Below are 72,089 nucleotides of genomic sequence, written 5' to 3'. Positions count from 1 at the left end.
AAATACATTTGTACGTCATTTCTATTACCCTAACTTGAGCATTGACTTGACTGCTGAATTCAGTAAGTGCTACTTGTTGGGGCAGTTTTAATTGACAAAATCAACTGGTTGTATTGGACAACAAAGACATTCTGATTCTGAAGCCATATTTCATTAGGAATCACTCTCAGACCAGCTTCAGCTGGAGGCCACTGTGTAGCAACAGGTTCTACCAGGTAAACTGATCAAAAGCCAATTGGACAGTCATTGACCGCTATTGTGGATGGATCGTTATGCAAACTATTGAAACTTTGTGGACCATCAGGCAGAGTTGGTGGAAACCACAGCATTCAGTATTTAAGACGGACAAATCTGTTCAAGAAACTCCACATTCACTGCAGCATGGACACAAGACAGAGGATGCAACAAAAACCACCTGGACTATGAAGGATTTCATGAGTAAGGAGCAGAGTTCATTACATTTAGTTCAATTCAATGTATTTTCAAGCTGAAAGCTACATGTTGTGAATCACTCTCAGACCACCTCAAATGGAGCCACTCGTGATGCTTGTGTTCATAAGTGCTTCTCTTTGGGGTTGTCTTGTTTGTGAGTTTTTCTTCAATTTCTTATGATGGTATCGTTTCAGGGAGTAGACATTAAAATTACTCTAACATACGCACTGGCTTGAGCTCTGAATACAGTAAGTGCTAATTGTTGGGGTAGTCTTGTTGTCTTCAATAGTCCAAGATACACTTGAATTAAGCATGGAGAATATTCATGTTTTCTTGAAGGTGAAAATACATTTGTACGTCATTTCTATTACCCTAACTTGAGCATTGACTTGACTGCTGAATTCAGTAAGTGCTACTTGTTGGGGCAGTTTTAATTGACAAAATCAACTGGTTGTATTGGACAACAAAGACATTCTGATTCTGAAGCCATATTTCATTAGGAATCACTCTCAGACCAGCTTCAGCTGGAGGCCACTGTGTAGCAACAGGTTCTACCAGGTAAACTGATCAAAAGCCAATTGGACAGTCATTGACCGCTATTGTGGATGGATCGTTATGCAAACTATTGAAACTTTGTGGACCATCAGGCAGAGTTGGTGGAAACCACAGCATTCAGTATTTAAGACGGACAAATCTGTTCAAGAAACTCCACATTCGCTGCAGCATGGACACAAGACAGAGGATGCAACAAAAACCACCTGGACTATGAAGGATTTCATGAGTAAGGAGCAGAGTTCATTACATTTAGTTCAATTCAATGTATTTTCAAGCTGAAAGCTACATGTTGTGAATCACTCTCAGACCACCTCAAATGGAGCCACTCGTGATGCTTGTGTTCATAAGTGCTTCTCTTTGGGGTTGTCTTGCTGTGAGTTTTTCTTCAATTTCTTATGATGGTATCGTTTCAGGGAGTAGACATTAAAATTACTCTAACATACGCACTGGCTTGAGTTCTGAATACAGTAAGTGCTAATTGTTGGGGTAGTCTTGTTGTCTTCAATAGTCCAAGATACACTTGAATTAAGCATGGAAAATATTCATGTTTTCTTGAAGGTGAAAATACATTTGTACGTCATTTCTATTACCCTAACTTGAGCATTGACTTGACTGCTGAATTCAGTAAGTGCTACTTGTTGGGGCAGTTTTAATTGACAAAATCAACTGGTTGTATTGGACAACAAAGACATTCTGATTCTGAAGCCATATTTCATTAGGAATCACTCTCAGACCAGCTTCAGCTGGAGGCCACTGTGTAGCAACAGGTTCTACCAGGTAAACTGATCAAAAGCCAATTGGACAGTCATTGACCGCTATTGTGGATGGATCGTTATGCAAACTATTGAAACTTTGTGGACCATCAGGCAGAGTTGGTGGAAACCACAGCATTCAGTATTTAAGACGGACAAATCTGTTCAAGAAACTCCACATTCGCTGCAGCATGGACACAAGACAGAGGATGCAACAAAAACCACCTGGACTATGAAGGATTTCATGAGTAAGGAGCAGAGTTCATTACATTTAGTTCAATTCAATGTATTTTCAAGCTGAAAGCTACATGTTGTGAATCACTCTCAGACCACCTCAAATGGAGCCACTCGTGATGCTTGTGTTCATAAGTGCTTCTCTTTGGGGTTGTCTTGCTGTGAGTTTTTCTTCAATTTCTTATGATGGTATCGTTTCAGGGAGTAGACATTAAAATTACTCTAACATACGCACTGGCTTGAGTTCTGAATACAGTAAGTGCTAATTGTTGGGGTAGTCTTGTTGTCTTCAATAGTCCAAGATACACTTGAATTAAGCATGGAGAATATTCATGTTTTCTTGAAGGTGAAAATACATTTTTTAAGTCATTTCTATTACCCTAACTTGAGCATTGACTTGACTGCTGAATTCAGTAAGTGCTACTTGTTGGGGCAGTTTTAATTGACAAAATCAACTGGTTGTATTGGACAACAAAGACATTCTGATTCTGAAGCCATATTTCATTAGGAATCACTCTCAGACCACCTCAAATGGAGCCACTCGTGAATCTTGTGTTCATAAGTGCTTCTCTTTGGGGTTGTCTTGTTTGTGAGTTTTTCTTCAATTTCTTATGATGGTATCGTTTCAGTCAGTAGACATCAAAATTACTCTAACATACGCACTGGCTTGAGCTCTGAATACAGTAAGTGCTAATTGTTGGGGTAGTCTTGTTGTCTTCAATAGTCCAAGATACACTTGAATTAAGCATGGAGAATATTCATGTTTTCTTGAAGGTGAAAATACATTTGTACGTCATTTCTATTACCCTAACTTGAGCATTGACTTGACTGCTGAATTCAGTAAGTGCTACTTGTTGGGGCAGTTTTAATTGACAAAATCAACTGGTTGTATTGGACAACAAAGACATTCTGATTCTGAAGCCATATTTCATTAGGAATCACTCTCAGACCAGCTTCAGCTGGAGGCCACTGTGTAGCAACAGGTTCTACCAGGTAAACTGATCAAAAGCCAATTGGACAGTCATTGACCGCTATTGTGGATGGATCGTTATGCAAACTATTGAAACTTTGTGGACCATCAGGCAGAGTTGGTGGAAACCACAGCATTCAGTATTTAAGACGGACAAATCTGTTCAAGAAACTCCACATTCGCTGCAGCATGGACACAAGACAGAGGATGCAACAAAAACCACCTGGACTATGAAGGATTTCATGAGTAAGGAGCAGAGTTCATTACATTTAGTTCAATTCAATGTATTTTCAAGCTGAAAGCTACATGTTGTGAATCACTCTCAGACCACCTCAAATGGAGCCACTCGTGATGCTTGTGTTCATAAGTGCTTCTCTTTGGGGTTGTCTTGCTGTGAGTTTTTCTTCAATTTCTTATGATGGTATCGTTTCAGGGAGTAGACATTAAAATTACTCTAACATACGCACTGGCTTGAGTTCTGAATACAGTAAGTGCTAATTGTTGGGGTAGTCTTGTTGTCTTCAATAGTCCAAGATACACTTGAATTAAGCATGGAGAATATTCATGTTTTCTTGAAGGTGAAAATACATTTTTTAAGTCATTTCTATTACCCTAACTTGAGCATTGACTTGACTGCTGAATTCAGTAAGTGCTACTTGTTGGGGCAGTTTTAATTGACAAAATCAACTGGTTGTATTGGACAACAAAGACATTCTGATTCTGAAGCCATATTTCATTAGGAATCACTCTCAGACCACCTCAAATGGAGCCACTCGTGATTCTTGTGTTCATAAGTGCTTCTCTTTGGGGTTGTCTTGTTTGTGAGTTTTTCTTCAATTTCTTATGATGGTATCGTTTCAGTCAGTAGACATCAAAATTACTCTAACATACGCACTGGCTTGAGCTCTGAATACAGTAAGTGCTAATTGTTGGGGTAGTCTTGTTGTCTTCAATAGTCCAAGATACACTTGAATTAAGCATGGAGAATATTCATGTTTTCTTGAAGGTGAAAATACATTTGTACGTCATTTCTATTACCCTAACTTGAGCATTGACTTGACTGCTGAATTCAGTAAGTGCTACTTGTTGGGGCAGTTTTAATTGACAAAATCAACTGGTTGTATTGGACAACAAAGACATTCTGATTCTGAAGCCATATTTCATTAGGAATCACTCTCAGACCAGCTTCAGCTGGAGGCCACTGTGTAGCAACAGGTTCTACCAGGTAAACTGATCAAAAGCCAATTGGACAGTCACTGACCGCTATTGTGGATGGATCGTTATGCAAACTATTGAAACTTTGTGGACCATCAGGCAGAGTTGGTGGAAACCACAGCATTCAGTATTTAAGACGGACAAATCTGTTCAAGAAACTCCACATTCACTGCAGCATGGACACAAGACAGAGGATGCAACAAAAACCACCTGGACTATGAAGGATTTCATGAGTAAGGAGCAGAGTTCATTACATTTAGTTCAATTCAATGTATTTTCAAGCTGAAAGCTACATGTTGTGAATCACTCTCAGACCACCTCAAATGGAGCCACTCGTGATGCTTGTGTTCATAAGTGCTTCTCTTTGGGGTTGTCTTGTTTGTGAGTTTTTCTTCAATTTCTTATGATGGTATCGTTTCAGGGAGTAGAAATTAAAATTACTCTAACATACGCACTGGCTTGAGCTCTGAATACAGTAAGTGCTAATTGTTGGGGTACTCTTGTTGTCTTCAATAGTCCAAGATACACTTGAATTAAGCATGGAGAATATTCATGTTTTCTTGAAGGTGAAAATACATTTGTACGTCATTTCTATTACCCTAACTTGAGCATTGACTTGACTGCTGAATTCATTAAGTGCTACTTGTTGGGGCAGTTTTAATTGACAAAATCAACTGGTTGTATTGGACAACAAAGACATTCTGATTCTGAAGCCATATTTCATTAGGAATCACTCTCAGACCAGCTTCAGCTGGAGGACACTGTGTTGCAACAGGTTCTACCAGGTAAACTGATCAAAAGCCAATTGGACAGTCATTGACCGCTATTGTGGATGGATCGTTATGCAAACTATTGAAACTTTGTGGACCATCAGGCAGAGTTGGTGGAAACCACAGCATTCAGTATTTAAGACGGACAAATCTGTTCAAGAAACTCCACATTCACTGCAGCATGGACACAAGACAGAGGATGCAACAAAAACCACCTGGACTGTAAAGGATCTCATGAGTAAGGAGCAGAGTTCATTACATTTAGTTCAATTCAATGTATTTTCAAGCTGAAAGCTACATGTTGTGAATCACTCTCAGACCACCTCAAATGGAGCCACTCGTGATTCTTGTGTTCATAAGTGCTTCTCTTTGGGGTTGTCTTGTTTGTGAGTTTTTCTTCAATTTCTTATGATGGTATCGTTTCAGGGAGTAGACATTAAAATTACTCTAACATACGCACTGGCTTGAGCTCTGAATACAGTAAGTGCTAATTGTTGGGGTAGTCTTGTTGTCTTCAATAGTCCAAGATACACTTGAATTAAGCATGGAGAATATTCATGTTTTCTTGAAGGTGAAAATACATTTGTACGTCATTTCTATTACCCTAACTTGAGCATTGACTGCTGAATTCAGTAAGTGCTATTTGTTGGGGCAGTTTTAATTGACAAAATCAACTGGTTGTATTGGACAACAAAGACATTCTGATTCTGAAGCCATATTTCATTAGGAATCACTCTCAGACCACCTCAAATGGAGCCACTCGTGATGCTTGTGTTCATAAGTGCTTCTCTTTGGGGTTGTCTTGTTTGTGAGTTTTTCTTCAATTTCTTATGATGGTATCGTTTCAGGGAGTAGACATTAAAATTACTCTAACATACGCACTGGCTTGAGCTCTGAATACAGTAAGTGCTAATTGTTGGGGTAGTCTTGTTGTCTTCAATAGTCCAAGATACACTTGAATTAAGCATGGAGAATATTCATGTTTTCTTGAAGGTGAAAATACATTTGTACGTCATTTCTATTACCCTAACTAGAGCATTGACTTGACTGCTGAATTCAGTAAGTGCTACTTGTTGGGGCAGTTTTAATTGACAAAATCAACTGGTTGTATTGGACAACGTCATTTCTATTACCCTTACTTGAGCATTGACTTGACTGCTGAATTCAGTAAGTGCTACTTGTTGGGGCAGTTTTAATTGACAAAATCAACTGGTTGTATTGGACAACAAAGACATTCTGATTCTGAAGCCATATTTCATTAGGAATCACTCTCAGACCAGCTTCAGCTGGAGGCCACTGTGTAGCAACAGGTTCTACCAGGTAAACTGATCAAAAGCCAATTGGACAGTCATTGACCGCTATTGTGGATGGATCGTTATGCAAACTATTGAAACTTTGTGGACCATCAGGCAGAGTTGGTGGAAACCACAGCATTCAGTATTTAAGACGGACAAATCTGTTCAAGAAACTCCACATTCGCTGCAGCATGGACACAAGACAGAGGATGCAACAAAAACCACCTGGACTATGAAGGATTTCATGAGTAAGGAGCAGAGTTCATTACATTTAGTTCAATTCAATGTATTTTCAAGCTGAAAGCTACATGTTGTGAATCACTCTCAGACCACCTCAAATGGAGCCACTCGTGATGCTTGTGTTCATAAGTGCTTCTCTTTGGGGTTGTCTTGTTTGTGAGTTTTTCTTCAATTTCTTATGAAGGTATCGTTTCAGGGAGTAGACATTAAAATTACTCTAAAATACGCACTGGCTTGAGCTCTGAATACAGTAAGTGCTAATTGTTGGGGTAGTCTTGTTGTCTTCAATAGTCCAAGATACACTTGAATTAAGCATGGAGAATATTCATGTTTTCTTGAAGGTGAAAATACATTTGTACGTCATTTCTATTACCCTAACTTGAGCATTGACTTGACTGCTGAATTCAGTAAGTGCTACTTGTTGGGGCAGTTTTAATTGACAAAATCAACTGGTTGTATTGGACAACAAAGACATTCTGATTCTGAAGCCATATTTCATTAGGAATCACTCTCAGACCAGCTTCAGCCGGAGGCCACTGTGTAGCAACAGGTTCTACCAGGTAAACTGATCAAAAGCCAATTGGACAGTCATTGACCGCCATTGTGGATGGATCGTTATGCAAACTATTGAAACTTTGTGGACCATCAGGCAGAGTTGGTGGAAACCACAGCATTCAGTATTTAAGACGGACAAATCTGTTCAAGAAACTCCACATTCACTGCAGCATGGACACAAGACAGAGGATGCAACAAAAACCACCTGGACTATGAAGGATTTCATGAGTAAGGAGCAGAGTTCATTACATTTAGTTCAATTCAATGTATTTTCAAGCTGAAAGCTACATGTTTTGAATCACTCTCAGACCACCTCAAATGGAGCCACTCGTGATGCTTGTGTTCATAAGTGCTTCTCTTTGGGGTTGTCTTGTTTGTGAGTTTTTCTTCAATTTCTTATGATGGTATCGTTTCAGGGAGTAGACATTAAAATTACTCTAACATACGCACTGGCTTGAGCTCTGAATACAGTAAGTGCTAATTGTTGGGGTAGTCTTGTTGTCTTCAATAGTCCAAGATACACTTGAATTAAGCATGGAGAATATTCATGTTTTCTTGAAGGTGAAAATACATTTTTTCTATTACCCTAACTTGAGCATTGACTTGACTGCTGAACTCAGTAAGTGCTACTTGTTGGGGCAGTTTTAATTGACAAAATCAACTGGTTGTATTGGACAACAAAGACATTCTGATTCTGAAGCCATATTTCATTAGGAATCACTCTCAGACCAGCTTCAGCTGGAGGCCACTGTGTAGCAACAGGTTCTACCAGGTAAACTGATCAAAAGCCAATTGGACAGTCATTGACCGCTATTGTGGATGGATCGTTATGCAAACTATTGAAACTTTGTGGACCATCAGGCAGAGTTGGTGGAAACCACAGCATTCAGTATTTAAGACGGACAAATCTGTTCAAGAAACTCCACATTCGCTGCAGCATGGACACAAGACAGAGGATGCAACAAAAACCACCTGGACTATGAAGGATTTCATGAGTAAGGAGCAGAGTTCATTACATTTAGTTCAATTCAATGTATTTTCAAGCTGAAAGCTACATGTTGTGAATCACTCTCAGACCACCTCAAATGGAGCCACTCGTGATGCTTGTGTTCATAAGTGCTTCTCTTTGGGGTTGTCTTGTTTGTGAGTTTTTCTTCAATTTCTTATGAAGGTATCGTTTCAGGGAGTAGACATTAAAATTACTCTAACATACGCACTGGCTTGAGCTCTGAATACAGTAAGTGCTAATTGTTGGGGTAGTCTTGTTGTCTTCAATAGTCCAAGATACACTTGAATTAAGCATGGAGAATATTCATGTTTTCTTGAAGGTGAAAATACATTTGTACGTCATTTCTATTACCCTAACTTGAGCATTGACTTGACTGCTGAATTCAGTAAGTGCTACTTGTTGGGGCAGTTTTAATTGACAAAATCAACTGGTTGTATTGGACAACAAAGACATTCTGATTCTGAAGCCATATTTCATTAGGAATCACTCTCAGACCAGCTTCAGCCGGAGGCCACTGTGTAGCAACAGGTTCTACCAGGTAAACTGATCAAAAGCCAATTGGACAGTCATTGACCGCTATTGTGGATGGATCGTTATGCAAACTATTGAAACTTTGTGGACCATCAGGCAGAGTTGGTGGAAACCACAGCATTCAGTATTTAAGACGGACAAATCTGTTCAAGAAACTCCACATTCGCTGCAGCATGGACACAAGACAGAGGATGCAACAAAAACCACCTGGACTATGAAGGATTTCATGAGTAAGGAGCAGAGTTCATTACATTTAGTTCAATTCAATGTATTTTCAAGCTGAAAGCTACATGTTGTGAATCACTCTCAGACCACCTCAAATGGAGCCACTCGTGATGCTTGTGTTCATAAGTGCTTCTCTTTGGGGTTGTCTTGTTTGTGAGTTTTTCTTCAATTTCTTATGATGGTATCGTTTCAGGGAGTAGACATTAAAATTACTCTAACATACGCACTGGCTTGAGCTCTGAATACAGTAAGTGCTAATTGTTGGGGTAGTCTTGTTGTCTTCAATAGTCCAAGATACACTTGAATTAAGCATGGAGAATATTCATGTTTTCTTGAAGGTGAAAATACATTTGTACGTCATTTCTATAACCCTAACTTGAGCATTGACTTGACTGCTGAATTCAGTACTTGTTGGGGCAGTTTTAATTGACAAAATCAACTGGTTGTATTGGACAACAAAGACATTCTGATTCTGAAGCCATATTTCATTAGGAATCACTCTCAGACCAGCTTCAGCTGGAGGCCACTGTGTTGCAACAGGTTCTACCAGGTAAACTGATCAAAAGCCAATTGGACAGTCATTGACCGCTATTGTGGATGGATCGTTATGCAAACTATTGAAACTTTGTGGACCATCAGGCAGAGTTGGTGGAAGCCACATCATTCAGTATTTAAGACGGACAAATCTGTTCAAGAAACTCCACATTCACTGCAGCATGGACACAAGACAGAGTATGCAACAAAAACCACCTGGACTATAAAGGATTTCATGAGTAAGGAGCAGAGTTCATTACATTTAGTTCAATTCAATGTATTTTCAAGCTGAAAGCTACATGTTGTGAATCACTCTCAGACCTCCTCAAATGGAGCCACTCGTGATGCTTGTGTTCATAAGTGCTTCTCTTTGGGGTTGTCTTGTTTGTGAGTTTTTCTTCAATTTCTTATGATGGCATCATTTGAGGAAGTAGACATTAAAATCACTATAACATACGCACTGGCTTGAGCTCTGAATACAGTAAGTGCTAATTGTTGGGGTAGTCTTGTTGTCTTCAATAGTCCAAGATACACTTGAATTAAGCATGGAGAATATTCATGTTTTCTTGAAGGTGAAAATACATTTGTACGTCATTTCTATTACCCTAACTTGAGCATTGACTTGACTGCTGAATTCAATACTTGTTGGGGCAGTTTTAATTGACAAAATCAACTGGTTGTATTGGACAACGAAGACATTCTGATTCTGAAGCCATATTTCATTAGGAATCACTCTCAGACCACCTCAAATGGAGCCACTCGTGATTCTTGTGTTCATAAGTGCTTCTCTTTGGGGTTGTCTTGTTTGTGAGTTTTTCTTCAATTTCTTATGATGGTATCGTTTCAGGGACTAGACATTAAAATTACTCTAACATACGCACTGGCTTGAGCTCTGAATACAGTAAGTGCTAATTGTTGGGGTAGTCTTGTTGTCTTCAATAGTTCAAGATACACTTGAATTAAGCATGTAGAATGTTCATGTTTTCTTGAAGGTGAAAATACATTTGTACGTCATTTCTATTTCCCTTACTTGAGCATTGACTTGACTGCTGAATTCAGTAAGGGCTACAAGTTCTTCCTTTGGAATGTATCACCCCTACTTTTAGAGTTATTACTACAGCTCATGAAATCATTTCAGTGAAAAATATTTTCACTTTTGCGCCACTCAGACATCAATACTACTTTACAAAGCTACAATTATTACATTGAAATGTTGTCTTCTCATCACAGTTCCAATCTGGTCACAACAATTGCCCTCATATATGCACTAACTTTGTTTTCCAGTGCAGACTGGTTCGAAACACTGTGTTGACGCACAAATCCCTGTGATCACGTGACAATGACGTTTGAGGTTTAACTTCAGTCATTATAAGGAGACACAAAATGCTCAGCGTTCCCAGCTTCACAGCGTTGCATAAGAATTTCTCAGAACTTTTACTCATACCTCCAGGACACTGACGTTGAAATATGACCAAACAGCAAAAACCTGTCATATCAATCTGAGCCATGTTTCAAGTAATAAGTAGTAACAGGGCAACTCATTCAAATATTTTACGAGTGACCTGACTTTCAAAACGTTTTAACACTTTCAAGTGTGGACAGCAATTCTCAGAATGAAGACACAGCAGCTTAAGACTGACTTTGTTGTTGTTTTTTAGGTGGTGGAACTCAGGGCCGGAGTGGGACTCATTTTCAGCCCTGGAGTTCCATGCCTCAGACCGGCCCACTTTAGATTAAAATAATATACAGTATAACATATATGTTATACTGTGAACATCATTAGAAAGTTATAACTTTCTAATGATGCCATTATCTTTTTTTCCTCTGCACAAGAATAGTTTCAAAGAAACATGGCCAACTAATGGCCATTGATGTGGCGTCGCATCATATATTATTTAAATGATGTAACGTTAGGTTAGACAGGATGTTACAACGCCACGCAATTCATTGACTTGATAGGCTAATTAATTAACTTAAACAGTGCAGGTATAGTTGAATTTTCTTCAACATCTTGTCTTTCCCGTTTCATCATCTTCATTGGTCGTTTCAGACCGCGAGCACGTTTTATTGAAAAAGCTGCCGATTTTTGCACATTTGGCTGCATCTGTCTCCAGTGCTTTTCTCTTTTTATTTCTCGCTTTTTCTGCGCCACTCTTGCTCTTTTTATTTTCCATTTTACAAACACCCTTGCACTTCTGGGGCTGGAGCCAGGCTCCAATCACCACTGACAGTGTGCGGTGTGCACGGACGTGTTACGTCAGGCTGCGTCTGCAAAAAAAGAAAACGAAAAGAGCAGCATACACGTGATACCCACTCAGTGCCATGACTGAACACCGGCCCAAAATAAATAAATAAATAAAAATAATAATTGAACACCGGCCCTTGCGGCCCGAAAGGCAGACCGGCCCACCGGGAATTGTCCCGGTCCTCCCGATTAGCCACTCCGGGCCTGGTGGAACTGCAATCCACATACAGTAGTGTGTGAGTCATTTGGAAGTTTGTGGCTGCTATAATTGCAAATGACCGCTAGATGTCACTGGTAGTGTCTGTCTTTGAGGCTTTGAAGCTTCCAATCTTTTCTTTCTCGGTACAGTCAAGAAGAAGCCCCAAAAGCTTCAAAAGGCTTCATCAGCCCATCTCTGCTTTATTTAATTTACAGTTTGTCGATTTGGGTGGACACAATTTGGCATTCTGTTCATGGTCTTTAAGTTATATTAATACTTACCATTTTCTTTGATTGAGCTCCTCTGGCAAAAGGCTGAGAAGGACAGTCCAGAGGAAGTGGAGAAAACCATTCAAAAGATGGAAGAAGGGGGACTGGACTGAAACAATATTTCCTTTAAAGGGGATTTGTTATTGTGTTCAAAGATAATTAAGTAAGTATCTAATAAGTATGTTAGATGTTTTATGTTAATTGTGTCTGTTTTGGACTAGTCAAAGTGTATATAACACTAAGTGTATATAACTCCTGTGTGTCTTATTTGTCAGTTTGGTTAAGTTGAAGCCTTAGTTTCCTTATTGCTAGTTAACCTCATTTTGACCTCATTTATCCAAAAAAAGGCGTTTAAAAAGGAAACTGGACTTGTAGAGTTTCCTGAGTGTCTTGAGTATCTTGTTCAGTGATCTCTCTTATGCTCAGCCTTGCTATTTTAAACAACCAAAGCTGAGTCATGACGATGATGATGATATTAAGCATTTTCTTATCCATTTTGAACAGACCTGCAGATGGCCAAAATCAGATTGGGCTTTTCACTTGATTCCACTGTTAACAGGGAAAGCTAGAAGTGCCTATGTGTATATGGATGTTGATAAATCAATGAAATATGGTCATGTTAAGTCTGCTATTCTCCAAAAGTATGACATTAACAAAGAAACTCACCATCAGAGATTTCGCTCCCTCCATGTGGGGCCGGATGAAACACCCAAAGAGTTGTACGAGAGGCTTAAATAGCTTCATGAAAAATGGGTCGAACCAAAAAGTAAAACTGAACAAATTAATGAACAGGCCCAGAGACCCTCAGAAGGCCCATGTCCATTCTCTGATGAGTCACAACTGTTTTGGAGGCACAAGGGAAACCTACACAATATTAGAAAGGTGGTCATAATGTTATGACTGATTGGTGTATCGAACATAATTTTTTTGTTTTAATTTCACACATCTGGGATATGATCTCTGTCTGTTATATTTTAAAGAAAGAAAAATATTTTGGATTGGTTAATGGTTCATGTATGGTAACCACAGTGAGTGAGTTGAGTTAGTCGGCCTCAGAGACATGTTTGACCCACCGTTCTGTCTGGTATCTCTCCACACTGTAACCTCTGCCGACGTTCAGGAAAATCTGAACAGGAAAAACAGAATCTCCACTGATTGAAATGTTTTCTTTAAACACGGACTCTAAGACTCAGTGGGGTTCTGACTGACCTGACAAGGCATGCTTGACACTCCCCTATTAAGCAGCAAGTTATAGGGTGCACCTGTTTTCATTAGAGATAGAGGGCATAAAGGCCGGGGGAGGAAGACATTTGGTGTCTTCATGTGGCTTGTGTGATGGCTGCTGTGCTGAGTTTACTTTTCATGCGGTGGGAGGGTATTGAATTTTATGCAGCATACTTCAGCTTGGATTATAGCTTTAGGTGATACTTGTGTAGCTATGTGGAATGTTTCACTATATAAACAAACAGAATATTATTGTTACTGAATTTAGTTACTCTTGCTTTTTGTCTCTAGGGCTTTCTTTTGTTCCCCCTGCACCCTTTGGGCCTTTTGGGAGGAACAATGCACAATTTCGAGATTAGATGGTTTATAGGAATTTGCTGCACCTAAAATTAATTGTATACAATGCACTGAATCAGATGATTGGCAGCAGTGAATATCATCCACCTGTTGATGACTGTGGATTGTGTATTCATTGTAAAGTCAACCTCATTACTAACGTTGGTATTGTCAGGATGTAGCTGTAGTTTTTAATTTGTAGCCTAAGGAGACATGTTTGTGTTATGTTACTTGTTGTACTGCCACCTGAACTGAACTCAACATATCATTGCAAACATCATTGCAACACTTTAGCCATCGTAATATCATAATATATATATATATATATATATATATATATGTGTGTGTGTGTTGTGTGTGTGTGTGTATATAAACGGCCTGCTTTGCCTGTGCAAACTATTCAAGTATTCAATGTCTGTGATCATGAAGCTGCCAGACAAATAAGTATCTGCTGATACAACTGCAGACACCCTTGTGAGTGTGGCTGGTGCATCAGGTTGTCAATTCCATTTCACTGCAGAATTTGAAATATTACGCATGGTTCATTTCCATCTGTTACAATGAACTGATAAACGCACCATCACATAATCGTTATAATGTATAGATTGGTTTAAAAATAAAATTAATGTTGTTTGATTTATTCGTAGTCAGTTCTTCCGTTGCTTTTAATTTGTAAGATCTCAAACCGGAATTTGCGACGTATGACTTCCGCTTAACATTTTCAAAATAAATGTGTTCCGACCTACTCACAGTCAGTGATTCCCTCGACAATTGGAGTTCATTAGTTATCAGGAATCATTTTTTACCCCCCCACTTCATACGAGTAATACTTTTTTGGCACACTGAACTTCACTCCGCTGACAAACTAAAATTATGGACGAAGCATGTGTCCAGGGATAAAGTGCGAAAGGTATTTTGTTCCGTAAGGTGTTTTGGTCCGGCCGGAAACTTTTCTATATCGTTTCTAAATGTGCAGTGTAGGCTGTTCATTGTTTTAGTCATATTTTTCTTTAATTTGATTAATAATTTGATTTTGTAATTAAGCAGTTGTGCTGCTTGTTCAAGAGGTATTTATAAGTGCGTAATAACTTTAACTTCAGTAAGGCCGGTGGTAATGTTTTCGTGACGGACCTCAAACAGAATTCCATTTCCGGTCGGTGTGTTCAACGTGACAGATGGCCTCAGCTGCTCAGGAGTCGACTCTCATCGGTTTGTGTGATGGGGAGCTCGACACCAAAAGATACCAGTCCTCGTACCTGACGAACAAAATTGGAGGTCAGCCGGACTGGTTGCCGGGCATCTCCCCGCTGACTCCCCGCTGTGGTCGCTGCAGCGCTCTGTTAGCCCATGTGGTCCAGGTGTACTGCCCCCTGGAGGCGTCCCCTTACCACAGAACCCTTCACCTGTTTGCGTGCCCGGCTGCAGAGTGCAGCGGCAGGTCAGAGTGCTGGACCGTGCTCCGCTCCCAGCGCCTGGAGACGGAGGTGGCGGCAGCGCAGGCAACACCCACCCGGCACATTTCGGCTCAGGATGCTCCTGTATTGGTCACGGACTGGTGTGACACCGCTGATGACTGGGGGGTAGACGGGGTAGAAGGGGACGTTGGATGGGGAGGAGATGTAAAGAAGGAAATCCAGGTTCAGGAGGAGGCGGCAGCTCCTGAGGCAGAAGGTAGGGCTGTGAAATGTATTACTGTTGTAGGGATTATCCTCACGATCAACTTCCAGAATGAAGATTAAGGTTATTTTTATTATTAAGGTTGATTAAAGTTTTTTGTTCGTTTCCTTATAACAAAGCTTTTGTTTTGTTTAATTGGATCACTCAACTATGACAGCATTTTCAAATAGCATGTTCAGTTCATGAGGTACCCCTAGCCTAGGTACTTCCTTTATCAAGCTTATAATTTTCTTATTACATTTTTTTTAATATTGCCTAATGCGTAATTTGAATTGGTTAGAGAAAAGTAATAGAAGCTGCTTCCAGTGTAACACATTTCCAGTTAATCAGCAGCACAAAAATTGGTAAATTGGTACAGCTAGACAACTCACAAGTTTCTTCATTTCAGATGTTTTTGAACATATGCATTTAACCAATTTCCCTTGTGGATGAATAAAGTTTATCTAAGTCTAAGTCTAACTCTCACAGTCTTTATTTGTGTATAGTCCAGGTTTCAGGTAGATCAGGTTTTCTCCATATGTCTACAATGACAAAGGAGACCCCACAAAGGCAATACCTGCCAAACTATCTGAACTGTATTCAGTATTTTATCATATCTGCTATACTTGCCAGCACTAGCAACAACACTTTTTAGTTATCTCCACAACAGAAAATCCCCATTATAGCCCTGACAATGGGAGTATTTTTATTAAACTGTAGTATAAGACCTTATTCAGAATTATGTTTAAACTATTCTTATATCATGATACTGATGTTAAGATCAGTCCAAATAGAAATGAAGTCACAATGTATGATGTAGACAGGTATAGATAGTGATTGTGATGTGGGTTTTTTCCCTCAGTTGATGAGATGGATGTCAGCAGCCGCCTTCAGGACCTCAGTCTGATAGGATCACAAGACATTCCTCTCTTCCGTCCGTACTTCATCAGCGTGGTAGAGGAGGCAGATCTGCTTGGAGAGGAGGATGACCTGGACCATGCACAGCAGCTGCTGAGAGAGTATGAGAGGAGAGAGGGAGTGGCAGTAGGAGAGCTGGAGGGGAGCGATGGTGGAGGGGACGAGAAGTACGAGAAGACCAGAGCCAAACATGGAGATGCAGTTTTCTCTAGGTTCATGAAGAAAATTTCATTGTGTCCACAGCAGATCCTGCGCTACTGCCACGGCGGGAGACCGCTATTCATCTCAGAGCCACCGTCCAACATGGCTCAGCTGGTTTCAGCGTGCAGCTCCTGCGGAGGATCCAGGACTTTTGAGCTGCAGCTGATGCCCGCTCTAGTCAGCCAGCTTCAGAGGAAGGATTGCGGTGTGAAGGTGGAGCTGGAGTTCGGGACCGTGCTGGTTTACACCTGCACAAACAGCTGCTGGAAGTCTAGATCAGACTCAACTGTAAAGGAATTCTGCTTTGTTCAAACAGACCCAGACCAGCAGTTTTTTAAATGATTGAATATTTGCGATTAGTCTGATCCTCACTGTGTACAGCAAAGACATCACTGTGAAAGGCATGTCGTGTTATGTTACAATATTGGACTGTATACCATATACTGTTGTGGCATCGGAAGTCTGTTATACATGGTCAGAGAGTTTTGGCATACCCAGAAAAAGCCTTTGTTGCTTTGTTCAAAACTAAGGAAAAGTTTTGCCTTTATATAGAAGAGTGATATATTGCTGCCTAAGACAGACATCATTCAGATCAGTGCTGCATATGTGTTCTCTGTGTGATTTAACACAGCTCCTTTTGTTTAACCTTCCTTTAAATTTCCTTTGGTGTATTTCTCCATAAAAGACGGGGGACTAGTAGAGATGTTTGAGTTCACATCTTTACTCCTGATTCCAAATAGAAATCCAAATCTGATTCTTATCCATCAGCCATTAAAGAACTCATCCAGACACAGAACAACAAATATCCTCCTTTCTTTTTACTTCAACCTTACAACACAGTTCAAAAACCCAGTGTTTTAAGCTTCACACCACAACAATTCAGGTTGAACAGCATTAATTTAGCGACAGAAATGTAAACTGTACGGAGTAAAACAAAGCTATAAAAATGTAAATGATCATCTGAAGTTTTTTCAGTTTTTACTGAATCAGATCCAGAGTATCAAAAATAGATCTTTTAACTTACTGGCCAATAAATAATGACAGAATTTCCTTATTTTTGAGGAACTTTAGCCACTGCAATGGCATTATACTGATTGTTATGATTGTGTGCAAGTCCAATTACAGCCCTTTTGTCACGTTCTACAGTTCCTCCAATTCGGTCATGAAAAGTTAAAAAAACCTTTGGTTTATTCGTGAGATACGAGTCAGTTTCACTCTAAAATTCCTGAGACAGACGGGGAAACAGTAATCTGACTTGGTACCCTGATGAAACATGCTCACAGAGGCAGCTGATTGATTTTCAGGCACTTGAAGGTCAAATTGTAGCACTTTGTGCAGACCTAACCATCTGGTGATTGTGTTGCGAACAGTACTACAGTCATCTCCTGGGGAAGCAGTGGAACTACTGGGGGGATCCACAAAACGGCAAGGCAGTGTCACTGGACTTGTGCTCCCAGTCGTATAGGTGGTACTGGTCAGGCTGGTCGCTGCTGCCCACACTGCTGATGTCTCTGTCGATAATCTCATTCACTGCAACAACAAAGAAAGAAACAGAAATCACACTGTCAGTAATCTTAAACATGCTTGGTTTTCTGTTTAGGTACTAAAGTTGGAAGCATGAGTCAAAACGTTTTTTTGTTAATAAATTGCGAGAAATTTCTTTAGAGCTACCCAACATAACCCACAGTCTTCCTCAGGGCCTGTGGCATGGTGTTCATAACTCCAGAAAAGCTAGTGAGTTTCTTTTCCAAGAAAACATTTAAACGTATATTTTAGAGTGGGTACTGAAAGTATTCAGACCCCCTTAAAATTTTCAGCCATTTGCTAAAATCATTTAAGTTAATTTTTTCCTCATCAGTGTACACACAGCACCCCATTTTGACAGAAAAACAGGAAATGTAGACTTTTTTTGCAAAACTGAAATACCACATGGCCACAAGTATCCAGACCCTTTTGCTGTGACACTATATATTTAAGTCAGGTGCTGTCCATTTCTTCTGATCATCCTTGAGATGGTTCTACACCTTCATTGGAGTCAGGCTGTGTTTAATTAAATTGATTAGTTGATTAGGAAAGGCACACACCTGTCTATATAAGACCTTACAGCTCACAGTGTGCATCAGAGCAAATGAGAATCATGAGGTCGAAGGAACTGCCTGAAGAGCTCAGAGACAGAGTTGTAGCATGGCACAGATCTGGACATGGTTACAAAAGAATTTCTGCTGCACTTAAGGTTCCTAAGAGTGGCCTCCATAATCCTTAAATGGAAGGCGTTTGGGACAACCAGAACCCTTCCTAGAGTTGACTGTCTGGCCAAACTGAGCAACCGGGGGAGAAGAGCCTTGCCAGAAGCCAAAAATCTCTAAATTACCTGCAGAGGAAAATACTGCAGTATAATACAGAACAAAATAGCTGGGATGGGGATGCCAGCTTTTGTATTTCAAGAAAAGTATTTATGTGCCTCCTGATGAAAGATTCGGTCAGACTAAAAGAATGCTTTCTAGCTTTGGTAGTGTGACCAAATGTTTATTTTTTTACTGGCTATTTTAACTATTCCAGGCTAAATGGAGGATTGGAAAAATACAGACTGTTAAGTGAGTGAGCAATCTTTCACTGTAGTGTTTAAATGCACAACTGAAATAAACGTAACTATTGAAACACTTTACTGCATAATATGAACATCCAAGATTAACCATCTGATATGGCATTTATCTGGGTCAGAGCTGGTGCATTAGTCTGATGTTAATGCTATTTAAAGAAAATGTTAATTTTTTTGCACATGTAAGTGTCCAGAAAAATATGAACAGGATTTTTTATAGGGATAATGACACACAGTATATATCCCAATACACAGTTCTTTCTCCCGGGTTTTTCTGCATTATGGTTTACCAAACAAGACTAATTAATGACGTGTAAATTATTAAATTTTTTTGGCGATGATCTGAGATCGCGCCAAATCCCACACTGATCTCACTAAATCTTTCATCCACGTACAGAAACCTGGTTCCTGCTGGTGTCGAAACTGCTGCATTGGTAGAAGAACATGGGTGTATAGCAGGCACAAATCCTGCATGGTAAATAATTACAAATATACATTTTGTTCAAATTAATAAACCCACATACTGCCAATATTTACTTTAACAACATCATAGTGTAAACCAGTAGTATAGTTACACATATTACACGATGCACAATGGGTTCTCAGTATGTTTTTTGTTTTTCAGCAGTAGTGGTAAAAGTTGCTCTGGGTTTATTTGCAGGGCAGCAAATGGCTCCATCCCTGCCCCAATAAGTCTATTCATAGCTCTGCTGTGAAACCTGAAGCTCTTGAGAGATCCACACACATAAACAGCTCAACAATTAAAGGTGGCAACAGTACTCCCATCCTTCCCTTAAGTAAAAGTAGCAATATTAAAATACTCAGTTACAGGTGAAAACCATGCACTCAAAATTAAGAAAATTTTATGTACAACAGTATTAGCATTAAAGTATACTTAAAGTGCCATGGGTGTTAAAAGTTTGTAGCTGCACCTTTCACTCCCAAGCTTCCCAACTTCACATTTGTAATGCCTTTTCAGGACCTAGAGTGACCGTGTCTGCCTTCCCTTCTTTTTGTATTTCCATGTTCAATGTCTAAAATGACTAGCAAGACAGAAAGACAGAAGAAAGATGATATTCTGTTACACAAAATGAGGATTACGTACTTCACTCCAAAGACTGTTTTTTTGCTTGTAATCTACTGTTCAGAATTTAGAATCAGGAATAAATTCTAAAGTTGAACTAGTCCTAAACCATAAATGGGCACAAAAACATAACTTTGGTCCAGAGGCTCACAAGCTGAAGGAGTGGGACCACTGATTGAATCTCTATATATTTTTGTTTCCTTTTAAATTAATACGTAATGGGTAGAAACTTTAGCAGGTTAAGTTGTTAAATCAGATGTAGTCACGAGCTATCGTTTCTCCTAAAGGTACAGATCAGGGTGCTGGGGGTCAAAGTCAAAGCCAAAAGACATTGGGTGGGAGGGTGGCTGCCAGCCAGAGGGTCAGAGGTTCTGACGACAGCTGGTACCAGTCAACTGAGACACAGCAACTAATTTAACCCTCATCTGCATCATTCAGACCAGCAACCAGCTATAGACACAGCTATTATTAAACCAAATCAAAGAGAAACAGCCTTCAAACACAAACATACACAGGTCATCACACATATAAATGATCACAGAGCAGTGAGTGTGTACACACACCTCGACCCCAGAGTTGGACAGAGAAACACACAGAAGACAGAAAACCAGTAGATTTGGATTTTGGAATTCCAATATCCAGATCTGAATCACTGACCACATACTGTCCCACATAAAACCACAAAGATAAATTGGAAAGTACAACCAAAACCAGCAGGATATGAGGGCATGAAACGCTATAGACCGATCAACTACAACATTAAAACCGCTGACAGGAGAAGTGAGTAACGTTCACCTTCTTGTGACAATTCACCCCATAGCAATGACACTCCTTGATGACAGCAGCCATCCCCAGCAGGATGCAGCCTGACACAGACACACACACAAAAACGGTCTAGAGAACAACTCAGAAATCTGTGTGATGCACTGGAACAATCAATAGGACCCAAAGGCACCCACAACATTCCGTTGCCAGAACTATTTTGGAGACACAAGGGAGACCTACACAATAGTGGTCAAAGTTATGCCTGATCGATGTATTTGGTTTTGCTTTTCAAGAACTTTTACTTTTTGGACACAGGCAAACCAAGTTTGAAATGTGCACCTACACAAGTTGCCCACACGGAATGCATCCTGGTACATGAAGGCAGTAACGGCTGTGCGAGCAGGACCACTCAAAAAACAAAAAACTTCCCTGTCATCATAACTTGCTTCGGTTGACTAAATTGGACTAAAAAGTGGCACATTTTCCTTTAAAGTAAAGACCTACCATCATCCAGTGTGATCTCTTGAAGACCCAAGGATCCCAGATTTGGCCGGTCTTCTGGCTCCTGCTTGATGCTGAGTGCTTCACCTGGACTGGAAAGCACAGAGTCCTTCTGGGAGTCAGTGGGGGTTTCGAAGGTACCCCTGGAACTCAGAGATGGAGATTGTTCCCTCCGTGGTCCACCGGAGGAGGTCGGAGGAGGGATTGTGAAGGTCTGGGGAGGAAGTGAAGAAACCTGGGGAGGATTTGTGGGGAGCTGTGGTGGGACAGAGGTTTGAGGATGGATGGTAAAGGTCTGAAGAGACATTATAGAGGTTTGAAGAGGATTCAAGATTTGATTAAGAACTGAGGAGGTCTCAGAAGGCATAGAAGAGGAGTGGATAGGGAGGGAAGATGCCTGAGAGAACATTAAGGTGGTCTGAAGAGGGACAGAGGAGGGAGGATGGTGGAGACGTGTGGTGCTCTGTGGAAGAGGACCACAATGTACTGGGGGCACACAAGAATCATAATACGCCACATCTGAGCCAAGCACTCGGTCATGGGAGGGTCCTTGGCATGAGGGAGGACAGAAGCCAGGTGGAATGTGGGAGATGTGGTCTCGCTCCCAGTGCTCCTGTTTGACTCCAGTAGCAGTAGGAAGGTAATGTCTAACTCCAGGCAGGTAGGTGAAGCTCTGCGTTAGACTTTTTCTTCTCTTCCCGTTTGAGACGTAGAACTGGACTTGGACCGGGCAGGATGTCTTTTTATTGTAAGGAGGAACCTCCACCACAATGCTAGACTGAGAGACAGAAACAAAAACGCATGTGAGACATGGGAGAAGATGGTGACATCTAGTCTATATAGCACATGTGCCTTGAAGTTCCTGATATTTGTGTTGAATGTATCAAGTAAAAACATATATAAATATATTGTGTCTGGTAATGTACTGTATGTAACCAATTGACCACGCTGTAAATCTAAAGGAACCACCAAGTTCCAAAAGTCTGACACCAGGTAAGCCATATTTTCCCATAAATCTGTGCTTAACGAAACCAACAGGAGATTGAATGCCACATCAGTGTATCAAAATGGATTGTGACTTTTGTTGCATGAAACCAATGAGAGTATATCTGGTATTTACATTTTATTTTACTTAAATGCCACCAAATCATAACAGTTCACCATAGAGGACTTCACATGCAAGGCAAAGACCTGTCTCACTAGACCTTGCAATATAGAGAAGACCAACACTCTCCCTTGAGGAACAATTAGTGATAGCAGGGAGGAAAAACTCCCTTTTAACAGGGAGAAAACACTGAGTGAACCAGACGGACAGGGTGGCTATCTGTGTTGTTGTGACAAGAGAGTAGAGAAAGATAGATGAGTACTAGGAAACTATGATACACTGAACAGGTTGGTGGAGGGAGCCTGAGCACAACAGAAACACTATATTCAGCCACATATAGCCTCTTAGTGTAAAATGCATCAGCAAAATACTTTCAACACTTTACAGGAAGACGGACGGAATTTGATTACAACATAAAAAGCAACTTGTGTATTTTGTGGAACTGAAATATTTTGCACATTACAAAAGCAGAACAAGATATCTGCTGATAAAAAATAAAAGGAATGCATTTTTCATATGATTCCATTTCCTATATTCAGTGGGCATGGAATAATGACTCTCACTTTGTCTCCCTCTTCTCCCTCAGACACACACACACTCTGATTCACACACAGACTCTGTGGTTTCAGCAGCAAGCTCTTGTTAACTTCCTCTTTGCACTTCCTCTAAAGGGAATCTTCTTTGCCACTTTAAGTGGCTTCATTGCCATTTTAAGTTCAAGAGCTCCAAAAACTTAAGTGAACTTTGTGAGATCCAACTTTCAGGGTTCAAGGGAAACCTCAAAGGAGACCATTAGATCTAAAACTGTATTCTTTCATCACTGAACACTGAAGACATATACAAGTATTCAAAAGTGTTTTTAGGGAAAGGGGTTTATTTGATAGATGGCAGTGGAGAGAGGCAAGAAATGAGGTGAGGAGACGACATGTTGCAAAATGCACAATTTGGAATTGAAACTTTGGCACTGAAATAAGAACTGTAGCCCTAAAAATACAGTATTAACATTATTGCTTTCATTCTAATTTTCCATTTTTCCAATTTTTACTTATGCTGCATGTATCAAGACTCCAACTCCCAGATCCCTAAAAGTCCTTTTTCCCGGTATTTGTATGATAAAGTTTGTACTTACGCCACTGCTTTTTTCTGCCAAAACTTTAGCATCCATTTCCCACAGCGATCGCCCATCTGAGGGGACAAAACATGTAAAAATGTGTCACTTATGTCATAAAGCAAACAAATGAATTTGATGAACACATAAACTGATCTTACCTGGCCCTTTCTCCATGAAAACAACCCTGGACTGAGTAGAGATGTTGGATCCAGTGATGAGCAACTCCTCTCCTCCTTCCACAGAGCAGCTGTCTGGACTGAAGCTCTCCAAGTGAGGAACCTCCTGGCCTGAGCGCTGGGCTGAAAAACATTTCAAATTAAAATCTAAATATATTTGTGGTTTCTCCATTATACATAACACACTACAGCACATGTCCTGACAGAAAGAGGAAACTCAGCTTTAAGAAAAAAATCCCTTACACAGATTATGATCTGTGTAAAGGCATCAAGCAACATCTAACATCCTGTGTTTAGTTAATATATTCTGGCTTCAAATTAGGAAGATACATTTTTAGAGACGGAATGAAATGTATTCTTGGTATCACAGTAGGTGAATAGGTGAAATGGAATTCACTCACAACACTCCACAGGAATAGAAGCCGTCTGCAGCCACAGCATTCGGCCATCTGCCTGAGGGATAGCAACCCTGAACACAACTCGCACCCTTGTGTTCTTCCGCCCGATATCTGTCTCGCCTTTCTTCAGCTCAATGTCAGCATTACGCAGCTTCAAGATGCCAGCACAGTCAATGCTTTGAAAAAAGGAAATCCAAACACATCACGTTTATCATAATTCATTATTATATTATCTACTAAAGAATCCCAAGGCTGTGGAGTTGAAGAAAAACAATGAGTGAGCCTCTCTATTGTTTGCATCTTGTGCTCTACTGGCTCAAGATATTCTGAAATTGAGGAAATGCAATTCACATTCCTGTTAAATGTAGAGGTCAGTATTAACATGCATGCCAAATTTGAAATGTGGGGAAAGGGAAGATGAACAAGATAATGGAGTAGTTTCGCTTTGGCCAGAAATATGTAAATAGAGTTTTGTTAAATGAAGCTGGCATTTATCGCTCCAGAAATGGAATGTTAGGAAAGCAGGGCCTGACAGCCCTTGATTTTGTACCACTCCTGTAATCTAAGGTCTGTAGCAGCAATACGCTACTACTTACTATACATTCTACTACTTATGCTAAAGACAGCTACCTATAATAATATCTGAGCCTTGATATGTTTGGGATTTAATAGACATGGAAGTATGTCTATGTGCTTCTATACAGTATAGCATACAGAAGTGAATGAGAGAGGAAAGAAAATAAGATCATTAGTACATATGTGGTACCTGGCAGACATGTTGTTTTCTGAAAGCAGAGGGATCTCCAGCACTTTGGTGCCACCCATTAGTTTCTCCTGGCAGATGGTGGTAACCGTCTTCCCCGTCACTCGGTGGACTTGGTAGAAGGAGTGAGGACGAAGATATCGGTCGTCCGCAGTCCCAATGAACAACAGCAGGCTGACTGGCTGCTCACTGTATCCGTCCAACTGTAGATGGATATTTAGCACATGAGATAAACAGTTACTTATTCTGACTGATTCTGAAATTATTGTTTATGGGAACTGTCTGACATTTGGAAAATGCACTTATTTATTGTCTTGCAGAAAGGTACATGCAAAGATTGGGATCAGTCTCCAACATAATCAGTTTGGAGCCAGTACCAGAACATATAAACACATGAAGAATTTAAATGTATATGTTTGTTTCTGCATGGACTCAACAAGTGAGACACACAGTGCTTCTAAGCCAGTGCTTGCTTACTCTATGCCTACATTTATTCCCCCCCCTGCAAACACAGAACTGAACTCATAATAATAAATTAAAAAAAGAACAATAAGTTCTGAATGACTTTTAACTGAATGAGAGGAATGGGTCAAATTGTTGTTTTCTGTGAAACCCAGCAGCACACTGCTGTCCTTTACTTAACAGTAAACATGTTGAGCTTTAACACATCTTGCAGCAGGAAGCTCATCTGGCTTCAGCAGCAGCCTGAGAATGTGACACCCAGAATAGCCCTGCTGGTGTCTGTTACATGCGAGGACTTGAGGGCGCTTTACTTGCCTCAGCCTGGCACTGTTGTCCGATTCAGAGGATCCACCGGGCTGATCACCCACAGCATCAGCAAAGCTCTAACACAAACTAGCCCTGTGGTTTTATCTTCAGTGGATCCTCACAGCTTCAATCATTATGTGCATTTTTAAAAACGTGAAAGGCACTTGTTCTTTGAATGAGTAAATCTATCTTTCACTTGTCTGGGTACAAAAGTCAGTTGTCTGGGGAAAACGTACAACCTATTATTTCATATTGTTTGAAAAAGGCATAATTCAGACAAACAACTGAAAGCATTCATAGTGTGTTAATGTGTAAATGATGCTCATATTCCTATAACATAACATCTGGCTATGCCCCCAGCAAACATCCATTATCATACCAAACTAGGGCTGGGTTTAAATAAAATTGAATTTGTTTCAAATCAATCTTCATTTCCGATATTAATACATAAACTCCCCATATCTATTTTTACAATGTATGCCATATCCCGCCTCCTCTCATTCGAAATCTCACTGCAGTCTTATGAGACTAGTTTTGCATGACTAGTCTCATGAGACCGAGATTAGTCCATATGTGAGGGAGATCCAAAACATGACAGAAGCCACACCTTCCATCAGGCCTGAAAGCTGATGTGTGGCAGCATTTTGTATTTAAAAAGTTTAATGACAGAGAACAGCTGCACAAAAGCTCTGCACAAAAGCAACGTCATATGTAAGAGGTGCCAACTAGAGGTGAAATATTTGGGAAATACCACAAATCTCCAAAACCATTTGTTTCCAAACTGTGGAACCAGCTCCCAGTTTGGACTCGGGAGGCATTCACCCTCTCTAATTTTAGGGTTTAGGCTTAAGACTTTCCTTTTTGATAAGGCTTATAGTTAGGGCGGTCCCTAGTTATGCTGCTATAGGTCTAGGCTGCTGGTGATGCACTGCGCTTCAAAACTCTAATTTATTTTCCCTACTCATACGCTGTGTACTACTACTGTTTAGCATGTTATTAGCTGTGTGTCCCACTCTCCATCCCTAAAAGTAAGCTTTACAACTTAACCTTGGTGCTTGCTCTGAGGGTGCCAACCTTTGAGTTCTGTAAAGCGTGAATCAGAATCAAATTCTAATCAAATTAGATTGATTAGTAGTGATATCCAGCACGGTATCATACCAGCTTCATCTCCAGCTTTTCAATAACTGGCTGCAGAGCCTGAAGGAAATTGCCACTACTGTTATTCAACCCATCAGTTCCAAAATTACCACCAACTTTTCTGTTTGTGCAAGTAAATTCTTCACTTGCAACAAAAAACAAGCCTTCACATTGAGCCCTGAGTTGTGTAATGATGCAAATTCTGTAATTCATAAATATCTGATTCCATATGAGATGAATGCAGCACTGATCTACAAAATACCTGGCAGTAAATTCCGTATATCCAAATTGGCCATCATTATTTATCAGAAACCACGGTGAGTGTAAAGCCTAAAGACATGCAGTTATAGTCATATGTTTAGTCATATCCTGCAAACAGAAAAAGCTAATTGTCATACTTGAGAAGCTAGAAACATGAAACATTTGCTTGATGAAGTCATAACGTTATTTGCAGGGCCAGCAGGTATGAAGTGTTTTGGTACAGAAGCTGTGTATAATGCTGTCATTAAATTTAATCATAAAAAAACTGAACAACATTCAAAAAAAGCATGTTTTGAATGTTGTATTGATATTAAAAGTCTCTTGCCTAAGAGAGACCTGACATCAAAACTCTAAACATCTGAATCAAGTTCTAATTAAGAACTTAACTTAAAGAAAACCTTGCATGGTAACAAGCAAGGAATTACCTTGATGACAGGATGTCCTCCAGTAGCTGCCTTGATGGCTCCTCGACTACCCTCTGTCTCATAATGCGCCCTGTGGTAGGACTTGGGCTGGACCTCCAGCTTCAGCGCACACTGCTCATAGTGGCTGGGCAGAGGCCAGTCCAGGGGAGGGGGCGATGAGGTCCTGAAGGCAGAGACAACACATGCATAATTATCATATACTGCGTGAAACAAATCAAACTTAAATTATTTCTTAAACTGCAAAGACACTGAGGAGCATATTATGCTGTTGGTCCTTTACATTTCATCAAAACAGCACAGACACACAGGCATGGACCTCTGAAAATCTCATGTGGGGTAAGATGATACAGTCGTATGAAAAAGTTTGGGCACCCCTTAGGAAAATCATTGCATCAGTTTGTCACTTGCTGAGCTTTTGAAGCAGCAACTTTATTTTAACATATGTTATACCTTATGGAAAGAGAAACATCTCAGTAGTGAAATCATTTTCATTGGTCCAACAGAAACATTTTTATGTGTATTTAAACAAAAATAGGCATGTGCATAAATTTGGGTACCCCAAAGAAATAATTCCATTAATATTTAGTAGAGCCTCCTTTTGCTGCAAGAACAGCCTGTAGACGCCTCCTATAGCCACAGACAAGTCCCTGAAGTCTGGCAGGTGGTAGTTTGCCCCATTCCTCCATACAAAACGCCTCCAGTTCAGTCAGGTTTCTTGGCTTCCGTGCGTAAACAGCCTGCTTCAAATCAATCCATACATTTTCAATGATGTTAAGGTCTGGGGACTGGGATGGACATTCCAGAAGATTGTACTTGTGCTTCTGCATGAATTCCTTGGTGGATTTTGAACAGTGCTTAGGATCATTGTCCTGCTGGAAAATCCAACCCCGGCGTAGCTTCAACTTTGTGACAGATTCTTGAACATTCTTGTCAAGAATCTGCTGATACTGAGAGGAATTCATGTGGCCCTCAACTTTAACAAGGTTTCCAGTCCCTGTGCTAGCCACACAGCCCCATAACATGATGGACCCTCCACCAAATTTCACAGTAGGCAATAAGTTCTTCTCATGGGATTCAGTGTGTTTTTTTCGCCATGCATACCTCCTCATGTTCTGACCAAATTACTCTATCTTAGTCCCAAAATGCTTCTGGCTTGACCAGATGTGCTTTTGCATACCTCATGCGACTCTTCTTGTGACGAACACTCAGGAAAGGCTTTTCGCGCATCAGCCTTCCAAAGAGCTTCCCTGGTGCAAAGTACGCTGGATTGTGGAACGATGAACAACTACACCATCAGTTGCCAGATGTTCTTGTAGTTCTCTGGAGGTGGTCTGTGGCTTGTCTGTGACCATTCTAACCATCCTTCGCCTGTGCCTTTCCAGTATTTTTTTTGGCCAACCACATCTTTCCTTCACAAGGACTGTTCTTGTGGCCTTCCATTTCTGCACCACATTTCTGACTGTGGAGACAGACAGTCCAAACCTTCTTGATAATTTCTTGTACCCTTCTCCTAATTCATGATAATGAATTATCTTAGTTTTTTGGTCAGTGGAGGATTGTTTTGATGCCCCCATGTTGCCACACTCTAAAAAAGAACCTAGGACAAGCACAGCCAGCAATTGCCTCTGTTAAATAGCCTTTTTCATGATTGGTTCCACCTGTCTTTGTAATTGAAGGTCTCACAAGCTAGTCAAAGCAATTTTGTGCTGCAACGTGTCAGCTATAAATCCCTACAGGTCTTGAAATCAATGTGATTAAAAGGGTGCCCAAACTTTTGCACGTACCTTTTTTTACATTTTAATTTATCAAAATAAAACTATGTAATGCTACTCTGAGAATTTTGGTCTGGAAAACACTCAAATGTCTACATCTCAGTAGGAAATCAAATCTTGTTGCTGTGATCTTCTTTTATACAGTTAGAGCAAATTATCATGAAATCTTAGAGGGGTGCCCAAACTTTTTCATACGACTGTACTTGTGACCAGTCTGTTGTGTTTGAACATTACAAATCACATGGAATCTGGTCTTTTCAATTCTGATTTGGCCAAATGCATTTTGTTCCAAATTTGACATCAATCCAGATTGCCATTCGTCACAATTCCACATTGAATCACTTGCTGAATACAAACATCAGCCAACACCTTCTACAAAGTTAGCAGCCATGGCCCACAAAAAGCCATAATTAACATATCTTCCAAAATGAACATATCTTCCAAAATGTCAAACTACACCTTTCAGAAAAAATGTTTGAGAACTTTTAGTAAATTGATCTGATTACTGATAATAATGATAATAATAACCTGAACAAAGGAGGGTTTCCAGGTTTGGGTTTGTTCCAGCTGAAGTGGGAGGGCACTTGTAGGAAGAGTTCAGCCAGGCCATCCTGTTCTCGTCCCTCATCTCCAGGAGAATCCTGGAAGGAATCCAGACCAGAATCTCCTTGACTGGCAATGAGACCTAGTTGGCTCCCAGATGTCCTCCTGGTCTTGGAGGGGACATCTAGCTCCTGGTATCCAGACATCAGGAGGGGTCCAAGGGCACCAGCAGGGCTTCCCACCCATGTGTCATCTGTCACACTGCCCCGTGGAGAGGCCCCCGGAGTGGGGCTGGGTGAGTGGTGAGGTGAGGGTGAGCGAGCACGAGGGTCAGCACTGGAGTATCGTCTCTTCCCACAAGGGGACGTTGGTCTAGATGATGGCCTGAGAAAGGAGGTCAGAACAAGCAGGATCAGTTTTCCAGTGTGGATATCCACATCAATTCAAGATTCATATTTAACATTTGAGCCAAAAGTATAAAATTTTATTAGTTGTCTGTTCTAAACTCTGGCACATTATTAACTTTAGTTAAACACAATTTAAGCACTTAAGTACTTACTTACTAAATAACTACAAATTTGGTATTTATCTTTATTCTCTGTATCACACAAGGATGCATGGACTTCCCTTACAAAAACATCACCTTAATAATACTCATCATGAGAGAGATACTGTTTTACCTGGAAGTGGGCCGGCGGTTCAACCAGTTTTCCTCTGTGACGCTGGTGCGGGGGGAGTGACAGGGCGACTGGCGGGGCGACTGACGGGGTGACTGATGCGGTGACAGTGCTGGGCTGAAGGCCGAAGGATGCTGGTACTTCTGCTGCCACAGCTCCACCCCGAAGGCCCCACCACCACAGCCTGGGGACCCCAGAGGTGACCCAAGAGGGGACCCCAGGGCAAGGCGGGCAGCATCGAGCAGCTCCCCCTCTACGTCATCGTAGACATGTGAGAAGGACTCGCAGGAGGAGATGTCGGACATCCAGCTTCTCGAGGACAGACTGCTGCAAGGGCTTGGGCATAGTGCCGGGTCACGGTAACAGGGATCCAGAGACAGATAAAGCTGGTCTCTGGACCAGGAGACCTCAGAGAAACCCCCCTCTGCCCCACCCACTGCCAAAACCTCTTGGCTACTAATGGGTTCCACATGGCTGTTAGGAGCAATAGATGTGATCTGGATGCTGGGGCAATCAAAGGCTCTGGGGTTCCCCTGGGCACCGTAATGTTGACCCTGAGATTGGTAGCCAACATGGTGGTAGTCGTCTGTGGTGGGAACACATGACAGGTGACTCTGCAGCTCCTGGCTGATAGGATGCTCAGCCAGAGCCTGCATAGAGGAAGGAGGTGTGCTCACATCAAGATCTGGACCTGTAAACCAACATGTATGTAAATGGATGTAAATGGATGATCATTTGCATTGCAAATACCTTTTTTATTATGTGGTAGCAGTTCACCAGCAGAGTACTGAATTTGACAGTTATATTTATCACCAGGGCACAACAAGCAAATAAAAAGTTGTGAGCCCACCGTCCTCCTACACTCTCTCTTGACGTGATAAATAACTACTTCACAGTGGTTTTACGTATTGCTTGGAACAACCATCTCTAGCAATATTTAAAAATGGATGCAGTTGTAATAATTACAACATTAACATTTGAATTAAAAGTTTTATACATTTCGCGGACCAAATGTATTGTTCTACAAAAGGGGGTTAATCAACATTTAAATAACTGTTAAGACATTTGCAACAAGAACTGAACTACATCAAATGATACACAAGCAGCAGTAAAGAAAGATAAAAACTTTCTTCACTTTTTTACCCCAATCTTTTCGATCAGGGACTAGATAATTTTGTAAAAAATTACATTGATATAAATTTTATATCAATTGCATCAATTACATTGCCACCATTTTCAAAAGCTTTTTTAAACGCAGATCTGTGCCAATCAATGGCTACTCCACTTTCGAGGTGCAACTGTTTAACATTAATGTCACCAACCCTGTCCTATGTGCATTGGTGTACAGACCACCTAAAATCAACAATACTTCCATCCAAGAGTTTTCAGATTTTCTTTCTTTTATGCCCTGTCATTCTGATAGACTGTTAATAATAGGTGATTTCAACATTCATGTCTGTTGCCCCTCCAGACCGATGGTCAATGAATTCTAATGCCTTGTGGACTCCTTTAATCTCATTCAATCAGTGTCATGTCCAACACATCAGAACGGTCACACATTAGATCTGGTGTTATCATCGTATTTCTTTGTCTCCAACCTTGAAGTTGTTGATACTGGTGTCTCTGACCATTTATTGATTGTATTTGAAACCGCATTATCCTGTCCCTCTCCGACCCCCTCCCGGCCATACTCCTTTGTCCGTTCCGTAAACTCGGCCACAGCCACACACTTCAATGCATTCATGCACACTCATTTTCCTTGTATCTCTGATGCCCTTCCTTCCTGTACTGATACTGAGGAACTAGTCTCCCTCTTCATTTCCTCCTGTTCCGATACTCCAGACTGTGCAGCTCCCTTAAAACTAAAGAGACACAAGGCCAATATTGCTGTTACCCCCTGGCTGAATGACTCCACCCGTGCTCTTAGACGTGACTGTAGGAGGCCTGAGCGCAGATGGAAGGAGGACAATCTTCAGGTCACACATGGGATTTTTAAAGACTGTTTACAACTCTATCAGAGCTATGTTAAGGCAGCTAAGGCACAATATTATGCTGAATTAATTAATAAAAGTGCCCTAATTGTGCCTATTATTCAGCACAATTAATTCAGTTATTAATCCTGCCACTGCTGTTACTGCCACCCCTATTCCCACTACTGATACCTGTGAGAAGTTTCTGAATTTATTCATTAACAAAATTGACAGTATTAAATCTAACATCTCACCCCCAGATTCTGATTCTTCAGAGCCACTTCTTCCAGCTAGCTGTCTCCAGTAGTATCACCGTGTCTCACCTTCACAGCTGTCTGTGGTTGTTTCTCACATGAAGCCCACTTATTTTCCCTCAGATATCATTCCACCTCACCTCTTCAGGGACGTTTTCATCACAATCTGCCCCCTGATCCTGGCCATAATTAATAGCTGTTTAACTAATGGTATTGTCCCTGCCAGTTTTAAACATGGAACTGTACAACCGCTACTAAGCCTAGACTCCAATGACTACTACAATAACTACCCATTTCCAAGTTACCTTTCATTTCAAAGATTCTGGAAAAAGTTGTCCTCTCCCAAATTTCTTCACATCTGACCACCTTCAACATTTTTGATACTGTCCAGTTGGGTTTTAGATCACTATATAGCACTGAATCCGCTCTGCTGAAAGTACACAACGACATCCTCCTAGCTGTTGAGTCTGGTTCCTGCATCATTCTAGTACTGCTCGACATCAGTGCAGCCTTCGACAAGGTTGACCATGACATCCTTTTAAAGTGCTTAGAGGTCGATGTTGGTCTGCATGGATCAGTGCTAAAGTGGTTTACATCCTATCTGAGAGACAGAACCTTCTCTGTAAAAATAGGCAGCAGCTCTTCACCCCCTGCTCAAATGTGGTATCCCTCAAGGGTCAATTTTAGGGCCTCTTCTTTTTTCCTTATATATGCTTCCCCTTGGCTCTATCTTTAACAAATACAACACCCAATATTACTGCTATACGTACAACACACAATTTTACTTACCATTTAAACCAGACTGTGGCAGCTCACTTTAAAACCTCTTTGATTGTCTTAATTTACATCAAATGCTGGATGGCAAGAAACTTCCTTCAGTTAAATGATGATAAGACTGAGATAATTATACTTGGCCCTCCCAGCTCTGTCAGTAATTTAAACATCTCACTGGGGCCAATGTCTGCAAACCTGCACTCAGAAGTTAAAAATCTTGGTGTTTTCTTGGATTCCTCTCTGAATTTTAACAGGCAAGTCAACTGTGTGGTGAAAGCAAGTTTTTATCAGCTCAGAATCATCGCCAAATCAAAGCCATTTTTATCTTGGAAGGACCTGGAAACACTTATCCATGCAGTTCTAACCTCCCGGCTTGACTACAGCAACTCCTTGTATACAGGACTGTACCATTACGCTCTTTCTCGGCTGCAACTAGTCACTAGTTGCAGCCAGTTGGGCCAAAACAGGAGTGATGTGGTTATGTGCATTTTGCACTAGTAACTAGTGCAAAATGCACATAACCACATTACTCCTGTTTTGCAACAGCTCCTCTCAGTCCCTGATTCTCGCCTTAAATCGAAAACTCTCGTAAACTCTGGAATAGTCTTCCATCCTACATTAAGTCCTGCTCCACCATCAACTGTTTTAATCTCATTTAAAGTGCTGCCTCTTTTCTCTATGGCTAATTCTGTCTGGTCCACTTTAAACCGATTTTTATTGTTCTCCTATTGTATTTTACCCACTCTCTTACTGTACTTTTATTATTTTGGCTTTGGTTTGGTGCTTCATTGTATTATACTGTGCATTACTGCTTTTCTGTATTATTGTGTTTTACTTCTATGGAGGCTTGTGTTTTTTTCTGCCCTGACTAGAAAGCACTTTGGGTCAACTTCTGTTATTTTTAAATGTGCTATATAAATAAAGTGACTTGAATTGAGTTGACTTAGAACAAAACATCATTATTGGATTAAACTTTCACCAGCCAATAAGGATGAGTTTCGATAATCCAAGACCCAATTTTGAATCGAGACAACCATTATTTTTTGGTTTTATAACTGGGGTCTTAATGTAAGTAGTTTTTGAGTTCCAAGTTCTAAACATTAATTAGACTAGCTTTTTACAATTGATTTGTTAACTTAATAGCCACCACTACAAACTGTAGTATTTCTAGCCAGTAAAGGCTGGCCACAGATGAACTGAATCTATGACTTGCAGTTATTTAAAACCTCAGTCAGATGATGAAAGCTCCACCTAATACACTCAGGAATTCAAAAAGATGTGGTGGTGATGAGCAGATATGGATTAGATTCAAAACAGCTGAATCGAATAACAAGCCTACCAAATAAAAAATACCACACGCTCTCCTGTATGCCTGCTACTTGTTGTTTACCGTACTTCTGACTGTGGTGACTGTATTTGTAAGCCTATGTCTATACAGTGCATTCACAGTGATGACATACTGGTCTGCCAATTGCTAAATCTTCAACTGTCAGCTGTACTACAATGACTAGTACATGCACTGAACTAATTATGGTGGCAGATTATCTACAACAGTCCAGTAAGTTCATTCACACAGCTGCACACACTCCTTACCACAACACTATTATTAATACCCTTCTTTGTCACAAACACACACCTTGCACGCTGTATGCAAAAAAGGCATCAAAGCGACAACTGTGATCTGCTCCAGCAGCTCAGCTCGACGCTTCTTTACAAATAACCCTCAATGTGTTGAAAAGAAAAAAAAAATGGTATAATGCAGCAGTCACCCCCCTTGAGAGCAGAAAGAGAGGGAGGAGGTGATATATGCCGCAACCAGCTGGGTGCCACAGAGCGGTTAGAAAACCAGGAAGTAAAACCTGTCAAAAGACAGGCAGGGCAGCATGCTGTCTGTCTGCACAGGCGCCGAAACTCAAGCAACCAAAACACTTTTCTATCAGTCTATCTATGCAGCCTTCCATTTATAAACACACATTTCTATCAGTGGTCTGCAAATTGAAGACAACAGAAGAAAGCTTGGAAGTGATGTCTTCAAACGTCTCGTTATGTTGGACCAGATAAATTAATATTCAGTTTGCAATGACATATGACAAAGAAAATCACTATTTCCTCTAATCTTTTTCTTTCCTACTTTTTATTTTTTTTGAAAAGTTGATTTCAAGCTCCAATCAACATGGTTTCCTTTAGAGATTCAACTGGTGGATAACATGTTAAACTGATTATTCCCTCAGTGTAAAATAGTTGACGCCCCGCTTCTGGTTGTCATCCAGGGAGAGGAAGACGGTGGATATTTGTGCTAAATGTTGCCATAAAGTAGGAATTCATGAGTTATGGCCAAAACTGAGAAGCCTCCACAAAGCTGATCAATATTACTTATTAGAATGTGATGTTAAAAGATTGAAACATGCCTTTCAGTGAGAGCTAAAAGTCAACATCAGCAACAATCCCAGAGCAAGCTACTTGTCTAAAAGCATGCCTAATGATCAATCCATCAAAATTACACCTGACTAAAATGATGCTAGTCAAGTGAGTAAAGATTCTCTGTAGATTTAATCCTTGTTCACCTGCTACATTCATGATTCACCTAAATTTAACAGCAGACAGCTGTATGTGTCACATCAGCCACAATAAGCGAAAAGAACGTCCGGCTAGAATTTTCAAAGTAAAATTATGTACGCTCGCAATGTTGCTTTGTTAGACGTCTAGGATCTGATTATGCAACTTATGACATCATTAGTCAATATCACATTTTACTGTGTAATACTAACATCAATATGTCAATGCAATGTTAAAAGGCACACAGCCACAGATATTTACTGAACTAAAAGTTTTCACTACAATTTTAATAACCACTGAACTGAATTTGATGCTTCTTTTCAAGAGGTGCAGGCACCTTGTGTTCAAGGGAAACATTCAAGTAATTTATTATCGCTTCCGCGTAGTCTATTTTATTTTGAAAACTGGGTCCTTGACGTCCTGTGTAACTCTTGCTAGCTCATTTTAGCTTCACGCAGTTGACAAATTACTAACGTCGATAAAATGACACGTACCTGCTATCTGTCTGCCGTCTTCCTCAAAGATAAGTCTGAAGTCCAGCTCCTCAGTGTAGTTTACTGTGGACATTGAACTGAAGAGACACTAAATATACTCAGAGGGAGCTGTTAAACCGACCTGTCTGTCTTAAAACTGACCTGTCTCACTCACTTCCATCCGACTGAAAGCAGAACTCTGTTAGAACTGACGCGCAAACAACACTCGACTAATTCCGACCAAAAAGTAGTTCACGAACATCTACTCGATCAAAAAATACGCCTTTACACTCTGTTATTGCAACGCAAAAGTCCCATTATTGTGTAGAGTTGTTGACTTGGGTGTTTCTGTTCGGTTGCAGCGAGTTTTACTCTCCAGCTTGATCCTTATGCTGCCTTCACGGTCTCCTCGTAAATTGGTATCTTACTGATTATTGCGATGACAGGGGAAATAGCAGCGTTAACGTCTAAAAATAATAATGTGGTTTTGTCAGTTATGAATCAGCAGAGAATTTGCAGCACAGATCTAGCTATTTGAATATTTTATCCCTATTCATATGCCGTAGAACCGTTGTATGAAAATTCTTAGTTCTTCAATTATCATCCAAAATGCCATGTCCCTATTAATATTTATGTATTTTGGTCATTCATTTATGGTTATTGCACAGCCCCAATTGGTCCAACTCACACAATCATAAAGAAAATGTCATTATTAACATGTCATATTATTGCTTCTTCCACAGTCCGGGAACCTACACACAACCAAAGATTGTTTATTTTTCCTTTCCTAATGTGCCCCCTTTCTCTCAGATGGATTTGTTTTGTTATTTTAGCCTAAGGATGAACTTTTTCCCTTTGAGAGCTTCTTTTGACTAATGTTTCCAAAAACCACACTTGGAAACAATCGCAGACTCTGTACCCGATTAAATGATAAAGCATAATATGAAACAGCTTTTGAGTCAAGTGTCCTTTAATCCCTTGAAAAACAGGATACAGATTAAAGAGCTGTAATTTAAGGTTTCCCTCTTGGCTATGAATACCATACCATTCAAGCACATTGTAAACTGTAACATATTGTATAATGGCTAAAAATAGCAACAGGTGTTGATCTCCAAAATTATGGACCAGTACATACTAAAAATATATTTCAAAAAGGCAACAAGTATCGTCTATGTTAGTTGTAGCGGGCATATTTGAGTCTTACTACACGCAGTATGTGCCACATTATCACAGTGTACTGCATTGAATATTCTAATTTTATTACTGTACTTTCTCACATTTATACTGTGCAACTTTCCACTTCCTTGCAGATGATAGATTTTAGTTTCTGTGTGGCTTCAAATAAGTTGATCATGCATAATTTTGTTTTGCAGAAGTCACTCTCTAACTTAAAATTAGCCATGCAGTATTCACACCACGTGCAGTGTGTGAATACTGAAAGATCATAGCTTATTTTCAGTTTTTCAGATATGTCGAGATTTGCGTTTCATAAAGATTAAAAAGTCGCATCGCAGAGCCTTGCCGATTCCTCTCTAAGCTCAACCAGTACGTGATAAGTCATATTTCCCAGCGCACGCGAAGGTGTCATTAGACGCCCCGTGATGACGCCACTCGGTCGTTCAGTTCAGGATCTCGTGTTGAAATGCTACATAACTTTCAAAGTTTAAAGAAACAAACAACTAAATAAAGGATTTAAGACACAATAACAGTACTCATTCGTAGGATAAATTCACCAACAATATTGGATTTTTCATTGAGAAAGTGAAACCGGTTCATGACAATAAAGAAACAAATTGAACCTGAATGCTTTTACAAATATAAACCAGAGGTGGGTCCAGGTACACGTGCAAACATGGCTCTATATCTACTTTAGTGGGTGGTGATGATGTTAAACACATCCAATCGACCTCCTTAATCATACGCTAAAGGACACAATCTGGAGGCAAATTTAAAAAAAAAAAAAAAAAAAAAAAGTTATTCTGAAAGGCACCAGGGTAAAAGCTCACATTTTTCTGAAACATACATTTCATTAAAAAAAAAAAAAAAAAAAAAAAAACAGTGTGGTGAAGCAGAAAGACTTTTCTAGCTGACTGACCAGACACACCCCGGTTTGATCGCGGCAATAAAGGTTAAAAATAAAGTCCAGAGAGTAAAAGTCAGAGTTTAGCAGCTGCCTCTTGTGTATCTAAATTTAGTATTAATCTTTGGATTACACCAAAAGGCAAACCAGGAAATGATAGAGGTATGTATGACAATATGACCCATAAAGGTTGCCCTTTAATCTGCCACCAGCTCTTCCAGCCCACAGAAACAGAAACAGACAAGAGAAGTTTATGATCCTCCTGTTTAAGTAGGGATGGTTCTTAAAAACTCTGCGGTTGTTTTGTTTTATGATCGTCACCGTTCGTCACCACAGAGTTCTCTAAAGTTTCTGTTTCCTGTTGGATGTCCTCTACATGCTGTTTCTTGCTTTTCTCTTCCTCTGTCGTACCATTCATCTTCCCCTCTCTCTTTCTCTTGCAGACAAGGTCAGAGTCTTTCTCACCAATCCGACCCTCTGGTATTCCCAGAACTCGGAGGCAGACGATGGCAGCCGCTTGCTCTGCGAATTTCTTTGACTTCTCCCTGAAAACAACGAGATTATTTTACATGTGCGCCCAGCACAGTTTAATCTCAAGCAGTCACACAAGAATTCTGACTAAATAATAGTCTGAAATTGAATAAGCAAATAAGATATGAATTTGAGAAAATTCCTGATGCCTGCTTTCAGTTCTCAACAGTTTTTGATGCTCAATGCAGTGGCCACTTTGTTGTGAATTGAGTGTGGATCCCCAGTGTAACCATATCAAAGTTTCTATACACATCTGATGCAGCAGCTCAGTTTTACGGCAACAAATGTCGTCATATATTGAGCCAACCAATGAGTGCATCAACAGAAAAGTATTGAGCAACTTTTCAAGTTGAAGAACTGCTGTTTTCAGCCTTTTAAATATACAGATTTCTTCATCTCTTTATTTAACCTTGTTGTAATATTATTAAATATTTTGGGGTCTCTTCTGCTGTTATTGTTTTGATTTCTCAAAGACATTTTGCTACCCACCCAAGTAGCTTCTTCAGTTCTAAAAGACTACTGTCTTGAAGACCGATGCTTTGAAAGAGGAGTAAAATATGCCGTTTATGTAAAATTGGAAAACCCCTCTGAACAGGGGAACTAAGATATAATCTGTCATCAGTTTGTACTGTCTGTACTGAGTAAGTTTCACCAAATTGAGACTGGAGTCTGTGGGCAATAATGGGTCGTTAGAGTAACATTCACTGGGGAGAAGAAAACAGGATCAAAACAATTCCTCCAACACGGCCTTGTTTAGACTCTGCATCAACATCCTTCCAGGGCAATCTAAATCGCAAGTGGCCAGCAGCTTTAAGTACCCGTGTTCACACCTCGCATTAAAATCCGAGTGCCGTCACCAGCAAGTACTTGAGATCCAATCTCAGTTTTGTGCTCTGTGTACAAATTAACACCAGGCGTATACAATATTATGTTCAGGCACCACTTAGTCTAATGCATCTCAATGGCTGTCAGAAGTACAAACTGCTATTTATTGTGAGTGCATCGTGACACGGGGAAAGCTTTATATTCTGGAAGAGGCGATGAAGTCTCTGTCTCTCTCACTGAATGCACACACATTGTTATTATTTATTTATGTCCGCCCTGACATTAGTTATTTTAGAGACAGATGACAATGTGAGCCTTTAAATACAGTCTGGCTGAACACACTGCAACTTCATTCCACTGCATTTACAGTGGCGTTATCTGGATATTACAGACTGCATGTTAGTATCAGGTATAAATGTTCACTTTTATAAATTACATCTGCTGAAACTGAAAAATCTAAGCCACTACTTCTGAGACCAGAGAGCTTCAGACTGAAGTTCTCACAGTGTAACCTGCCCAGTAACACAAACAGATGGTTGTTTCATTCATAAACCAGGTTGTATCCCTGTTAATCTTTTTCATGTTTTAATGCATCAGTGACCTTTTGAACCGAGTTACACACAACAGAATCCAGGATCAAGTGAGCACTGATGTTTGTACTGACCACAGTGTAGACCTGTATTTCCTCCCTGCTACAGTCACAGTGGACTGGAAGGCTCGATCCTGAGAGCGCTGCACCTGAAACCACAACACACAAACATTATGACACACTGCTCACAGCTAACACAGACGCCAGATTTTTTGCAGCATGGGTTGACATGTTTAATTCATACTCAGGGAATGAGGTGGATATTATTGTGATTGCAGCACATAACTCGCCACACTCACACAACTGCCTGTTATCTGGATATGACCGTGAAAAGTAGGACTGCTATGATCAGCATATTTGTAGCAAGTTTCTGAGCTCTGCTTTCCTATGAGGTAGACTCGTACTGCTTGGACCAGAGAGGAAAAGCAGCTTCTGTCATTCTGTCAAAAAAACAAGTGTCTGTCCACTTTGAATGATGACTGACTCCACCAGGTAGATGTTCATCTGTGATGATGCTTGGCAGCTGATGTCACCATACACAGCATGTAAGGAGCCACTTCATAGTACTTTCTCTTGGGGCTCAGGGCCTCTACGTTCTGGTGCTCCGGTCCAGAGGCCAGGACATCACAAAGCAGAACACTCATCTATGGATTGTGTCCATTTTGGGTGTGCGCCAGAAAATTACATCAAAATTCTTGCATTATCTGATCTGCTTTTCCAACTTTTACAGAGGTGGCCAATAAACTATTCAGTAGGAATATCGGTCCACAATGAACAGTGGTCAATTGACTGGAGCATCCTTAGTGGAAAGCTAAATCATTACCAACATGTACTAATGGAAATTGGACATTTCCTATTTTACATTAAAACATGTAACTGGCATAACGCACATCAAGTTTTAGTCTCAGCAAATGCAGTGTTCATCAATTATGTGACTACAAAACATTACAACGGTCTTTTCAGGCATCGTTTAGAAAGTGGATGAGTTTGAAATATTACAAAGAGTAATAAACCAAGAAGGAGCAGTAAAATTGAGCCATTAGATGATGAGCTTGTCAGAGAGGTAATCAATTCCTTCCACAGTGCCCTGCTGTTCACAGACTTGACACTTTTCTTTTTCTTACTAGGGTTTGTACTGACTAGTCGACTTTACTGCTGTGAAGTACTATTTAATGCTATTGACAGTGCCGATTTATATAGGCTATACATATCTGCAGCGCACAGTATTGATCAGATCATGCGTTTATATTCAGTTATGTGTTCTATTAGTTGACATTGTGGCTGTGGTTGAAGAGCGTGTACAGTTTTTTGCCAAACGAGAGCCGCATATTAGAAGTGTCAGACAGACAGGGTTTACGGTGTTGACGTGGTCTACGGCCGACAACAGCCCGTGTTCAAGCTTCAATTACCTTGCAGAAAAGCCTCCGTATCTTCCTTAGTGTGAGACGCTATAATGTGTATTCAGGTCAAGAATATAGATTTCATTGTTGCAAAGCAATACTTTCTACTGTGTTTTTATGTGTGACGTCAACTACACATATTATAGTCAACTTTATTTCTTACCATTTCATACAGCGGCTGCTCCAGTTTCTCCTTGCGGCTCCACTCCAGCAGGAACATCTTTGGAGTGATCTGAGGTGGATACTCCCTACTGAAACCACACACACAAATCACATCCTGAAATGCAAAATCATGTATGATTTCAAAAACTAAAAAAGACTATTTGTTCTGATCGCCCACTGTCTTCTGACGGATGATGAGCTAAGTTTCAGTGGATACGATAGCTATAGCGGATATCAACTACTGCCATTGACCTTGTTAACTTTAAGCAGATATGGTTGTGCCAATGGTAAATGAGCAGTTGCTACAGTTACTTGCATGTTTTCATCATTTGTCTACGCAAATAAAATAACCAGGACATAAAAACTTCATCAAATCTTGGTATTCTGATAGCCAGTAACTGTATCCAACCCCATCACATAATTCAAATGAGATGTGCAGTGGTACAAATCTGATCATGCTGTTTATACTGACAATGGGGAAAACTGACCGCTCAAACTTGACAGCCATAGTGGTGACATCTCCATCTACGACGGGTCGGTCCGGCTGCCTGTTGCTCTGCAGGGCATCCCTTCTAGTCTGCAGCCTTTCCTGAGTCTGCTGGAAAAACTCCTGCAGCCCGTACGCCTTGCTGCAACACAGTAACACCATGTACGTCATACCTCCCCAATACACGATATCAGACATCAACGATCTGCTGTTACCTCTGGTTTACCAAGTCCTGTACCTGAGCTCACTGTTGGTCTGAGCCGCCTGAACCTGCTTCCCCAGAGGAGACTCCACTTTGTCCCTCAACATCTGACACAGACAGTACTTTGTGTTGAATGCGTGGTTGTTGTACCGGATTGCCTGCGAAACGTAACAGGGCCACACATGCTCATCATGATCGTTTACAGCGCTAATGCCATCTGATTGTATGTGAACAAAAATAATCCAACCGCAACCAATTAAAACCATTGACTGCATCCCCATCACACATTATTACTCCTTTGTGAAATTAATGTAAGCATGATGATAGGATTACATTATTCAGAAGTAGGCTGGTTTAAATAAGTAAATATTTATTTAAGGCAAATGTTTGTTTCCGGTAAAAGGTAGTTCGACTAAAATTCACAAGTTGGAGAATGTAATTAGCTAACATTTTCCTCATTGCCTGTGACGAAGGCTACCATTTCTCCCTCCCTTAACACATCTGCTATTAATCCCAACTGGCCTGACTGTGGTCTGTGGCTGCCGCTCAAAGAAGTGAACTACTGGAAACTTTGTCAGCCAGAACACTAGAACGTGCACAGATTGGCAGCTAGAAATTACACCTGGAGACCATAACTGTCCGGCTTCACCAGAACGAAGCAGCACTGGTTCACTGGATTCAAGACTAAAACTTGATTATTAATTAAGCCAAAATGCCAAATGTCACTGAATCTTCTCCAAAGTTTTTTATCTTTGTTAACTGTATATCTATAGGTTATTCACCATCTACAGATGTCCCCTTGTGTGCCTACTCCTACATATAGAAAGATTTGAGAGAACATTTCATTTTAATGGCCTGTATTTCAAATAGAAACATGTGTCGATGATTAGACTCACATATTTTAGGTAGTCCTCCATGACCTTCTCCACAGGAAGTGGTCCATTGCTGCTAAACACTGATGCATTCCACATTGCGGCGCGAGCCAACATGACCGAAGAGGCGCCCGTGGCCTTTCTGAACTCCTCTATGTCGATGTGGCTCTTCACCAGATCCAGAGAACCTCCACTGCAAGAGAAATTAATCAAAGCGCATAGATTAAAAAAAAAAAATCACTTTGCAGAGATGAAAAATTTTCTTTAGTTAAATGATCTAAATATTTTTGTTATACATTTGTTGGGCAAAGGAAGCTAATTCTAATTCTCCTTGGTGTTGTGTGTGGTCTTGGCAACACTCTAATATCTAAAGCCAACTCAAGTTCATTTTCATTTTCAAAACCATCCATCATAAGGATTCCTTTGAGAGTTCAGCAATCCGTACAAAAAAACAAAAAAGAACAACTCATTTTGCCCTGATGTCACCAACATGGAGTCAGAAATTATGCCAGTAATGTGTGAGTCCACACACCTGCTTCAATGTTACAGTTCCATGTCTTCTACTGCTAGGATAAACACATCAGCTATGCTTGATTATTACTTACTTTGCAATGACAGGAATGGAAACAGCCTGAGCAACGGCCTGAATGTAATCACAGTGGACAGGATGTCTGGGACGCTCCTCCTTAAACCTGAGCAACACAGTCATGAAAAGAACATGCATGAAGTTCAGCAGCTACCAACAGACAGTTCACCAGCAAATAAGGTGACGTTCAGTTCATGCAGTCATGTTTTGGAAATGAAAACTAATGTATTTGCTGGTTCGAGCATTCCTTCTTTTTTTTTTTTTTTTTTTTACTTGGCTGATTTTTGTTGGGTGTTTGACTGTCGGAATAAAACAAAAAATTTCAGTACACCACCTTGCCTTGTGGATAATTTTAGTATTCTTGTGGCAACACAGACAATAATAATAAAAAAAAACTAATAATCCCTGGATGTACCACATCAAACCCCCTGATGTCTTAGTTATGACCTGTTCTTTAAAGCTTGATAAAAGAAGTTTGAAAGCAAATCATATCATCCTTCCTTCCAAATAATCCATGGATGTAGAGATTAACAAAATTACCAAAACACAAACCTAAACAAACTTTTAGAGTAGCACTTTACCTGCCGTGAACAGCAATGGCAGCGACGCCCGTCTTCTCAATCCTCTGGACCAGACTGATCGTGTCCTCCACCTGAAAACCAGTCAGCTATACACTTACTTGGGACACCATGAGACTCAAGTTCTAAACAGCTGATCAGCTGGAACAGCTGCAGAAATTATTTTGTGGATGTTTGAAACCAAAGTAGAATTATGTGGCTTAAATGAGAGGCTGCTTGGAGATGAAACAACACTTCATTCCATCATCATCTCATCCATTAAACATGTTCTTGATTGGGCCTGTTTTGCTGCATCTGGACCTGGACAGCTTGTCATCATAGATGGACCAATGAATTTTGAATTATACCCTTGAATTCTAAAAAATGTCAGGACATCTGTCCAGTAGCTGAATCTGAAGAGAAACTGGGTCATGCAGCAAGACAATAAGTCCAAGAACACAAGTTGTTCTACAAAAGAATGGTTAAAGAAGAACAACATTAATGTTTTGGAATAGCCAAGTCAAAGTCCTGACCTTAATCCAATAGAAATGTTGTGAATCAATTTGTTCATGTGAGGAAACCCACCAACATCTCAGAACTGAAGTGGTTCTGTAATGAGGAATGAGCTAAAATTCCTCCAAGCCGTTGTAGACGACTGATCAGAGATGTTTAGTTGCCGTTATTGCTGCACAATGGGGTCACACCAGATATTAAAAACAAGGGTTCACATACGTTATTCATTGCAGGGGGGCTGGAGCCTATCCCAGCTGTCACTGGGTGAAGGCGGGGTACACCCAGGTCACCAGTCTATCACAGGGCTAATTCACATACTTTAGCAACTCTCAAACATGTACAGATTATTCATTTCCTTGAATAAAGAAATTATTTCATAAATTTGTTTGAGTGGGTTGAGTCTACTTTCGGGACAATCTGCTGATGTTTTGAGACATTTTTATGCAGAAATGTAGAACATTCTGAGGGAAACTTTTAAGCAGCACTGTATTAAGCAGCACATGAAACTGCTGAGCTTGTATGGCTGAATTCCTACCAACACATTATCAGTGAAACCACTATCAAATTGATCATATAATGTTGGCTTCCTGAACAACAGATGCATTTTTTTTTTTTTTAAATTTCAAGTAGTTAACCTTTTCATTTCATGCTAAAAGCATAGATCAAGGCCCACATCTTATCTGCTCAGGACTGAAACGAAACCATATTGTTTAACAATCACTGGTTGTTTAGTTTACATCAGTTCACATCAAACACAGCTAAGGGAGGTGCAACACTGCATAAAGTCGACAGATGCAAATAGAGCCCAAGAAGAAAGCCACAGTTCACAAAATGGCAAAAACGAAAAAAATGAAATGTCAAAAGTCTTATAATAATGGTGTCATATTCTATAAGATAAGGAGGTTTGACGTGAGCCTGGTCAGGAGCACCATGGTGACTAAAGCCACACTGAAACACAGTAATGGGAGTACAAAGGGTGTAGGACAGAGAACATTCATAGGTAAAGCTATGAAGGTCAATGTATTTACCCACATACTAAATGAAGGGCCTAGTGTCAGTCACAAGAGGCTTCAGCCTTGCAATGATTCTAAACACTCTTTTGGACTGTTTTAAAGTGGAAGTCAGTCAAAAAAACAGGAGTATACCCAGCTTTGTTGCAAATGTTATATTTGAATTACGGTCAGAAAAAAAACTCGATACACACTACCAAGACCAAAAATTAAACTAAAGTTCATAAACAAATAAATACATAAATATGATAACAGACTCTCAGATCTTACCGAAGGAAGGATTCGGATTTTACAAGTCACTGGTATAGAAAGCCCAGACACAAGCTTCTTGAGGATCTACAGGTGAGAAAAAGTTATTAAGTATAGTCTTTTTTTGTCCCGATTTGATCAATACAATTACTATCAGCTAGTACTACTCACAGCTTCAATCTTGTCAGGGTCCGAAAGAAGAGCTGCACCCATCCCACCCTGCAGAACATCACAGGTCATAGGTCAAAGGTCAGCAACAGGGTCTGAGACCAGAGCAGCAGCAGCAGCAGCAGCAGCAGCAGGCAGACAGTTAACTCACCTTAGTGGAGTATTCCTTTGGACAGCCCATATTCACATCTATTGCAGCCACATCCTTCTCCCTGTACAGCACACAGATAACAGTCAAATTGGATTAACTAGCCAAACACAGCAATGCATCATGGGAAATAAAACCACTGGTGACTAATCTTCACATTTTCCACACGTATGCCATTTATACAACTTATTTATGACTAAATTTATGTGTTACATGGTGAATGTAAACTTGATTTAAATTATGAGTAACTGTGTCTATTTTCTGTCTTATGGATTTTAAGTGCTAAAAACAAAACATACTATTTTTTCTTGCTTTGTTAGGGAATGTTTCTATACTCACCTTATATTATTTTTGTAACTTTTTTCTTCTCTCAAATTTTTGAGAGGTAAGTTTATGACTAACTTGAATGTGTGGGGGTCAGCAAGGAAGCTGCATTTCACTTTTAAATGTTCTGTGATGTTATTGTTGGACACAGAGTCATTATTTAGTTAGCTCCATGTTGGCTTAAGCGACAACAAACTAAAACTAAAACACATTATATAAAAACATGTATATGACAACATACCGTAGCTAAACCATAAACTGTGTAAGGATGGAAGACAGCTCCTCAAAACTGAAGCCAAAGCAAGTAGAGCTCCCCCTGGTGACTGGCTGCAGTATAGGTCATAAGTTTCAACCCCTCAATGTTAGTGGATGGGACTCAGGCCAAACTAAAACACTAAGGTACACGTCAAATTAATTTTTTCCAAAGATGATTTCTGTCATTCTAGGTAATTACTATAACACTGATGCATACCCAAGTGTCCATTTTTCTGATAAGTTTCATTTAGTTAGTTATTTCAAACCGTAGAAATGGGATATGAAATCATGATGACTACAAGTTGCCATGCCAACCGCTCCGTGAAGCAATCTGATAGGTTGGAAAAAATAAATAAAAATAAAATAAAAAATAAGTACAGTAACTGGCAGTGTTAGAGCAGAACGCAGTGTTCATCAAACAAAATCACGAGTGAGTCTGGTGGAAGTGGAAAATTGTGTTAGTTTGACAAATGCATGAAAGTGGGGACACATTGTCCTTATTTATATACAGTCTATGGCTTAAAACGGGTACAACAAAATACCAATCAAAGAGATGAAGTGTGGAAAAAGTAAAGAGAACCCAAATATTAACTATGATCATTAACCAGATTTTCTTCAGAGGCAGAGACAGGCTGCCTGACAGTTAATGACAAAACCACTTGCAAAACACTGTTACTAAGCAAATGATGGAGGGCATGGTAAAGTTTGTGATGTCTGCAAACAATTGGAATACAAAAAAAAAGATAAACTGTCCACGGGAAGATTCTTAGTAATTTCTGTCCCTGTTAAAGATACTCCTCACAATGCAGTGAACAGCTGACAGTGACAGGAGACTACAAACAGGCTAATAGCAGCTGACTCTCACAGTCATGAGACTGGATGGCTGCAGTTTTTGCAACACCCCAATTAATTTGCTCACACTGCTGTGTAAGGATATAAAAGATATAAAATGATCCACGTCAGGATCAGTTACAATCAGAAAATGGATGATATGGATTACTACATTGAGGAACAACACTGAAGATGTCACACTGCAAAATCACATATTTGGATTTATGTAGTAAGCAAAAAGTGTAAACAAAGCAAAATAAGTTTTGATTTGCCTCCTTCTGCTTTGATGACAGCTTTGCAGACTCTCTTGATCACCTTAATGAGGTAGTTACATGGAATGGTTTTCCAGCCGTCTTGAAGGTGTTCCCACATATTCTTAGAACTTCATGGCTGCCTTGCCTTCATGCTGCAGTCCAGCTTACACTAATCATCTTAGTTGGGTGGAGTTTTGTGATTGTGGGGGCCCAATTATCTGATGCAGCTCTCCATCACTATGTTTCTTGGTCAAACTGTGTCACCATGGAAGCCACACATGTAGGTAGCATGTCTTCACTTTTTCTGCGTATCACAAGAAACGGTGACTGGAAGAAAAAAATCTCAAACTTTCTCTCATCACACTAAAATCTGGATTTCCACTGGCCTGTGTATTGTGTATTTTTTGATTCAAGTAGTGCTCATATTGTTAATTCCTCAGCAGTGGTTCCTTTGCAGCAGTTCCATCATTATGGTCTGATCCATGCAGCCTCCTCCAAAATCTGGGAAGTACTAATGTGGGCTCTAACGCGAGGCGATGTTAATCATTGGTTTTTGATGCTGGTAACTCTAATAAACTTCTCATCTGCAGCTGAGAGAACTGTTGGTCTTCTTTTCTGTAGCAGTAGTTATGACCAGTTTTATCACAGAGTTTGATGGTGAATGTGACTACATTCACCATCAAACTCAGTGTACTTAGCAAAGTGGTTTTTGACTTAATATGGATTGTTACAGTAGTTGCCTGGATCTTTTTGGGGACTAACAACTACCTCTGCACAGAACTTGTGGTCTAAAACAAACTGTTGACAAATCAGCCACCACAGTACTAGCATAGGGTTTTGTCTTTCCAGCTTCAAAAGATTCAAATTGATATCGTCTCCGTATAGATATTTTAGAAAAAATATGCAGTGGCTACAGAAAACGTAGCATTTTCAACAGATCTAAATATATTTCCAACTACATCTGAAGTCTGCATGGTTGTGTTGGAACGTTGTTTAATGGATGAATGAATAAAATGGCATTTTGGATTATAGCACATGATCAGAACAACCACAAGTGAAAGTTTCTGAGTAAAAGCAGCTCAGCACAAAAGCAGCACAGATCTCCCTGTGCTCCACTACCTAACTACTATCGTTAGCTAAATTCTTTTTTGTTGAGATGGAGCTACTTCTTCTACTCATAGTAGGGTTTTCCTGATTCCTGATTAGCACAAAGCTCTGAGATTAGGAGGGGAACTCACACTAGTCGGGCCACTGTCAACGCTCTGTCTGGGTCAGCAGTTCCCTAAAAAACAGAAAGACGCACTGATGTTATTTTAAGTTTGGAGCGAGCTGACAGAAACCAGAGGTCGAAAACTGTTACGCTGTTTAGTTCAAATGTTTCCCGCCTCACCATCTGGAAGACAACTCTGTCTTTCTCCCTCTCACAGGTCCTGAACATCACTCGATCATCTGGAGCGACAAAGTCCACCGTCTCCAGCACCTCTGACAAACACACACGCAATAAATTAAATCTGTCTGCATCGTCAGCCTGTGGTATGAAGAGTAACAACTGAGACAGACTCTTACCATTGTTCACCCTTTGACACTGGGCCATTTTTATATCAATCAGCTCCTGGAACAGAAACCACACAGTTGACAACAATCTGACACTGAGTTCAGAATTATACTTTCCTTATAACCTCCACCCTCACCTCACAGTAAACCACATCGGCTCCGTAGTCCAGAGCAAGCAGCCTCATGGGAAGAGTCCCCACCCGGACCATAGGAGCCAGGGCGGTGATGTTCCTGAAGCTCAGCCTGCCTGCTGTCGTCATGGCGGCTCACTCCTCCTGCTATAATAACAGAGCATGTCAACAGTCACACACAGACAAAAATCTGTTCATTTAATGCGGCTTTGGTTGCACCCGAAGTGCACACAACTAAAAAACTACTGTTTAAAACGTTAATGAATATCAATTATTTTTGACTCGGCAATCAATAACACACCATACACACATAAAATAACAAAAAACCTAAACTTTTAGTCTTGCTTCACTTAATTGAGCTATTTATACAGCTCGGTAGGTAACTCACACTCTGTGATGAACATTTCTCTGAAACAGCTGCGATTAACCGAATTAAATTTGAAGCCGATATAACGACAGCACGATGCCGAGTTATAAGAGGGCTGTCCTTATGTCCTGATCGGTGTAACCGGTTGCCAAAAAGTATGAATCTCTTTAACTGCAAAGTTTCTGAGTGGAGTTTGGCAGAACGGCTTGATCACGGTTATGCTATGCTAACATTTTAGCCGCTCCTTCAACACCGTTTTCAGCAGCGCTTTAGCTAAAGCAGCCGTCCATACAGAGGCCAGGCGTGTGGTTATAAAAATGCTGACACATACACATTTTAACTTTCAAATGAACAGACTCACCGACATTTATGTCGTCCGATATTGATGACAGCAGCCGCACCGTGTGGGCATGCGGCAAACACTATGGGCAAACATAAAGCGTGCTGCTGTTTAAACTTCCTGCTTAGACCTCTGCGTCATCACGCACGCATTTACAGCGTGTACTGTATATCAAAACCACATGGCCTGGATTTTACCTAATCAATACTTGGTCTTTTGTAGCAAGGTTACAGAAATGCAAAAATAAATAAATAAATAAAAATCAATACAATCTACCAATACTGGATTAAATAAAAAAAGAGAGCCCTTAAAAACATAACCGCTGTTACAAAATTAAAGGTTCTCATCTATCTAGACCCTTATTGCCCTTGCATTTTTTTTCTACTCTAGTCTTTCTACTCTCTAATTCTTCTGTTGTATATAACAACTTCTATATATAAAAGCTATATATGAACGCAAACTACATGGCTGAAAAAAATCAACATCAGTCCTGTTCAGTTCATTCTTGATTTATTGTACTGTTATAGTTATTTACTTTATTTTTATTTTTTTTACAAAACAACATTCCATGTAATGATTCCATTGTAAACACTGAATGCTTTACAAGAAATTTACAGTGTCTCTGAAGACAAAGTGAGACAGATGAAGACACCAGCTGCTATAGATCCTGCGTTGTGCTTTTTCCAATCTGCGTGACAGGGAAGACAACTTGGTTTTTGAATTGATGTTTCATTTTATTTTTCGTTGACAATCTCCCTCTTGACTGATGTACATAAGATTAGTGTTACAAAAATATTTACACCTTCAAGAAAGCAGTAAGTCTAGCAAACAGTCTAGAATGAGTAAGAATTACATTCCATCTATGCATGATTATTATACCCACAAGTGCCATATAAAGCACTTCTAGCACCGAGTGACCTGGCTGACTGAAAATGGCCACATTCAGGCAAAAATCAAACCCAGAAAGGTTGAGACTGTGTGAATTTAATGGACATAAAATTTTGCGAAGGTTTTGGTTATAATCCACGTGAGTGGCAGTTGCCAGAAATCTGTTGTAACTTGAATGCTGAATCAAAATATTACGTTGCATAAATATTGTCAGTCAGCTATTTTCAAGCACAACTAATTGAAATACAGAGAATGTATGTGACATACACTATATGCAGTTATAGAATTGGCCATGAATCTGAGTTACAAGTCCATACTACTAATTCTAAGCATCATTTGTAGTTTATTTCAATTAAGTCCTAAAAAACAAAACTGAAAAAAAGTGTTCTACGGGGTACTTTGTAAAATAGAACCCTTACTTACACCTGGATTTACAAGGGCTGATTTACAGTATAGTGGTGAAACTGATTTACAGATTTGCCTAAAAAAATATTTCTTCTAAGTTAAATTCTAAGTGTTTTGGCTGAAATATGACCGATATACCTCTGCTTTATTTTAAGCTAACATGCAAGGGTCAGACTTCTACTAAGTATTGTACTTTGCTAAATAGTGAATTTAATTTATTTCTGTTTTTGTTTTTGGACAGATATAAATAACGCTCTGATCAAAAGTCTAAAAATGTAAGTGATTAATGTGATTGCGATAACACCTGCAATAATATTACATGCTGTACAAATAACCACACAGAAGACATAAGTTAGAAGAGGTCAGACGTTATAGAAAGACGTATTTGTATTGTAACACTGCAGGGCCTACTTGACCAGTAGAAGCGATTCAGTTGCTATAAAGAACAACTGCAAATACAGGTGTAATATAACTGAAAAGTAAGAAGGGACAATTCTCTCTCAAACAAATACTGTATAAGCATGGCTCAATACACATAACATAATGTGACAGAACACCAAATTTTAGAATCTCATTTTGTAAAAAGTAAAACAGTAAGGATTTGTAAATATTTCTATGCCTAAATGATTTAATTCCAAACCATGGGGTTTGACTGAGAGTAGCAGGTATAGTGAACACAACTACATTGTTAGCAACAGATTACAGCTTTAGCTGGTCCTTGGTCTCTTGGATGGGACGATGCTTTGTGCACCATCCGTGTGGTGTGTACTAAATGGCCAGGAAACAGACAACGGAAGACCAGAGCACTTCTCTAATAAACACAGGCAATGTGCAAAGCAAAAGGCACTCACAAAATATATTACAATCTACTATAGTTAATCAGTTAATAAACCACATTTGAATATACACTTTTGCCACAAAAGAACTTTTCACACCAAGTCTGAAACTGAACACATGTCTGCTGTATGACGTCTTGTATAAAGTTGGTAATACATTTTTGTGAGCAGGCATTTTTATTCTACTTCTATGTTGCGTCTAATCAGTTTAAACAAAACAGAAATCCTGTAAACTATGACTTTGTTCAGTTTTTTATGAGGCAGTTATTAATTCAAATATTGCAGAAAAAATGTGCTCCAGCATGGTTTATAAGGGACAGCCCTACTACTCTTTCACCTCTCATTTTTTGTATAGGATCTACATGACATCAGGATCATCCATTTCTAAACTGATGGCTTAATATTAAAATAAAATATGTTTCTGTTAATGGCTTTGAGTGGGAACATTAGTAAATCATTTTATGAAGGGTTACCAAATTCACTAATTACAGTTTAAAAACTCATAATGAAAGGTACACTGAAAAGTCTTACCAAAAAAAACTGTACTGTGCCGCATGTGAAACAAAAGTAGAGTTTTAACAGTGGTGTTGACCAAGACTGTGATGACTACCAAGACATAACTTAACAGAGGTCTGCGCAGAGAAGGAAGTACAGGTTGAGTCGTAATCAGCATGTTACATCAGCATGTGTTCTAGATTTGTTATAAATTTCCAGGTTATCCAGATAACTCGGTAAAACACACAACTAAAAGACAACACATACCAAATGAACACACATGAAGAATAGGAAACTCAAGTCTTGATCTAACATCCAGCCAGCTGTTTCACTAACCACTGAAACTCAAGGAAACCTCTCTCTGAATGCCAAACACATTGTGTTTACTCTCTATATTTTGAGAGAAATGAGTATCTAATGCAGCAGCTGGTGTTAGAATTTAACAACATTAACATTTAATTTGTCAGAAGGAAAGCACAAGGTCCTATATAAATTCCTCCAAATGATTTTTACTTGTTTTATCACTTGATTGTGACATTGTTTGACTTTATTTAGCATCTGTGGCAGCTGCCATCCTCTCCTGGGCTGCTGACATTAATGCGGTGTTCATGTCTCATCGAGATAATGTAATTGACATTTTCATCTTAAATACTGTGCGTGTCAACTTCAAACTCAACAGGTCAATACAACAAATACGGACATGTTACATAAGTCAGAATCTCAGAAATGTAGGTAAACTCAGTGGATACTGATTACACTCTGTAATCTCACAACAACCTTTGATGATATGAACACTTCTCACTCAACCTCTGCAGTTCCACCATCTATATTATATGACATCACTATGTAAAGGATTTTGAGCTTTTGGGAATTTGTGTTGGCTAAATCGGAGTTTACAGTCACACAAGCTCAGCAGAGCCTTGGGTTAAATGCTTGGACAGCACACTAACATGCTAGCACACAAACCTAGTTTAGCATGCTGGCATTTTCTACTTAAACAGAAAGGTAAAAGGTCTGTTTCTAAATATTTATCTTATTTTCCCACATATCTTTTTTTTCATCTTTTTTTATTCTGTTTTTATCTATTCATTGTATTTTGCTTCTTTGAAGTCAAGTGGGCTCCATGCACGAATAATTATATTACTGGTAATGATGCTGCATTGTTACAATTGACAATAAAGAATACTGAATCTTGAATCTAAACTTAGTTAATACATAGTACTGGACAAACAGGACATTTTGTGGTTTCTGAGTGAAATTTCACAGGTATGGACATTAATGTCTGTAACTAGTGTCTTGGTAATCCACTCAATATTTGTCAAGATATTTCAGCAGGCAGCAGAAATTATGATCTGGTCCTATGAGCACAAAAGTATACCTGTCATTCAACCAAGTCAGTATGGTAATTCTTTACAATGATAACACAAATGTCTATACAAAGCGGCATGTCAATTCACTCCAGTAGTAACAGGTGCAAGACTAGTGAGTATAAATTGGGTTTAGACTTGGTCTGAAAAGATCTTAAGGCACAATAAAACACCAGAAAAACATTCAGAAAAAAATAACTGTGCACTATTAGTGTCACTGTCAGTCAGCCACTGCTCTGTCATGGTACAAAATAAGAAACAAATGGTCCAAAATGTGAATAGGAGTCACATTCACAGTGTGTCACTGTTGGCATTATGTTGTACTTCATGACTTAGTAGAAAAGAGATGAAAATAAAAAGTGCAATCAGTTCACACAGAGCAGCAGGAGTTTCCACTTGACTGTAGTCTTAGAGGGTCAAAGGTCAGATAGAAAGCTCCCATTGCAGAAATGCCTGGACTTACATAATGACAGGAGAAAACCAGGAGAAAAAACAAAGATCTTCATATATATCAGAAAAGAGTTTTATGAATTGGCAGACAAACTGCTCCTGCCTGATGACCGGTCAGTCCATTCTGAAGGACTGGCAATCTCGATGGGGTCAATCTGAGGAAAGACTACATAACACAACCTCTGGCCCACATATGTCGCCCTCTCTGCAGAAAAAAAGTCAAGAGTTATGTATTAGCTACAGGACAAGATTCAAAAAAGACTTCTTCCACCAAACTATTCTTTAGAAACTCACCAATGAAGGTGTAGATGCACTTTGGTTTTTGTTTCCAATGGACACCCAGAAAGTAGACAGGTACGCCAGTAAGCATGATGACCAGACCGACGCCACAAACAACCGGCTCAGAGTAAAGACTGAATCCCAGCAGCAATGCCCAAAACATCAGGTAACACACAGGAACCAGTAGATTGACCTGAAAAAGAACATACAAGGTGATAGCTGATAGAAATAATAAGGTCAGTGTGAGGATGGATAAACTCTGACCCCGAGTTTGTTGATTTCTTGAGGGTACCTTGATTGGTCGGTACAGGTTGGGTTTCTTCCAACGGTAGTAGAGCAGACCTGCAATGGTAACGCCGTACGACAGGTAGTTGATGAAGGAGACATAGTTGATCAGGTTGTGTGTTTCTCCAATGCAGAGAATAACAATGGTGGCGGCACACTGTGAAACAGCAAGGCATGACAATGTAATAAACGGTAAAGTAATACTTGTTACATGCTGAAGTCATGTAACAAATATCTCTGGGATATAGTCAAGTCGGAGAAATAAAGCCTAATGTCCAAATAACCCTTGTTTGGCCTAACATAAAAGTTAGTGTCTACAGATTCTTTAGAGAATTCTATAGATATAATTCAATTCTCTGATCACTGATACATACAGAAGATTTTCTTCCAGCTCAGGCAGAACTAAAAAATAACATTTGCTAAAATGAATTGTAATTGAAACACTATAACTGGAACACCGCACAATTGAACTTCTTGTGGTTCTCTGACCATCTCCTCAGCCTGTTTAGCTGTGCTTTGACCCGACTCAAAAAAAAAGTCTAGCTGTATTTATATTCCCAGTCATTTTGTATATTGATTGTCTTTACTTGCTAATACTTTATATCACCCTAGTTTTCTCTCTCTCTGTATGTTTATATCACTGAGTCCCCTAGGTTTGCCAAAATGCAAACCTAAATCGCTGGACAACAACAAACACATATTGTATAATACACATCAATAAAAATGAGTTTTTAGGAAAATATAGGAGAAACTGTTGCAAATTGTCATGGCTTCAGCGGGCCAAAAGACAACAAACATAAAACTAAAAGATATAATATAAAAAACATGCAAATGACACCATACTGTAGCTAAACCATAGACTGTACAAAGATGGATGACGGAACAGCTCCTCTAAAGTAAAGCAAAAGCAAGTAGAGCTCTCCCTGGAAACACTAACTTAGATTTTATTTCAAGGATGCTTTCTGTCATTTTAGTTAGTAGTTAATATAATACTGATACATAATCAAGTGTCTATCTTTCTGATAAGTTTTGTTTTAGTCAGTTATGTGACACTATAGAAATAGGATCTGACATCATGATCAATACAAGTTGCCATGCCAACTGCTTTGTGAAGTGGTCCCGTAGTACCATGAGAGAAGGAAAAAATAAACAAATAAATAAATAAGTACAGCGTATAATCCAACCATTCTTTGTAACTGGTGGAGATAGAGCAGAGCGCAGTATTAATCAAATGAAAACATGAGTGAGTCTGGCGGAAGTGTGGGCAGGTCATCAGCATCTTGGCTCCGCGTGGTTTCACACTTTGACCGTACTGCGCAGACTCTGGCTCCAAACTCGCAAGATGGCCCGTATCCCCGGGAAAATAGCATCAGTTTTGCCAATGCAAGGAAGTGGGGACTCATTGTCCATATTTATATACAGTCTATGAGCTAAATTGAATTGTCTGTTCATCAAAGGATTCTGCTGACAGTCAATGTAATGTCAGTGTGAGACTATACATACGCAGACCAGCAGGGCAGGGATGGGTGTACAGTTCCTGTAGTGGATCATAGCCAGCAGGCTGGGCAGGTGACCCTCTCTGGCTCCTGAGAAGCACAACCTGCCAGCACAAACATCCAACCATCAGCAGCATGAGCAGCAGTTATAGCACGCAGACAGACACAGGTACTCAGTCTCACCTGGAAGATGTGAACAGGTAGCCATTGATACCTCCAAAGGTTGACAGAGCTACCGAGATCGGCATGATGACAGAGAACACACCCAGCAGCTTCTCACCAAATGTCTGAACAGTAGAACAACAGAAATAGTCATTGATGTGCACATAAAATGATATTATATGTATGTATTTCCAGTTTTTCAGTAAAATTCTATATCAAATTAGATTATGAATCATTTTTCATGAAATTCAGGAAAGACATTCATGGTGTCAAAAAGATAAAGACTTTTTATCTAGAACTGCCAAGAGGTCTAACACATGCCTGGCAATTAAAAACAACCACAAACCAAACGCATTCCTTTAAACAGGCTATATGTGTTTTGCAGTTTATGCTAACATGATAACCAAAAGCATGTAACCAAGCTAAGTAAACATGAGGCTCTGTTAAGTCGAGACACAACTGATGTGACAACTTATCCTGATTAAAACCTGAGCATCAGTTGACAACGCAGAGCAGAGTAAAGCTGAGTCTGGGATGTTTTAATGGCAGTTTGAAGTTTGCTGAGCAGACATGTCAGTGTAAAAACCCAGAGACGATCTACTTAAAGGATGTCTTTCAGAATCTGCTCCATGTTTACTTGCATCACATCATTTCTAATCTGACGACTGGAAAGCCTTTGTGGAAGTATGAGATTGTTTGTAACACGATGGGCTATCATGCTAGGAATACCTATTAGAAGGTGAGTCAAAAGACCACAACAACATGGTCAGGAACAATACAAGGCTGTGGTATTTAGCTGTAAATTGATATTACAAGGCCCAACATGTTCTAAGAAAGCATCACACACACCACTACACCATCAGCTGCCTGGACTGTTGACACAAGACATCTTGTTTGGATCAGAGTTCGAACAATTATGCCACAATAGTATTTATAGTACTACAGTATCACTGACACTGTTCTCAGGTCATGTTCTTTCAGGTATCAATTGTTGTTGTGTCTACCAAATAGAAATGTGATGTTCATGAACGAATCAATTTACTGGCTCTTTAAAACGAAGGACGGGAACTGATTCGTAATTGCAGAATACACACACAATGTTTATTTGATATGCTAATATTGCATGACATCATCTGAGTTGTCAACACTCCCTTCAAGTGAGTGCCTCAGTGCGCGGAGGTCTCAAGGCGGTAGAGGACATGCTTCGTTTGAAGTGAGTGGCTGGTGACTCAAAAACACAAAATGAGCCAAAGAAAATGCAGCAGCATCTGAATGCCCTTTTGTGATGACAAAAACGGTAAAGCCAAGTGTAATGTTTGCCAGGATATTATAGCGTTGGTGGTGTAGTGGTGACCATAGCACCCTTCTAATATCTTTAACAAATTTCCCACGAGATAAATAAGTGTCTATTTATGTAGAATCGATATTTCAGAATAATTCAAAATCAGATAACTCTAAAATAGAAGATATATTGGTGGGATATCTAATTTTGAATTATTCTATCATACTTATACTATCATTCCTCACGGTGATTATTTCCCATATAAAATGAGTTAACCCCTGGCTGGCTTCTTAAAAACGAATATAAAAATAAGCCAGTCTTTTGAACAGCTCTTTAAAAGGAACGAATCCACAAGATGCGGCTGCCTTCAAAGAGCCGTAAATTCCATCTCTACTACCAAATCTCTAAACTATAGAGTCTCTCCAGTTTTTCACATTTCCTTTGAGTATGGAAATTCATATCGGATAGCACGTCAACTAGTTCGGACAGACCATGAACTAGCTCAGAGTGTTCTGTCAGTGGTGCCATCACCCATGGTTTCCTATTGCTTGTAATGATTCTGTTCTATTAAATGTTTTTTGTTCATCATTAAATAAATGCTATGATTTCATAAAAGTGACAGTGACAGCACACTCATTGTTTAGCAACATTACTCACTACAGCCACAGCATTGGATGACAGCAGCTCTTCAGGTGACATAGAGGAGAAGTAGGCGATGTTGGTGAGCGTGTACACAAAGGTCACCAATGGAATGGAGATGTAGATGGCACGAGGTAGATTCCTGACCGAGGCCACACACCATGCACATATGATACAGTCAAAACCAAAAATCTATTAAACATGCACTGATGTTGATGACAGGCAGTAAAAAGCAAAGTGGGCTTTTTTATTTGACTTCTAACACAAAATATTCACATGAAAAGCTTTCTGATCAGAAAAGCAGAATGACCAGGAAAACCAGTGGAAACCCACTAGTTGTAATTAGAGTGAAGAAAAAACTGGTAACTGATTATGCACTAGACTAAAAGAAAAAACAAAAGAAAAAACACAAGAAACTGTTAAACTGCTGTATTCTTGTGTGACAAATCTTTAAATGATATTACACCTACATTTTTTATTTATTTTATTTTTTTATTCAGGTCGTGACAAACTGTTCCTAAAAATAAAACCAGAATGTAATTAGTATTAATAAGCAACAAGGAACATAAGTGACCCGAAAATGAAAAAACAAATTAAACTGTATTAATCCTCAACAGTCATCCTGTTTGTTTAACTTGTGTAAAAATTTAAATGCACTCTTTAGAATGGGGGCCAGACTATTACATCACACACACCTTGCCAGTTTCCAACATGTGTGCAAAGCTAAAAAACTTTCTAACGATCGTCAAAGCTATTTTCTACAATGTGAAACCATTCTGTTTTGATTACGATAAAATCTGTCCTTGTAAAAGCTAGAAAGGTCGCTGGCGAGCGTAAGATGAACAAAGTAACAAGCTGACATGCTGGCGTGTGATGAGAAGTGTTAATATTCACCGTCTCGGCTCAACCACTTCCTCTGTGACATAGTTGAGGAAGTTCCAGCCGCTAAACGCAAATGATGCCTGTAGGAAGGCAAGAGCAATCTGCCCAACGGATGGCGTCCTGTCGAGTGAAAAGGCCACGTGTGGAGTCAATGCCTCATAGTTCCCTAGAATATAAATTAGACATTGAGTTTGTTTCTTGTTTCTTGTTTTTTTTATCTTCAGGGAAAGTCAAGCTTCAGGGCACAGATTGAGAAATTTACCATTGCAGATCTGCACAAGGCCAACTACGATGATGAGGCCCAGAGCCATCAGCTTCCCCACAGTAAAGATGTCCTGGATCCTGGTGGCCATACGAACGCTGGAGCAATTCACCCAGGTCAGAAGCACTGAGTAGGAAACACAGCAACATCAGGCCAACACACACAAGAGGACAAAGAAGAGCGCGGGAATAGTGACAGATTAATCAGTAATCATGGATAATAAGTGTAATGTCAGGGGTTCCATTAAGTTCCAGATGTTTGGGCTATGTTTTATATTCAGCTGGATGATGTAATTTATTGTGCTACAGTGATTTATTATTGCACTGCCACAAAGTTATGCCAAGGCATACCTGGGTACACTCTTGTTTTTCACTGCTTTGGTTCTGGAAACTCCTATAATTTGCATTTCCCTCAAGTTTTATTGTGAAAAATGATTACTCAAGTTGCCAGATTATCTATAGAACCCGAACACTGCATACAGCTTCAACACATCTGTCATTGCAACCTGGCAACCCACAACCTGATTCAAGGGGCGTGCACACAATGCTAAATGAATTGGCTGGTTGACACTCCTGTTGTCAAAATGCCAGGGCAGGACAGAGTTCCACCTAAAAACCCAAATGTAGCTGCAAATTTAAGTAGAGTCGGACGGAGCCTTTATATCTGATTTCATATATTTGTTTCCTTTTGTATCTGCAGGACGGCGGCCCGGCTTTTGCTAAAAAGACATGGACATGTATAGTATATTGACCTCCATCACCACAGTAGCACTTCCTCAGGGTTATTATTTGTACTCCTCTAGACCTCAAAAATTAGAAGTAGTAAGGGCATAGGCTCAGAAGTATTAACGACGACTTGATTGACTTGTAAAATATGGTGGGGTCCCAGTGCTCTTGCCGGCAGTGGGCGGCAGTGGCCTGTTGCCATGGGAGGCGGGAATGTGGGAAACAGCCGAGAGAGGGAGGGCACGATTGTTTCACCTCGTCCATCATTGTCACTGGCTTTTCCCCACTCTCTCTCGTGGTGGCCTGGCTCTCCAGGACAAAGACAAGCTGTCAGCCCCACAAAACAAACCACTTCCGTTGCGAAGTGCAAACAAAACCGTCTGGGTCCCCTCTACCACCCTGAGGAAGCTGGGTAGAGCTCACGTTTCAGGATCTGGTCCCAAAAACAAGTGTGAATGATGGCGTCAGAAGCAAGGACTCGCATGCTGGAGTCCAGCCGTTTCACCTCACTGACAGGATTTCATGGCTAGACGCTATTTACTCATTGATCAGACAAAGAAGCAGTGTGGATTAATTGCAGCAGGTACTCTCAGGCAGGACACCAAGCAATTAGGCAACCTGACAGGTCCACGCTGTCTAATGTACAGCACTTGGTCCCTTCTGTCAATGTCACTTTTAGTACTGGCTGTTCTTCCAGTCCTAATGGTGAATTTCTCTTTTTAGTGAATACATTTTGAATACAAACAGAATTTTTGAGTGACAAAGCTCCTTGCCGCTTTCACATCCTATAAGAAATAACCAAACCCAGCTGAAAGCTTCATAATAAATGTAGTTAATTTGGGTTTTGCTGAAGTTACTGCCATTATCTTTTTATTTTTATTTATTTACACATTATGGGGTGATATTATATCACACAGACATTTCAGTATACTTCAGACTAAATTCTTATTGAATCACTGAGCAGTGCCCTTGAAGGTGAGAACACATGTAAGGAGCAACAAAGTGTGAAAAATTTGGAGGGTAATACATTTTCTTTCAGCTTCTTTAAAAACAAAACCGTTACTGGACAGAATGGAATATAACAATGTTTATGTGCATAGCATGTCCAACTAGTACATGCACAAGATCCTAGAAACAAACGTTCCTGAATTCTGTCATTTTAGAGTTAAGGTCAATGTCAAGTTTACGCAAAAGGCAAACTAGTTACTTGAGGCAATCTTACGCTTATCAAATATAATCCCTCTTATTATCCCTCACGTTTTCTAAAATATACTGTCGCTAAAATAAAACATGAGCAACAGAGCATAAATCTATCCTCTATGTCTCATGTCCCATTATATTTTTCCATTATACTAAGATTTGACAACCCCCGGTAATAAAGTCAGGATCTCGATCGCTATCTGGTGGCTGGTTGCAGTAAAGGTCATACACCCCTCCACGTTAGCAAATGGGACAGTAACCAAATTAAAAAATTACACGGATGTCATACAAAGTACTTCTTTTTACATTGGCAGATTTTTTGTTTGGATTATTGAAAGCTATATAAAGGGTGTGAGTAGTAATGACTGTGTTTGGGATATGTGTCCTCTGTCTTTTAGCATGGTATTTTGGTGCAATGATCACCTACCTGCTGTGTCTCCTCCTACAACACCTGGATTTTCTGGGCAACATCGCCTGTGCACAACTTCTGTCTCTGCTCTACAGAGTTGTGTGGTGAGCCTGTTTCTTTACAAGCTTTACACCAATGTCTGCTCCAGCCATCATTCTCCACCACCTACTGCAAATTTTCTGATCACACCATCACTCACGTTCACGACTGTTACACTATGGGTGGGACCAAAACCACCTCCATTTGACTGTCATGAAAACAAAAGAAATGGTAATAGGTTCTTAGGGAATAGTGGACATTTTCAAATACCTCAGACTCACACTGGACAATAAACTCAGCTTTGACCGGTATATTAAGGACATTCAAAAAAGGAGCAACCAAAGACTAGCAGCCGTCTGTTCGAGAACTAGCACCCCATCTCCTCTTTCTATTGTAGATACGTATAGCTCAGACATCTTGTTTTACTGCTCCACCTGTTCCTTCAATATACTCTCTGTCACAAACTGGCCCAAGCTCATGAGTATAAGCTACAATGCAGCAACAATAATTCTCTCCCTACACCCAAACCTCTGAACATCTTAATAACAAGCCAATACGCGCATTGCAATCACAATAGCATAGGATCTTACTCATTTTTATCTCACTGAATTGTCACTTTACTGTCCAGATCTTAGGGATTATGTAATTACTAATATTTCTTTCATTTTCAGTTACAAAATTATAAAAATGTTTTATCATGCAGTGTAACTCTGCATAACCTGCTATATCAACACTGTATTGATATGTCTTGTAAATAACGTGTCATATGTTAAATGTTTATCATACCTGTGTTTATGTTTTTTTTTTAATTATTAATAATTATTAACATCTTTAAATATTTCTGAACTCTAAACAAGAGCATACATTTGGACAATCTGGCAGCAACTCATATATTGCATTTGTCCACATCTGCCTCTCTCATAGTTTGCGAATAACAAAGTTAAACACCATGAATGCATTCAAGAAAGCGGTATCCAAAGGTGTGTTCCATTATTAATTTTGGACTAATCACTGTACTGTTAATCTCTGAGAGTATAGTGTTTCAGAAAAGCCATAAACAAACAGGGAGCTTCCATTATTAGCCCACTAACTAAAATAGGCTGTATATATATGTCAAATACATACATTTCATTCGTTTTTGATTTTATTATACATATTACAGAGCACTTTCAAGTTAAGCCTGCTATCTTGTCTTGGTCTCCTTGAGGGACGCAATGCATTTTTTACTACAAAGATTTGAAAACATGTCAGCCAGCAGTACCATCAGAGACATTATTCATGTGACCACATCCCCTAGTAGCAAGCAAGAACTCAGAGGAAAGGACAGGATCCACCAAAAGCAGCCGCAGAGCAACCACAAGACAGCATGCCATCCTTCATGAATGATGTAAGCATTCTGACTGGTAGTCAGAAAGCAGAGTCAGAGTAGTAGTGGAGATGTTGTAGCCATTTTGTTTTTGTTTTTCTGTGTTTTCTTCATGAAGCCTCCCCATAAATGGTCACCACACTCTCATTATCAGCCACCCTGTTCTCACTATAGACTGTATAAAGATGGAAGACGGAACAGCTCCTCAAAAGTGACGTCCAAGCAAGTAGAGCTCCCCCTGGTGTCTGCCTGCAGTATATGTCATAAGCTCCACCCCCTCCACATTAGTGGATGGGACTCAAGGCCAAACTACATCACTAAATTACACGTCAGAAAATGTTTTAATTAATTAAGTATTAATTAAACGTAAACGTGAGTGAGTCTGAAGTGTGAGCGAGTCATCGATAACGCGGTTCCGCGTGGCTCCACTCTCAGACGGTACTGCACAGACTCTGGCTCCAAACCCAAATCCAAGGGAAAAATGCATCAGTTTGGCCAATGCAAGGGAGTGGAGACATGTTATCCATATTTATACACAGTCTATGGTTCTCACACACACTAAAAACGTATGAATCAGAGACACATGCATTGGTGAAGACACTCACAGAGACAGGTGGCAGACAGCATCCGTGTTGCCATGTATGGGGGAACACAGTTTGGGAAGACGGGCTGCAGGACATAGCTGGAGAAGGTGAGGGCAATGACAGCCAGCGTGGTTGGATACATGATGAGGACGGCACTCCACAACAGGAGAAAGCTGCACAAGAGAAGAAACTTCTGTGACATGAGACAGACTGAAAATCTCTGCATAATTCAGCATTGACAAAAAGATTGAGTGGAAAAACCTGACTTGAACTTAGACTGGGCTCATGAATAAGGATTACTTTTACATTTAGTTTTTAGTGTAGTCTTCATACACACTGGCATAATCGTAAATATCATGTGATTGTTTTCGCCTGTGTGTCGTTACCCTACCAGCCCCTCTGTCCTGTCTCTCCCTCTGTCCTTTGTCTGTTTGTCTGTTTATCCATACCTGTTTTGAGTTGTGTTCTCCATACCCATGGAGGTTCACCCACTGGTTTCTCTGCATTTGTCCCCATGTTTCCTGTGTGTCCTCGTGCCTCATACTTCCTTGTGTTTCATGGCATCTTTTGGATTTTTTATTTTCCTGTATATTGTTTTCTTCTGCTGAACCATCTTTCATTGGATTATCTTTTGTTGGACTGTTTTTTTTAAAGTTTTTTTTTGCCTTTTTAGTAAGTTTTATTAAATTTACTTTTGTTAGTCATCCTGCCCCATTCCCCCGGTCTGTGCTGCATATTGGTCCTCCCCTTTTTATAAAATTGTCACAATGTCCTGAGTATTTTCCACTGTTATTTCATATATTTTCTACCACACCATGCAGTTGTTTACAAAGATCATGTTTCTACATAGAAAGTGAAAAGTTTACAACTTCTGATAAGACCATTGATTCTTCATAAAAAGTGCAGAAGAGGCATTACTTACCCCATCAAACCACCAAATATCTCTGTGACATATGAATAGTCTCCTCCAGATTTGGGAATAGTGACGCCCAGTTCAGCATAGCAGAGGGAGCCCAGTGCAGCAATGCAACCTCCCAGTAACCAAACCACTAGAGCCAAACCCACCGACCCCGAGTGCTCAAGGACCCCCTTGGGAGAGATGAAGATCCCAGAGCCGATGATGTTCCCTGCAGAAAAGAAGGTGTAGAATTCTGACAGGTGCACATTATTTAATGATGCATGTGTGCCATTTTCCAGATAAGGATCACATTGTGATTCATCCACTTGTTTCTGCACCTAAACATTCCTAAATCACTTTCTGTCTTTTTGCATGTACATGTTGTACGTGTTCATAGTTGGCAGTATGTGGACATCTTAAGTTTACTTTCAAGTTTTCCAGAGCTTTGGTGTGCATTTCTGTGAGTAGACTTCGTTCACTTGTCATCATTATTATGTGTTCTATAGTGTCTTGTTTAAGACTCAGGACTCTGCCCCAGTCCTCTGCATGTAATTTAGTTTTCAGTTTCTTAAAAGTTAATGTATGTCAAAGTAAGTAGAAAATGAAAATGATCAAAAGTTAAAACAACAGCTGACAAGTTGTCTAATGTGAAAACGCTATGGTAGAATGAAAGGTGACTGTCTTGACAGCATGTGGAAAATATGTAGGGAGAAAAGTTAAGTTGAAAATAGTATATACTTATTATGATACAAAGGTAAAATGCCAAAGAATGAACCTGATGGAAAATTTGAGTTCAAAGTTCAGGATGGAAATGGGACCTTGCCTACACTACATGTTAGCTCAGTATTTATTCCACAGTGGGGAAATTGGCGGGGTTGCAGCAACATATAGTATTAAGGACAGTGTACAAGACAAGGGAAAGTAAACATTAATTAAATGCTACAAAAAATAGCTAATTAAATACAACAGCAGTTATACATATGTGCTCTATTGGGAGCAGGTTTGGTTGTACAGCCTCACTACTGTGAGGCTGTACAGGAAGAAGGACATGCGGTAAGGCTCCTTCACACAGCGTGGGTGAAGCAGTAGACTACTGAAGGTGCTGCCCACTGCTGTAATAGCAGCAATGGAGGGGGTGGGACTGGTTTTCCATCAGGGATGACAGCTTTGCTTCCATCCTCCGATCACCCACCACCTCCACAGGCTCAAGAGGGCAGCCTAGAACAGAGCCAGCCTTCTTCACCAGTCTGTTATGTCTCTTTTTCTCTGCCGCTCCAGAAGACAACAGATTTCCAGTTGCTATGATGTGAATGATCACAACCATCGAAATTATTATGGGACATCAACCGAAGCTCCAGACTTGAAAAACTGGTGAACATAATTTTGAAATGATCTATTAGTCTATACTTAAAAATTAAAAGATAGTTTGAAAGATCTTTTTTGGACCTAGTGCCTGCTTACAGTTCTCATAGTGATTAATGGATGTAATACGTAACATGACTGTTCTTGTTGACCACAAACCATCCTCTTTGCACAGCACGGTACATGTTCAAGCAGCACACATGCTTTTTCACATGTGACTACTTGTTTGGATGGGTTTTCACATGGTAAAGAACATCACACAGAACATCCCCAACATTTTTGTTGCTGCACCCTAAAAGCACCAATGACCCACTGAGGCTCTTGAGCAACCCCGGTCACACAATCCAAACTGTTCCCCTGTGAGTCTATACAGAGGGCATTAAAACACAAAGAGTTCTATAACAGAGGGAGTTAGAGAGGGATGTAAAGGCCATCACTCAGGATGGGGACAATCCCTCCTACCCAGAGCCTCAGTATGCAGTGTGGAGTACCAGCAGATCCGACGCATTCAGACTACAGCGTTACCAGTAGCACGGCAGAAGGCAGCCAAGTGGCACACACAGCCATTACATAACCAGACATAAATTATCCACTCCAGTCTGCAGAGGTGGGAAGTGACTGTCTCACCTTCTATATCAGTTTATTTCTGCATTTTCCTAACAATGACACAGAGGGAACAAATAGTTTGGGGTTGAAATGAATAAGCTCTAGAAAAAAAATATAGGTAAGGGTTAGCCAATAGACACATGACTTCTGATGTTGAGCTTGGTCCATTGTGCCTAGCCGCCAGCGTGCTCAGAAAGATGCTTCAGCATTCTGCACACAGGACCTTTCTCTTGATCTGGAGAAGGGTTTTCCCCCCAAAAAAGAAAAAAAAAAAAAAGAACCAAGTGTGGAGCAGGCTCTGTTAACCAACACCTGCACCACCAACAATGAGGCCACAGGTCTGGTGTTATGAAGTTCATGGCCACATACAGAAGTTTAATAGACTTCATCTCTCATTTCACTCACACGCGGTTGGCATGTAGCAGTTTAAGGTACATCACTCAAAAACACTTTGGCATACAGAGCAGGCAATTTAAACCTTACCCTACCGGCCCTACGTGGCTATAATCCTTGTTACACACACAAAAAAAAAAAAAAACCCAACTGATAGATCTGATAAACTTTCAGTCCCTACAATTTAGGTTTGTGGTAAAAGTAGAGTAAGTAATTTCAATTCAATAAACAATAAATATTATGACAAATTCACTGAATATCTCATTATGGCCTGCTAATTGTCCGTTTTGGTTTCGACTGTCCAACTAATCAGCCACAGGAAGGGGAGATGGGACAAAGGAGTCAGTGGGGATGACAAAAAAAATCATTATTAGAAGATGAAGAATAGGAGGGATGATAAATCTTGCTAATGCCAAGTAGGACCAGGGAACAGATGTAAAGGAAGGAAAGGAAATGCTGTTACTGTGGAGACTAGGTAAGACCATGTTGTTACCTGAATACAAAGGGTTTATCCAAATTTGGTTTGCTACAGCCAGTATTGCAGTACACTGACCCAAGACACAAACAAAAGACGATGCCTGCCGGGACTGTAAATGAGCACCAGTTATGGTGATGGTTTTATCCCACGTACTATATTGGACTGGTTGTCTCAACCACAATGAGCATATTATTAAACAGACAGAATATGGCATAGCATAAGGTTTGAGCTTTTCAACACGTAATTTGTAGGTATTCTTTCATCTACTAAAATGTTGGACAAATATATACACTGATCAGGCATATCATTATGACCACCTTCCTAATATTGTGTAGGTCTCCTTGCGCCTCCAAAACAGTCCTCACTCATCAGGGAATAGACATGGGCCTTCTGAGGGTGTCTGGCAAGAGAATGTTGTTAGTGGGGGCCTTTGGGTCCTATGGGTTGAGGGGAGGGGCCTCTGCGGATCATCCCACAGATACTTGATCAGTTTGGGATCTAGTGAATTTAGAGGCCAGGTCAACACCTTGTACTGTTCTTCATGTTTTTTGAGTTGTTCCTAAACCATTTGTGTGTGTCAGGCTGCATCCTGCTGGGGATGGCTGCTGACATCAAGGAGTGTCATTGCTATGGGGTGGGGGTCTGGTCTGTTCTAGGTGGGTGGTACATGTCTAAATTACAGCCACATGAATGCCAGGTCCATAGGTTTCCCAGCAGAATATTGTATTGTCACAAAATGGTCAATGTTATTCACTTCTCCTGTCAGTGGTTTTAATGTTGTGGCTGATCGGTGTATATGCTTTAACTTGGCAGATGAAAAGGTCAAGGAGCAAAAGGTCATTAGCAACAATCCTCTGAGATACAATAAAATCTAAAGTAAATTTAATAGCAATCAGTTGTGTAGTTGTCAAGCTATTTCACTCTGGACTATCACTGAACCCGCAGACAAGCTGACTGTCTTGGGAGAGTGTGCTTGGCTGCAGCAGACGCATGGAAACACAAACCAGCTTTGCGTGTTTAGCTTCAGATGAAGCCACAGCATCTGAACACTGAAGACAAACAAAATGTTGTCTTTTCTCCGGCCACGTTTAAAGTGATGAGCACAAAAAAACTCTTCTTTCTAGGAAAGAATTTCTAGAAAAAAGGCAGCTTGTTTCTGCTCCTGTTTCTGCTACTGTTATTGCTAATTATAATTACCTCCTTTTAATAATGCGGTTAATCGAATAACATATTTTCATGCACTGAACAATACAACAGCAAAAAGTAAATAAATGATTTTATAACATGTCAGATCCTATCAACCCTCTCTTCACATATCTTTAAAAATATATATCGACTATGTATTGGCATAAAAAAAAACTTCAGGTTTGGGAAAAGATCAGTGATGGTTAAAGATAGTGGACCTCTGTTGTCATGGTTATAATAATAGGGGCATGGAAGGTCATGGAAGGTCATGATTAAAAGAAATGCGGATTATAGGTTTGAAATGGGAAGCACAACTGTGGCATATTAAAGCTCCATTACTACCTGAAACCATTTCCACCCTTGCTCTGTTCCATATAACCACATCCACTAGAAGGTGCTGTTACAACAACACGTAGTATAAGCTTTGCACAAATGACCCATTGTTTTGTATGGGAGTCTCTCCCAGTCTCTCTCTTCTCATTGGCTCACAAACCTGAGGTGTCCAGTAGAGAGGTCTGCAGGTTGACCCTTCTCATGTTATAGCTTCCTGTTGCATTTTCTTGTCTGCATGTTTGGTATTCTTGTCTTCCAGGGAAACCACATAATCAACACAATTTCTCAATTTAAATTTGCTCAAATAAGATGGCTTTTTACGTTTCTGTTATAAATAGGTGATATAATCAAAATCCACGTCCACAGATTTTAGATAAACGTTTATCTGAGTCAGCAAACCAAATGGATATCATGCAGGGTTATCTATTTTAACATATGAACCTAGCTACAGTGGAGGATTAGCAAAAGAAAGCAAGGCATTAACTTTGATGGAGATCCATGAACTAAAGTAGACTGAAGATGTGAACCTAAGAGTGATGGAGCAGAGTTGTGAAGCCAGCCCTGTAGGGCTGTAGCCTGCAGGCCTCATCCTCCATCCAGCCCGATGATGCTTATATTTACTGTGCTTAGGTGTGTTTGAAGGTCCCTGCTGCTCATTCTGCTCCAGCAGACAATGTCCTTCTGCTTGACCACCAGCCTGCTTCCAGACTTCATATATTTCAGCCACGTAAGCACTACAACTCTGTTTGATCTGAACCCCAAACAAACATGGAGACCCCCCATTTTCTTAAGATCTGTGCCACAAACTATGATATTTGTCTGCCCATTCAATTTATGAACAATTCACATGGAAGTTAAGCTTTATTTTAGCTGTAATTTACCAGCCCTGCAGCTGTCTATTAAAGAAGTAAAACCAGGCTAAGTTGTTGTGAAAAGTTCTTCAGTGATAAAGTAAAAGGCAGGACTGTTCCCAAGTGGCAGCTATCTTGTTTTCCTGCCTCACCTATGATGATGGTGCAGGCACTCAGCAGCCCGATCTCCTTCTTCAGAGTCACTCTGTCGGGGATTTTCTTCTTCTTCTTGCCCTCCTTCGCGGTGCCGTGCGTGCGGGAGCAGATGCTGCTGCTGCCGTTCTGTCCATCCATGTCCGCCTGCCCGGGTCCGGTCCGGTCCGTCCAGTCCAGTGTGTTCCTCCCAGTCCCAGTACTCCCAGTGCTCCTGTCCTCTCCTCACTCCGCATTCATGCAGACTGAATGGGCTGCGCTTGCGCAACAACCTGCCGCTGTCCAGGGTAGAATGTTAAATACCCAGGACTCACCGTGAGGCGTTCAGGAACACCGGGAGGAACTGTCCTACTCAATATTACCCTATACAAATCAATCATTTCTACACGAGATTAAACGTATTAGCATGCTCTTTAGGCGACTGGATCTTCTTTTAGGTCGCACAACGAAAAAACAAACAAAAAAAAAACAAACAAAAAAAAACAACTTAAAGGCGCAAAAATATGAACCACACGTGTAGCTATTTTACATGGCTATGGTTAGCAACATGCCCGTGTAAAAGCTACACAAACGTCATGTTGCAACACTCATATTCACTTAAAAGGTACTTATATACATTTTTATTTTAACCCTTAATCTTCTTTATCTTTCACTGTTGACAGAGTCACAGATTAAATGACTGTTTTCCTTAAGGTTTGAATGTAGTTCACGTCAATGCAGCCATGAGATATGGAGACAGATAAAAATACAGAGGCTTCCAAAATTGGACTTGTGAAGAATTCTTCAATTAACCATTGTGACATTTGCTCTGTATTTTTTTTTCTGTATTTACTATTCTTTTCTATTTACTAGTCAATGAGCCCCAAA

The 72,089-nt window shown here is 40.0% G+C and overlaps 4 protein-coding genes across 5 annotated transcripts; 1 reads left to right on the top strand and 3 right to left on the bottom strand.

Annotated features, from left to right (window-relative positions):
* Nucleotides 1–14,765: 14,765 nt before the first annotated feature.
* On the top strand, nt 14,766–16,711 carry pdcd2l (programmed cell death 2-like; the record flags this gene model as incomplete). Its single annotated transcript, XM_084554495.1, has 2 exons — nt 14,766–15,261; nt 16,109–16,711. 2 exons carry the CDS (start codon nt 14,766–14,768, stop codon nt 16,705–16,707), a joined length of 1,095 nt encoding a protein of 364 aa, XP_084410621.1. The 3' UTR covers nt 16,708–16,711.
* A 6-nt stretch (nt 16,712–16,717) lies between these two features.
* Nucleotides 16,718–36,886, bottom strand: LOC311495147 (nuclear factor of activated T-cells, cytoplasmic 3-like). The gene is made up of 10 exons (XM_084554492.1): nt 36,499–36,886; nt 30,454–31,141; nt 29,759–30,157; nt 27,459–27,621; nt 24,871–25,070; nt 24,108–24,280; nt 23,689–23,829; nt 23,549–23,604; nt 21,318–22,092; nt 16,718–17,895 (listed from the first exon to the last, which is right to left on the bottom strand). Exons 1-10 carry the CDS (start codon nt 36,569–36,571, stop codon nt 17,768–17,770), a joined length of 2,796 nt encoding a protein of 931 aa, XP_084410618.1. The 5' UTR covers nt 36,572–36,886; the 3' UTR covers nt 16,718–17,767.
* A 533-nt stretch (nt 36,887–37,419) lies between these two features.
* On the bottom strand, nt 37,420–51,104 carry dus2 (dihydrouridine synthase 2). 2 transcript variants are annotated; one of them, XM_084554494.1, is made up of 16 exons: nt 50,934–51,104; nt 50,212–50,352; nt 50,087–50,132; nt 49,911–50,002; nt 49,759–49,802; nt 46,860–46,920; nt 46,712–46,759; nt 46,562–46,627; nt 44,793–44,863; nt 44,231–44,317; nt 43,650–43,818; nt 42,790–42,911; nt 42,553–42,693; nt 42,066–42,150; nt 40,578–40,651; nt 37,420–39,102 (listed from the first exon to the last, which is right to left on the bottom strand). In XM_084554494.1, exons 2-16 carry the CDS (start codon nt 50,332–50,334, stop codon nt 38,841–38,843), a joined length of 1,491 nt encoding a protein of 496 aa, XP_084410620.1. In that variant the 5' UTR covers nt 50,335–50,352; nt 50,934–51,104; the 3' UTR covers nt 37,420–38,840. The 2 variants fall into 2 exon arrangements, with proteins under 2 accessions (XP_084410620.1, XP_084410619.1); XM_084554493.1 differs by having other exon boundaries at nt 37,422–39,102; nt 42,066–42,153.
* A 3,656-nt stretch (nt 51,105–54,760) lies between these two features.
* Nucleotides 54,761–71,585, bottom strand: slc7a10b (solute carrier family 7 member 10b). Its single transcript, XM_084555542.1, has 11 exons — nt 71,222–71,585; nt 65,886–66,090; nt 64,985–65,136; nt 60,641–60,766; nt 60,391–60,544; nt 59,515–59,638; nt 57,597–57,700; nt 57,421–57,517; nt 55,925–56,074; nt 55,648–55,825; nt 54,761–55,558 (listed from the first exon to the last, which is right to left on the bottom strand). The coding sequence occupies exons 1-11, from the start codon at nt 71,361–71,363 to the stop codon at nt 55,428–55,430; spliced, it is 1,563 nt and encodes a 520-aa protein (XP_084411668.1). The 5' UTR covers nt 71,364–71,585; the 3' UTR covers nt 54,761–55,427.
* Nucleotides 71,586–72,089: the final 504 nt, after the last annotated feature.

This window comes from Chelon labrosus (genome assembly GCF_963514085.1).
Source record: "Chelon labrosus genome assembly, chromosome: 11".
NCBI classification, from domain to species: Eukaryota; Metazoa; Chordata; class Actinopteri; order Mugiliformes; family Mugilidae; genus Chelon; species Chelon labrosus.
Note: the sequence above shows the minus strand (reverse complement) of the source record. Positions and strands in the feature narration are given on the sequence as shown.

Bases quoted from the DNA above. Each gene is read 5' to 3' on its own strand.
- LOC311495147 (XM_084554492.1), bottom strand. From the start codon at position 36,571: ATGTCCACAGTAAACTACACTGAGGAGCTGGACTTCAGACTTATCTTT. The intron at 23,605-23,688 runs GTAAGATCAGTT...TTGTCCCCTCAG, and splicing joins TTTCATGGAGAAAGGGCCAG to ATGGGCGATCGCTGTGGGAA. The intron at 17,896-21,317 runs GTAGGTCTTTAC...TTGTTGTTGCAG, and splicing joins AGAGATCACACTGGATGATG to TGAATGAGATTATCGACAGA.
- dus2 (XM_084554493.1), bottom strand. From the start codon at position 50,334: ATGACGACAGCAGGCAGGCTGAGCTTCAGGAACATCACCGCCCTGGCT. The intron at 50,003-50,086 runs GTAAGAGTCTGT...TGTGTTTGTCAG, and splicing joins GTGTCAAAGGGTGAACAATG to AGGTGCTGGAGACGGTGGAC. The intron at 42,694-42,789 runs GTACAGGACTTG...ACTGTGTTGCAG, and splicing joins CAGACCAACAGTGAGCTCAG to CAAGGCGTACGGGCTGCAGG.
- slc7a10b (XM_084555542.1), bottom strand. From the start codon at position 71,363: ATGGATGGACAGAACGGCAGCAGCAGCATCTGCTCCCGCACGCACGGC. The intron at 57,701-59,514 runs GTGAGTAATGTT...TCTACTGTTCAG, and splicing joins CATCCAATGCTGTGGCTGTA to ACATTTGGTGAGAAGCTGCT. The intron at 55,559-55,647 runs GTGAGTTTCTAA...TTTTTTCTGCAG, and splicing joins GTGCATCTACACCTTCATTG to AGAGGGCGACATATGTGGGC.